Source organism: Rattus norvegicus, chromosome 9, assembly GCF_036323735.1.
Source record: "Rattus norvegicus strain BN/NHsdMcwi chromosome 9, GRCr8, whole genome shotgun sequence".
NCBI classification, from domain to species: domain Eukaryota; kingdom Metazoa; phylum Chordata; class Mammalia; order Rodentia; family Muridae; genus Rattus; species Rattus norvegicus.
Genome location: NC_086027.1, coordinates 57643507 through 57715595, shown reverse-complemented (window position 1 = coordinate 57715595; position 72089 = coordinate 57643507). Strand labels below are relative to the sequence as shown.

The 72089-nt window shown below is 40.4% G+C and overlaps 1 protein-coding gene and 1 long non-coding RNA gene across 2 annotated transcripts; both read right to left on the bottom strand.

Annotated features, from left to right (window-relative positions):
• Nucleotides 1-36402: 36402 nt before the first annotated feature.
• On the bottom strand, nucleotides 36403-60285 carry LOC120094683 (uncharacterized). The gene is made up of 2 exons (XR_005489137.2): nucleotides 48253-60285; nucleotides 36403-38997 (listed from the first exon to the last, which is right to left on the bottom strand). It is a non-coding gene; the product is annotated as an uncharacterized LOC120094683 (long non-coding RNA).
• Nucleotides 60286-69113: 8828 nt separating this feature from the next.
• On the bottom strand, nucleotides 69114-71797 carry LOC134480573 (large ribosomal subunit protein uL14-like). The gene is given in 1 exon segment (XM_063268121.1): nucleotides 69114-71797. A coding segment is annotated over 1 exon segment (423 nt). The 5' UTR covers nucleotides 69610-71797; the 3' UTR covers nucleotides 69114-69186.
• Between the last annotated feature and the right edge of the window lie 292 nt (nucleotides 71798-72089).

Here is a 72089-nt window from a genome sequence, read left to right as displayed (position 1 = left end):
AAGAGACTAAATTTACTAGCACAACTGTGCTAGTGTTTTCTCAAGAGAATGGACTCCAGGCACCCTATAAGGTAAGATTGCTGTAGAGGAATTTAAGTCAGCAACATGGCTACTCTGGCAAAGAATCACATCCAAAAGTCTCCTAGATCTGTGTGATTTGGCTGGAATGACACACCTTTAATCCCTCTGCCTGGAATACAGAGAGACACACCCTTAGTATGCACATTTAATCCCCAAAAAATGAAGATAAAATTAGTTTATAGAAGGAAGCAGTCACATTTAAAAGTGACATCTAATTGAGGGGCAGATAAAGTGATGAACCAGAGAAAGATTTGACAGAGTCAGACATAGGGAACACTCAACTCTCCTAAGAACAGATAGAAAAGAGAGGAAAGGCTACTGAAAAGCAGCTCAGGGAAAGAGTCAGTCAGATCAGTGCAGAGTTGAGCTCAGTTCAGTCCAGTTCAGTTAAGGGTGTTCTGCGTACTGGAGCTGAGTTGGTTCCTGAGTTAGTGCAGAGGCAGTTGAAGCTAGAGAATAAGAAGGATCCAAAAGTTTAGAACAATTGCCAGAGTTAGTTTGAGGCCAAGCAAAGAAATTCGGTGAGAAGACTAGAGAAGCCAGGCTGAATCAATCAGCTTAGACAGGAGTTTGAGTCCGAACAGCTGGGTGGATCCAACCAGTCAGATTCAGAAAGAGCTAGAAAGGGTGAGCTTATTCAGCAGTCAGCCTCTGAGATGGCAATTACAACTGGTGAATAAAAGTTACTTTTTACAATTGCCCTAGCAATGCAGAACTGTATGAACTTTCCAGCTCTGGTGCTGATAAATCCTAGTGGTGCCTATTTAAAATGAAATCTCTGCTGTTGAACTCCCAACCTATCCTGTTCCTGCCCACACAGCTTTCGAAGTTGATTTCACTATTTCTGCCCTCAATTTTCACCTTACTCAATCACTCTATTAGGTAGCCCTATTATTCCCTTTGAGATGGATTAAATACAGAATTAAAAAAAAATCAGAAAGACTTTAGCTTAAAAAATTATAATAGAATTTGAGGGAAGGAAATAATAAAATAGAACCTAATATAATCAAATAAGTAAATAAATCCATATTAAAATTATGAATAAAAGCCAACACTAGATCTTTGAGGAAAAATTATAACAAATCTAATGAAAAAATTAAGCCACATGTTAGTAACATAAGGAGAGAGACTATAAGGCAGATAAAGAAATGTTTGCAATTGTTTTCAAATATGTTTAACTCTTCATCATTACTTTTCAAAAAGTTCCAGATTTAAGCTACAAGCCTTGTCCCCATGCTGCTAGATGGTGGTTGTATAATATTTGGGGAGGTTTTAAAAACAAAATTACTCCAATCTTGGTTTGGAAAACTAATTCACTGAGATTATAATGAAAACAAAATCATTTTTGTGAAAAACAAATCAATATATAAATAACTAAACATGGCTCAGGACCAAGAATTCTGATTAGAGAAAAATCATAAAAGCAATTGAATAACTCAAAAGCTGACCTCAAGCAGTTGGTTATATGGGGAAATCCTTTCAAGTCTTCATAAAGCATAATCTTGAAGAATAGAAATGAACATAAAACATCAAATGTATTTTATGAAGCTAAACAATGCTGCAGGCCAAACTATGATGAAAGGAGGATATTATTAAAATTTTGATGCTGTCATATCTGTAAGTGTAGATTCCCAAGTGATAAAAGTGTGAGACAGTCAAATAACACTCTATAACACAATATAGTAAAGAATGTTTAATCATCAAAATAATGTTTATGCTAGAAAAATAAATTGGTGTGTTGCTCAGAACAATTCATTGATACATTATTAGTTCAATGTATTTAAAAATACAAATAACTTTAATCCGTGCTTTTCATTAATCTGAGGAAGAATAGGACAGCCTTGTAACCATCACCACTCTGAACAAGCAAAGCTTTAGAAATGATGCCCAACAAGGATGGGAATGATGAGACACTGTGTTGCTATTAATATTTAACAGAGTCCTGTAAACCTATCCAGGACTTTAAAAAGTTGAAATGAAGGAAAAACGGATTTTTAGGAGACACTAAAAATCTCCACTAAATTTGCATGTAGTTTCACTGTACAGTAAAAAATATGAAAGGAGAATCTGTTGTTGATAACTTCATAATTAGTAATCTTTAAAATATTACATGCAAACAAGAATAGAAAGACTTCTAATACATCACTCAAAATTAATATATATGATAAAAAGTTAATCCTAAGAACAGCAAAGCTTATAAAATCTCTAAAATTAATCTTATTGAATAACATTTAAAGTTACATAAATAAGAACACCACTTTTCAGAAATAAAATATTTTAATTTGTAAACAAACACCATACCTCTAGCAGTTTCAATGGTTAGTGTTAGGTTAAGGTCTTTGGTCCATTTTGAATTGATATTTGTGACTCTAATTTCATCCTTTTCCATGTAAATGTAGTTTCCCAGCATCATTTGTTAAAGTAGCTCTTTTTCTCAATGTATGCTTTTGATGCCTTTACCAACAAGTAGGTAGCTATAGCTATATGGGTTGTTTCTCTGTTCTATGCAATTGGGCTGTGTATTTATTTTTGTTAGTACCACCATGTTCTTGCCTCTATGGCCCTGAAATATAATTTTAAGTAGTGTATTAAGCTGCCTAAAGTGTTGTTCTTTCTGCTTAGGAAGCTTTAAGTATTTATGATCTTCTGGACTTCCGTATGAATTTTAGGATTTATTTTCTAGTTTGTTGAATAATAACATTTGAATTATAATGAGGATTGCATTGATTCTGTAGTGCACTTTCTATAATGTGTCATTTTTATGGCATTAAATGCCAGTACATGGGTGTCTTAGGGTTTCAATTAATGTGATGAAACATTATGACCAAAAGCAACTTGGGTGGAAGGGGTTTGTTTCGCTTACACTTCCATATCACAGTCCATCAGAGTCAAATCAGTAACTTAAACAGAGCAGGAGCTGATGCAGGGGCCATGAACAGGTACTACTTACTGGCTTGCTCCTCATGACTTATTCAGCCTGCTCTCTTATAGAGCCCAGGACTCCCAGCCCATAGGTGGCACCACCCACAATGGACTAATCTTGCCCATGTCAGTCATGTACATATGAAGTTTTGGTATTAGGATAACAATATCATTATAGAATGAGTTTATAATAATTAATCAACTAAGAATAAATAAGTAATTAATAAAATGTCTGTGATGATTTGAATATGCTTGACTCAGAAAGTGACACTATTACGTGTGGTCTTGGAGTCAGTTATCCCTGTTGGAGGAAGTGTGTCACTGTAGATGTGGGCTTTAAGACCCTCATCCTAGATGCCTGGAAGCCAGTCTTCTCCTGTTTGCCTTTGGAACAAGATGTTGAACTGTCAACTACTCCTGTGCCATGTCTGGCTGGACACTGCCATGCTCCTGCCTTGATGATAATGGACTGACCCTCTGAACCTGTAAATAAGCCCCAATTAAATGTTGTCCTTATAAGAGTTGCCCTAGTCATGGTGTCTGTTCAGAGCAGTAAAACCCTAACTAAAACAATGTCCTATAGGATGGCCTACAGCTCCATCTTATCACAGCGGATTTTTTTTTTGCACATAAAAATGTTTAATAAATAAATAGTCAATCATAGTACACACTTTTAGTCCCAGTGCTCAGGAAGCAGAGGCATGTGCATGAAGTAGAAACTTAAGGGTTCTTCGGAAAGTCAGTTGTGTTGGATGGTGTTTTGCTAAGGCAAACATGTAACAGAGCATTTCATTGAAGTGGATACAAGTGAAAGGCAAAGGAAGACTTGTGAAGGAACCTTTCATTGAAGTAGACATAGTAGAAAGAATGTCTGCCAAAACAAGCACGTAAAACGACACATGGTGAAGGAGTCTTTGCTAATGACACACATGTATTGATCTGCCTCACATGCTCCATTTGTTGGGACTCCATAGAGAGAAATGTGCTGAAAAACTTCTGGTAATATGCTACAGTTTCTTGTTGCTTCCACAGACTCTGACTGATTGGCAGAGTGATGTCAGCTGAGACAGGCTCACAAGCTGAGGCAAGACCTGTGGAAGACATGTGATGTTAGGAAGGAATATAAAAAGGACTTAAGCGACAACGACGGAGGCTGAGTTAGGCTTGCTTGTAGAGCTAGCTGTGCAATGCCTGTTGGTCTTGAGTCTTCACTGATCTTCGCTTAGCTGAGAGAGGCACAGCCAAGAATCGCTTCTAATGTCCTTGCTGATCCAACTCCCTCCTGTTTGGCTGTTCCTACTAGGTTGTGCCATCTGCTGCTATCACGACACTACTGAACTAAACTGCTGGCATATCCATGAAGTGTTTATGAGTGGATCAAACTGCCAATGCTGATTCCTATGCACTGAACGGCCAATTTCCAGACAACACAGATGGAAGTTGTTCCAAAAACACATTTCTAAGCAGGTCCACTTCCCCATATCCTTTCTTTTTCACTACCTCTAGTGGGTAGTAAGCTAAAAAGGGAGGTGAAAACGTTTAAGAGCTATTATTAAAAATAGAGTTTTGAAAAAAATTAAAGTTACAGGCGGATTTCTGGATCTCTGTGAGTTCAAGGCCAGCTCTTGTTTACAGGTCAAGTTCCAAGACAAACCTGGTCTCAAAAAGCCAAACAAGGGGCTGGGGATTTAGCTCAGTGGTAGAGCGCTTACCTAGGAAGCGCAAGGCCCTGGGTTCGGTCCCCAGCTCTGAAAAAAAGAACCAAAAAAAAAAAAAAAAAAAAAGCCAAACAAACAAAGCCAACAATCAACAACCTAAAATAGTTACCATATGTAAAATATATCCTTTGCAGCTAATCAAGGTTATGATGAAAAATTCAATCAATCTCTGCTTAAAATTTCTAAGACTATTATGAGTGAACATATTTAAAATAGTTTGAATATTACCACACTAGAAACAATAATTAGGGGCTGGAGAGATGGCTCAGTGATTAAGAGCACTGACTGCTCTTCCTGAGTTCAATTCCTAGCAACCACATGATGACTCACAACCATCTGTAATGGGATCCGATGCCCTCTTCTGGTGTGTCTGAAGACAGCTACAGTGTACTCATGTAAATAAAATAAATAAATTATTTTTATAAAAAGGAAGAAACAATAATTAGGCCAGGTGGTGGTGGCACACACCTTTAATCTCAACCCTCAGGAGGCAGAGGCAGGTTTATCTTTGTGAGTTCGAGCCCAACCTACAGTGTGAGTTTCAGGACAGCCACAGCTACATAGAGAAACCCTATCTCAAAAAAACAAACAAACAAAAAAGAAATAATAATTCTACAACAGAGAAACATCCTAGTTCAAGAAAGCAGGAGCCATGAGCCTCTGTAACCAAAATCAAAGCCTGACCCTCTGTGGGCTTATTTCCTTGTTCAGGGAATAAGGAAGACGAATTCCTACTCTGCCGCCCCGTGTCAAGAGTATCTCAATTGAGTAGGTCAGACCATTTAAAATGGAACACCTCTACCAATAACACCACCACCATTAGGGGCAGTGATAAAACCCACTACAGTTTTTCAAACAACTAATGCACATGTACATGCATTGTCCCTTTACATAAATGCCTGCCCTGTCACACAGGATAATCTGTGCTCTTGTTCTCTCGGTCACCAGCATCTACCCCTTGCCAGGTCCTTTTCCAGGCGCTGCCAGAGAAAAGAAGAAAAGAGATGTGGCCTCTGCCCAAGGAAGCTCAGAGATGATGACGTGCAAAACTCATAAACAAGCAAGCAGTGCTAATAAAGAGCCAGCTAGAAGTACTATTATGAGTATAGGCAGCCAGCTATGCAGGGTAGAGCACAAACAGGAACAATTAATTCTGGCCAGAATTGGGACATACAAACACTGAAAACAAAATGGAGGGAGGGGGAGAAAGAGAGAGAGAGAGGCAGACAGAGACAGAGACAGAGAGAGACAGAGACAGAGAGAGACAGAGATTGAGACTATTCTCCCAACTGGGGAAAATAAGTTCGCAGAAGCAAAAAGGCAAGAAAACATGTGGCTGGTGGGGAAAAGCAAGTTGGGTGGACACAGAGAGAGGATGGCAATAAAGGAAGACCTGTTTAGCAGAACAGGAATATTGGATACAGAGAACATACAAGACAGAAATGGCTGACACACAGGGGACCCAATGTGAAAGGTTTGAGTACTAGCCTACTCTTAGGGGGATGCTGGCCAGGAAACAGATGAGTGGATATACATTTCAGAGAAAGAGCAGCCACTCAGCCTAGAAGGTGCCTGGCCTACTAAGTCAGGGGTGGGTTGTCATGAGTGGGTGGTGCTGTCTCTAATGTCAGAGTGAAAGCCATGATCCCCTGCAGCCATGTGTGACTGAGTCGTCACTATAGTCAGAGAGAAGAGCTGCAGTCTACACACTGAAGGTGCTGTACCTAGCAAGATCCTCTGCCCTCTGAGGTCACTGGGAGTGCCAGCCTCAGACTGTAAACCACATACCGAAGTTTATATCCAACAGTTTCAGAGGTTCAGTCCATTATCATCATGGTGGGAAGCATGGCAGCTTGCAGGCTGACATGGTGCTGGAAGAGCCATCCAAAAGTTCTACATCTTGACCAAAGGCAGCCAGGAGAGGGGCTGTCTTCTCCAGGCAGGCAGGCAGGGGGAGGGCCTCTCAGCATTTTTTCAACAGAGCTTGAATTTGTTCTTTTAAACTATTATGAATGAGATTTTTCTCATTATTTCCTGGTAAGTTTATTATTTGGTATACGTGAACTGACTTTTTTAAATTGAAAGTGTGTGTCAGATCTAAAAGTTTTCTGACTGGAACTTTAGAATCTTCTCTATCATTGTAAATATTTTTACCTTTTCCTTGTTTGTTTATATCCTTTCTGAAAGGAGAATTATACAAATTCTAGGTTTGGAGATACAAAATTAAAAGAATAAACCCCAAAAGGCCACAGATACAAAATTAAAAGAATAAACCCCAAAAGGCCACAGACCGAGGGCTAAGCCCTACAGCCAGGACTAGCAGGCCATAAAGATAAAGGAGCACAGGAAACACTGTCTAGGCAGGACTGGCAAGCCATAAAGATAAGGAAAGGAATGCAGAACAGACCAGGAGTACCGGATCTGACTCACAGGCCACCTGGCAGGAAGAGATAAGCCCCCAGCCCCCGACATCCAGGACGCCCCAAACCTGCCAATGTGTGTAGCTATACCTTATTACCTCATCATGTGAGTTAGCCAATCATATGTGAACATGTCTATGTGCCTCGTTTGAATCCACCAATCCCCGTAACTATGCATCTGCTTCTGTACGCCCGCTTCTGCTTCCCCAATCCCTATAAAAGCCCCATGCTGGAGCTGCTGGGCACGCAAGTCCTCCGAAGAGACTGTGTTCCTGCAGGTACCTGTGTTTTCCAATAAACCCTCTTGCTGATTGCATCCGAGTGGACTCGGCTCGGTCATTGGGCGCTTGGGACTCCTCCTGAGGGAAAGGTCCTCTCTGGGGGTCTTTCACTTTCTATTTCTTTCTCTTGTCTTATTGCTTTAGCTAAGACTTCAAGCACTGTACCAAATATGAGTGGAGAGAGAAGGAGGCTTTATCTCATTACCAATTTTAAAGGAAATATTATCAGTTTTTCTCCATTTGCTTTAACATTAGTAATGTTTTTTATACGTAACTTTTGTTTTGTTAACATACTCCTATCTTCAGAGTTTCTACTAAAGTGATGTTGAATTATGTGAAAGACTTTTTCTGTGTCAAATGAGATGATTGGGTGATTATTGTTTATATATGTATATATATGCCATATTACATTTATTAATTTGAGTCATTTATTAATTTGAGTCATCTATACCAGTAGAATGAAATCAACTTCATCATGGCATATGACTTTTCCAAGATTCCCTTGAATTTGGGTTAAGACTTTTACTGGGAATTTTTACATCTATGTTTACCAGGGAAATTGGTCTAATTTTCTTTGTTGTTGTTGTTGTTGTTGTTGTTATGCCCATAGTTGGTTTTAGTATCAGGATAGTGTTAGCTTCACAGAATGAATTTGTAGTGTTCCTTCTCTTTCTATTTTATGGAACAATTTAAAGAGCATAGTGTTTGATCTTCCTTAAATGGTAGAATTTGGAAGTGAATCTGTCTGGCCCACGACAGAGATTTTTATTTACATAGGCACATATAGATGGAAGACATTACATGGGGGTTATTAGAAGTCTAAACAATGGGGGAAACAAGAAAGGGAAATAGAGTACATGTGAGAAGTAGAGGGAAGGTCTCTCTTGAAGAAAAAGATCAGCATGAGAGGAAGGGAGCAAATAAAGGTATATATATGAAAATATCACAATCAAATGCATTACTTTGTATGCTATGAAAAAGTTAATAATAAAATATTATTCTCTAATATTTTTACATGAATGTACATAATAATTACAGATTTTAAATGAAGATTTTTATTTTCCATGAGTCTAAGATTTATCTAGAAAAATAAAATGTTAGCACCAGCTTTGAAAAATGTTTTTTGAAAAAAAAGTAATGAATGTGAACTTGGCCTTATAGACATAAAAACTTTTATGAAACGGCAATAATTTAAATGATGTGATAATAGCACAAGGCTTGACAGATTAATAGCACAAACTAGATAGCCCTGAAATAGGACTGAAAAATATAAAAACGTAATGAAGAAGAATAAATGAAAAACTGCATACCATAAAAATGCTAGAAGTAACATCGGTGCATAGAAAACTGATTTAAAAGCAAATGAATACATCAACAAAGAAAAGACAGAGATTTGACTGCGTAAAGTTTTGCATATCATTAAAATAAACTTTAATGTAACATAAAATTCAAAAACTCACTACAGAATTTTACTAGGAAGCCCCGTGCTGCCACAGGCACACAAACAAAAGGATAGCAAGCTATGACCTGAGAAATATATTTGCAAACGCATATGGCAATTTGATAACCATAAAAGAAATTATTTATATATCCATAAGAAGTATGAAAACATAAAAGATGACACGTTTGTTTCAAACTATATCTATCGATATAGATACCACAAGTTTAGAGTTTTAAAACTACTTACTATTGTTTTACATTTCTGGACGCCAAAAATCCAAAATCAGTCCCAGTGAGTTGAACTCAAACTGAGTTAAGATCAAGATGTACACTAGAGTTGCCCATTCTGTCTTCTTTTTCACTGTAAATTAAACCCTGCATCTGTGTGGATATTACTCTACTATTACTCTATACCCCTTTACCGGCCTTCCGACCTTCTACCCACCTATATCCATTCCTTGGCTAGCACTGTACTAACTTCCATTCTGGGCTGACCTTGGTCTCCTTGACCTTCAGGACATCTGCACTAACTAAACCTTGAGGACTCCAGACAAAAAGTGAAAGCCTTGGGCTGGAGAGATGGCTCAGTGGTTGAGAGCACCGACTGCTCTTCCAGAGGTCCTGAGTTCAAGTCCCAGCAACCACATGGTGGCTCACAACCATCTGTAATGGGATCCGATGCCCTCTTCTGGTGTGTCTGAAGACAGCTACAGTGTACTTGTATACAAAATAAATGAATAAATCTTTAAAAAAAAAAGTGAAAGCCTTGACAAACCTGCAGAACATGCATCAATGTCAATAGGACGTTCTAACAACTGGACTGCAAAATACTAGTGAGGTTTTTGTTTTTAGTTGATGTGGATTCCCTAAAACTCGAACACCTGATGGGAGCAAGAGAGTTTTGCAATCATCCTGAAGGTAATTAGGGAGCATCAGATTTAGAAACTTTACACCAATTAGTCCAATAACTTGATTTCTCCAAATTTTTAAGAAATGCATTTTTAAAAAAAAGATTTGGAATATGTAGCATGAGTCCTGTCAGCAGAATTTTCAAGACTAATGAGTTAGAAACTATTTACAGTAATAAAATATTGATTAAAAAATAAGTTATACAAAAGCACATGATTGAATCTTATGCAGTCATTAAAGTTAGACCCTGCAATCTTTTACGCAATAAAGGTTATTATCACAATACACTGTGTTTATTTGTGCCTACAAATAAACAGCAATGAAGCTGTATCTATCACAAAGCATATGCAAGTAGACTCATAATGGTTGACTTAGAGTCAGAGTTGTTTTTATTTTTTCATTACACCTTTACATGTTCTAAAATCTTAGCAATAAATGATATTATGGTTGTAATCATTTTTAAAGGGTAATTAAATTTTTTCCAAAGCTAAGGATGACAGATGTTGGCCATTGAGCTTTAGAATTCTAAGCATGATAAGAAAATAGAATGCTTTATGCCCCCAAACTGCAGCTCCCCCATTTCAATGGGAGACCAGCCACGCACATGTTTTCTCTCAGAAACAAAGCCAGTAGACACCGTGTGCGAGTCAGCATCCTACGGTCATGCAGGAGGCCCAAGAAGTCCAGAACCCAGATTCCAAGGCAAAACAGGAAGGATTAAGAGCATGGTGCTGAGCTTCCCAGAGACATAGGGGAAGGCTAAAAAATAGAAGTTTTAATTAAATTCTACCACAGGAAGAAGAAACTAATTGGAATAGGTGGAGCCTGTACCAAACAGACACAACCGACAGTGCAGTTCACAGCAAGACAACTGTGTTTCAATGAATTAAAAGTTTATGTTAATGGAGTTTTTGTTGGTTTGCTGGTGTTTGCTGTTATCTTCCGAACTTCATGTTAATTACTTAGCCTAGTGCCTACCAGAGCTCAATTGTTAAAATAATGTCAGGTCAACAGAATTGCTATATGTTTTGCTTTGCGCCTATGTCTGTATCTGGTGTACGTGGATGGATGGATATGTGTTCATCCATGGCACATGCACATACTTGTGGAGGCCCATGGCTGACATCAGCAGGCTCTCTCCATTGTTTTCCCATGTTTATCAAGTCAGGGTCTCTCCGCTGATCCAAGTTTGTTGCCAATAGAGCTAGTCTAACTAGCACACTTGCTCTGGGAAGTCTGTTTCTTGGTCTTCCAAGCACTGGAATTATAGGCGGGCCACACCACCCACCTGACATTAACATGGGTTCTGGGCTCTGAACTCTCTTTCTCACTCTTTTGGAGCAAATCAACGGAGCCATCCCCAAACGTAGAGTTAATATAAATTTTCTCTTTGTCTTCAGGCTAATTAGCTCATCTGTTCTACAGAACTTGAACTTACAGCCAATTACAGCCATGTATTCATAAGAGCTGTTGGTACTAAACAAATTACCTGACAGAAACAATTTAAAGGGGAAAAGATTTTCTTGATTTACAGTTTCAGAAGCCTTAGTCCATGGTTGTTTACTTCCATTGGGTAGATCCAATATAAGTCAAAGCACCCTTTGGACTAGGGGAATGTCTTAGTTTTTGTTGCTGTGAAGAGACACCATGAACAAGGCAACTCTTATAAGGGTGCATATTTAATCTGGGCTAGCTTACAGATTCAGAGGTTCAGTCTATTATCATCGTAGCACGAAGTATGACAGACTGCAGGCAAATATAGTTCAGGAGGAGATGAGAATTCTACATCTTGATCCAAAGACAGCCAGAAGGAGACTGTCTTCTGCAGGCAGCCAGGAGAGGGATCTCTTCCTCATTGGGCAGAGCTTGAAACCTCAAACTCTTCCTCCAATAAGGCCACACCCACTCAAACAAGGCTACACCTCCTAATAGTGTCACTTCCCAAGGGTGATGCATATTCAAACCACCACAGGGACTGTTCTGACGGTAAACAGAAAGCACAGAAAACAGGACAGGGAGTAGCCAGCAACACAGTCCATAAGCACACAGCCCCACTGAGCCACACGGCTGGGCTGCACTGTTCACCAACTCCTACCAATACCATTATATTCTAAATGATCAAAGGATTAAAGAATCCATTATAACAGAGCCCCATGAATTATCTCCAAAGAAGTCATCACAGACACACCCAGAATTGGGCTTTACTCCTTGGTCCTGCCAAGGTTGGACCCCCAGTGTAAGGGAATGTGGGGGGGTAAGCGAAAAGGGGGGTGGGTGGGTGGGGGAACACCCTTATGGAAGAAGGGGGAGGGGATAGGAGGCTTATGGACAGGAAACTGGGAAAGGGAATAACATTTGAAGTGTAAATAGAAATACCCAATAAAAAAAAAGAAGTGGGCTTTACAAATCTGCTAGATATTTCTCAATCCAATCAAAGTGATGCTACTTATCATTATACCAGGGAAAAACACCAGTGATCACAGTTTCATACTCAAAAAGGTATTAATTTATGAAAAGTACTACCTCAAAAGACTTTAACTTTAAGGCTATCTCTTTATCATGAAAGGTCTAATATTCTATAATCTAAACCTAAGCACACAAGAACAAATCTATAATGGATAGCAGGCCTGAAGCCACTACCAGTTCAAGGAGGGTTCCTGTGTTGTTCAGTTTTGCCTTGCTGTGTCTAAGTGCTTAAGACGACCACCACATGTAGGAGAGGCTGGGTGTGACCCACCGCTTTGGAGAGTTCCGTTCACAGTCATCAGTTTCTGTTGCTTTAACAATGTGATGGCACAGAATCTGTGGCAGGAATATATGGGAGAGGAAGTTTGGACATGTCATGGCAAGTAGGAAACAGAAAAAGAGACAAGAAAGATCTCTACATCCCCTTGAAGACTATGCCACACGTGTGCACACAAACGCGTGTGCACACACAGACACTCACCATGACTCAATAGTCTTCCATTAGGCCTCCACCTACTAAATGTTCCACCACCAGCTGTGGTGTTCCACATTGAAGACAAAGCCTTTAACATATGAGCCTTTGGGGGGAAAACATCCAAATTCAAACTATAATACTTCCCTACACTGACTACAAGAGCCAGATGCTGCCAGCTGAGCGACTTGGCAAGGGGATGCATGTGTCACTGGCCAGCTGTATGGCATCTACTTCTTCTCACAAAACGTGACCCATCCATTTGCCATATTACTCCACACCCCCTATGCCCAGCACCTGCTGGTTTCATATTGCTAGCTTGAAAACTTAATATGGGCAGCATTACCTTTCTCAAAACTAACGGCAAAGATCCACTTCCAGCTCAGCCGCTGAGTTAGAATTCAGCTAAAAGAGGATCCTGTCAGAAGACTCTCAGCATTGCCAGCCTACTAGATGCCCTGCTCCTTGTAATTGTGTTGTTCAGCCTTGAAGTCTCTGCATCTGACATTTTGCCATTTTCAGCTCATTAAATAAATTACTTATTAAAATAAAGGAGCATCCTGCAGTAAGTGCCTGGCCTGCTGACATCAAACTGAGGACCAATGCCAATAGGTTTTCCGTGCTGACTGATTGTACAGAAAGCAGCTTACACAGAGCACCCAGCCCCAGAGCACCCCCTGTAGAGAGGCCAGGGACAGACAGAAATTGAGGGCACAGGATGCATGGTGAGACCGTCACTGCTTACAGAGAAGGAGGACACTTACAAATTGAGGGCCAAAACCACACTATTAGGCCCTTCTAGGCCACTTGCTGTTCTTAGTGAAAATCTGTAATGTATAAATCACCTCCCTTATTTTCAGGAACAATACCTAGACAGGTAAGTTGCTGGGGTCTCTCATCAGAGACGAAGATAAGTACACCATGAACTAGCAAGCCTCAAGAAATAAGAATGATTCAAACTCACCCTCCCCTCTTTTTTCTAAAACAACATTCAAGTAGCAAACTGCATTAGTGAGGGGCTTCCTTTCCTTCTGCCCTTTTTAATTTTTTGAATGAGAGACAAGAAATGTGGGTTTCTGTGATCCTATGCATGGAAAATTATGGGCAGATAAGGTCGTTGCTTAGCTGGAATATGGTAAATATTTTCACAGCCTGTTGAATCTCACTAATTGGATACTTTAATGAAACTGGAAGTTTCTCTTTCTGGCTTCTAACACCATTTTAGCCCTTCCTACTTTTATGGGTAACTTCTTAAGCAGAAGGATGTATGATTGTGGAGAATCTACTCATTAATCTATCAGAAGATCTAACGGCAGATTGATAATGGCTTCTCATAGAGAAAGGATCATTACCTTTTCCGGCTGCTTTCAGAACAGCTAATGAAGAGAGTTTCTTTCCACTGTTCACTCAAATGAAAATTAACATTAATTGAACAGTAAGTACCAAGGAAACACCCACCAGCTCTCTCTCACTTCCCCCTCACGGTCCTCCTACCTTTCCCTCTGTTAACACGATAGGCGGAAAGATGTCTCCTCCTATTGTACCTAAACAAGTCAGTGGACAGGAAAGTGATTTATCATTCATGAAAAGTAATCAGACTGCTTGGAGCTGACAGCTGTTCCCTAAATGCAGCTGAGAAACAGACCTTTGGCAAAGTGTGAAATTTGGAACAAAATCCTATTACTGTACTTCAGCTGGCAATAAAGAGGCTGACAGTGATCTTAATAAACGAACGCCATGCAGCCCAAAATGCATTTGCTGGTTCACCATTGTGAGCAAAAACGTTCTTCCACCCCATCTTGCCCAAGTTACTTCCAGTCTAACAAAACACCTAGCAAGGAATTTTACAAGCTCTTTCTTATTTGTATTTTTTTTTAAGATGGGGGAAAATTTGGCAGGCTTTTTTCTCATAGAATTCATTTTGGAAAATAATCAGAAAATGTTGAGTGGTGTAGAATGGTTTAGATGGTGCATGGATTTTAGAAAAACTTCCTGCTCATAGTGGACTTGAATCCTTAATTCATTTCCTTTCCCATGTTGAGAGTGTTCTCCCTTCTCTTACTGCTTCTCTAAGATCAAACTGTCCTACTGGGAAAATCCAGCTCTCTCCAACTGCTGCCGTTCTACTGTGATTTCCCAACCACTTTGCCCTCCCTGATCTCATCTTCTTTTGACCATCGAAATCCCTCTGGGTAGTCCCCTCTCCTGCTGTGTTCCTTTGTCACCTCTGATCTCCTTGCCCCGTGCCATTTAGTCACATTTGTTCTATATCCAAAGTGGGGTTCCTTTGTTTGCTTACTTGCTTGTTTTCATGGGGCTCTTTGAACCCTAATCCCTTGGCTTTTTACTTCTTTTTCCTAGCCTCCCCCCCACCCCCCCACCCCAATACATTTAGTGAGATTCAAAGGTGATTCTAGTCCTGTGGCATAGGGGAAAATTATAAGACACAACCTCCTTCATAAAGATATCCATATATTCTTAGTGCCAACAACCAAAATTTTAAACCTAAAATCACTGTCATCCAGCCACTAACTGATTGACAGACCCTGTCATTTGATATTTCCTTTACCTTGGGCTTTATTCTTGCCAGCTTTCTCTCATTCTCAAATCTCCCATCCTTCTTTCCACCTTAAGACTCTGTCTCATTCCCTCTGGTCGTGTGCTCAACTCTGATTGGCTAACTCATCCTCAACTTTGTTATTTTCTCCCATTCTTCTGTTACTCTGACAAAGTTCAGTTCTCTGAGGGCCCTCATGGTGCCACCTAAGTCTTCTTCAAGACAGTAATGAAATTCTACTTTTAGAGTTGTGTATTGGCTTTTTGGTTTAGTGCAAGCACCTTTTATAAGTCTTGAAGCTACATGTACCATAAAAAGTAACTCTTCAGCCAGGCATAGTGGCACACACCTTTAATCTGCACTTGGGAGGCAGAGGCAAGTAGACTTGTGTGGCTCTTCAAGATCAGCCTGGTCTATACAGTGAGTTCCAGGACAGCCAGGGCTACATCATGAAACCATTTACGAATGGGACCTCATAAATTTGCAAAGCTTCTGTAAGGCAAAGGACACTGTTACAAGACAAAACAGCAACGAACAGATTGGGAAAAGATCTTTACCAATGCTACATTAGATAGAGGGCTACTATTCAATATATACAAAGAACTCAAAAAGTTAGACTCCAGAGAGTCTATTAACCCTATTAAAAAATGGGGTACAGAGCAAAACAAAGAATTCTCAACTGAGAAATATCAAATGGCTAAGAAGTACCTTAAAAAATGTTCAACATCCTTAGTCATCAGGGAAATGCAAATCAAAACAATCCTGAGGTTCCACCTCACACCAGTCAGAATGGCTAAGATCAAAAACTCAAGTGACATCAGATGCTGGTGAGGATATGGAGAAAGAGGAGCACTCCTCCATTGTTGGTAGAATTGCAAGCTGATACCACCACTCTGGAAATCAGTCTGCAGGCTCCTCAGAAAATTGTGCATAGTACTACCTAATGACCCAGCTATACCACTCCTGGGCATAGACCCAAAAGATGCTCCAACATATAACAAGGACACGTGCTCCACTATGTTCATAGCAGCCTTATTTATAATAGCCAGAAGCTGGAAAGAACCCAGATGTCCTTCAACAGAGAAATGTGTACAGAAATTGTCATATATTTACACATTGGAGTATATTTGGCTATTAAAAACAATGACTTCAGGAAATTCTTAAGCAAATGGATGGAACTAGAAAATATCATCCTGAGTGACGTAACCCAGTCGCAAAAAGCACACATGATATGCACTCCCTGTTAAGTGGATATTAGCCCAAAAGCTTAGAATACCCAAGATACAATCTACAGACCACATGAAGCTCAAGAAGAAGGAAGATCAAAGTGTGGATGCTTCAGTCCTTCTTAGAAGGGGGAACAAAATACTCACAGGAGGAAATATGGAGACAAAATTTAGAGCAAAGACTGAAGGAAAGGCCATCCAGCGACTGCCCTACCTAGAGATCCATCCCATATATGGTCACCAAACCCAGACACTATTGCAGATGCCAAGAAGTGCATGCTGATTGGAGCCTGATATAGCTGTCTCCTGAGAGGCTCTGCCAGAGCATGACAAATACAAAGGCAGATGCTCACAGCCAACCATTGGAACAATGGTTAGAGAAAGGACGGAAGTAGCTGAAGGAGTTTGCAACCCATAGGAAGAGCAACAATATCCACTGACCAGATCTCCCAGAGCTCCCAGGGACTAAACCACCAACCACAGAGCACACACGAAGCCACCCATGACTCCAGCAGAATATGCAGCAGAGGATGGCCTAGTCGGACATCGATGGAAACAGAGGCCCTTGGTCCTATGAAGGCTCAATGCCCCAGTGTAGGGAATGGCAGGGTGGGGAGGCAGGAGGGAGGGGATGGGTGGGAGGTAGAGCAGCATCCTAGAAGCAGGGGGAGGGGAATAGGATAGGGGCTTTCTGGAGGGGAAACAAGGAAGGGCGATAACATTTGAAATGTAAATAAAGAAAATATCCAATGAAAAATAAAGAAAGAAATTATTGAAAGAATTAGTCCTGTGATGGTCTGTGGCCTAGAAAATAGAGAAAAAGATGCCAAACAACAGAAGTAGATACTTTCCGTTCCTGCAGACCCTGCTATAGGGGTTACTGGATCAAGGCTGTCACATTTGAATGTAAGTTCATGTGTCATAATATTTTATTTTCCTTTTGAGGTCCCCTATGGTGTTGCCTAATGCCTGGTCAAGAGTGGGCATTTAGAATATTTAGAATGCATTTGTTGGCATAAACTGGAAGTTCACTGATTTGTCGTTCATATATTGCTGTCTTTTCATGTGTGTAATCTATTCTTTCTACCATATTGTGTAGGTTAAGGACAGATATTATTTCTGTGCCTCTTTGTTTCCCCAGGAGCATACTCTACAAATAGGAAAAAAAACTCAGTAATTTTCGGCTACTTTTGCTAAAGAAAAATTAAAATAATAAATCAAGGTCCATTTCTAGGGTTTTCTCTCATTGAATTAGTCATAAGTCTGTGCTGTTTAACTACGGAGTTTGAAAGTTGAGCAGAGATGAGAATGACGTAATCAGAACCGCTGTAACACATACATGTTGAAGAAAGAAATCATGAAGACAGATGACTCCTTGTGCCACCAACATTGCCAGGTGCTACTAAATTTTTTTCCCACAAGAGTGCCATCCCTGGGGGTCAGAATGGCATTTGACAAAGTCATAATGGCTAGAAAGAACTAGCTAGCATTGAGGACAGTGCCTCTCCAACTTGACATGAGTCCCCTTGACATGTGACATAGGGGAATGGAAAAGACTGATCATGGAGACATGAGAAGCGCCAGTGCAAACACTCCACATTTAAACTAGATGCCATGTTTACATTCCTAACACCAAGAGAGCTGTGTGCTTTTCAAGATGGAATGTAAATTTTCCGTTAATTTTAATGGTAAAAATTAAGCAATGCCAATTCTGCCATAGTTCCTAGACTTAGAGACGGCATTGTTTTCATTAGCTACTCTGGCAAGTGGTGAAGTTGGGAAGCACTACATTCTAGTCACCAACCCTTTACCACCTAATTAAATATCAGATGACTTCCAAATTCAGATGAATGTTCAGTGGGTCTTGCCATCAGGTAGAGAATGCCTGGTGACGGGAAACACTCTCACTCTCAAACCAAGCATATCCTTTCCGCTGAACCCACCACCTGTCCTTCAGGTACAATGCAATCTTATCTGAGTATAGGCAGTGGGAATAAAACCAACACAATTCACTTACCCTTAAATAAAAAGGTACCTCCACTATATGCATCCTTCAAAGGCTTTAAATGAAATGTTCTGGGTTTTAACCAAATATAGAGGCAGGCCTAGGTCCGTAACTTTACCTCATTGAAAAAGAAGAGTCAAATTTCATGTTTCAAAACCAGTATCACGAGTTATTAACCTACATTAATGGTAGGCTTTCTTTTCCTCTCTATATTGATTTTCCGATACTGTATTGATGCTGTTATAATATATGTGCTCTCTATTACAAATTTAGTTGTACTTCACCATAGGTTTGATATGTTATAATTAAAATAAAATTAGAGAAGTTGAATATTTAAGGCATGGAAGAAAAAGAAATGTGGGCAATTGTACTTATATCTTTTCCCTCTAAAACACTCCCACCTCAGCCCTGAGGAAAGGAGGCACAGCATGTAGAGGGCACATTCTAATGAAATGTTATCCACTTGCAGAAAAAAAATTGTTTAAAGGAACAGTAAAAGAGAAAGTTTAAAAGTCTTGTTTTTCAGAGACAGAAGGAATACCCATTCAGAGCCTGCCCCACATGTGGCCCATACATATACAGCCACCCAATTAGACAAGGTGGATGAAGCAAAGAAGTGCAGACCAACAGGAGCCGGATATAGATCGCTCCTGAGAGACACAGCCAGAATACAGCAAATACAGAGGCGAATGCCAGCAGCAATCCACTGAACTGAGAATAGGACCCCCGTTGAAGGAATCAGAGAAAGAACTGGAAGAGCTTGAAGGGGCTCAAGACCCCATATGTACAACAATGCCAAGCAACCAGAGCTTCCAGGGACTAAGCCAATACCTAAAGACTATACATGGACTGACCCTGGACTCTGACCTCACAGGTAGCATGAATATCCTAGTAAGAGCACCAGTGGAAGGGGAAGCCCTGGGTCCTGTTAAGACTGAACCCCCAGTGAACTAGACTGGTGGGGGGAGGGCGGCAATGGGGGGAGGGTTGGGAGGGGAACACCCATAAGGAAGGGGAGGGGGGAGGGGGATGTTTGCCCGGAAACCAAAGAATTATTATTAAGTATTAAATAAATTTTTAAAAAAAAGTCTTGTTTTTATATGATATCCTACCCAAAGACAAGAATAAAGAGTAAGATACGCAGGGACATCTTCTTAGAAACTTATAATTAATTTATAATTCAGTAATCATGCTTATTCTCAAATTCCTGCTTTCCCTCTAAAATGTTTATATTGTTAAAATTTAATATTCAAAAAATACTTATATGTAGACTTTAATCTACACTTCATTCAATTTAGATGAGCTTCCGTTTGTTTCTTTAATATGTGTATGTATTTATTTTTGGACCATCAAAACATTAGCTAATGATTTCCAAGGATTGGATTGTGCAAGTAGGCTTTTTGATGGACTCATGATGTTTTGTTTTGTTTTGTTTTGTTTTGTTTTATTTGACTGTTTTATTTGAATGATACTTATTTTCATCAAATTAACTTACTTAGTTGTCAAATGAGCCATGTTCTACAAAGACTAAAATCTATTTAAAGGAAACCATAATCGGCTTGAAAATTATTCTCTTTGGCCTTCACATGGGCACAGTTTTTAGTGTTTTCCTAGATATTTCTCAACCATCAAGATAAACTAAATTATTCAACCACATTACCTAGAGAATTTTCCCTCTCCACAAATACCTAAGCTAAGCATTCAAGGCCCAGAGTCTCTGAGATCTCCTATCTAATTTACAGGGAGACTTGGCTTCTGAAAGGCTGCTTTCACTTTCTCAAAAGCCCTGACCATATTTCTCAGGATTTCATGACCAGCTCCCTCTCCCAGTTCTCAGAACGCATTCATTTCTGGAGGTTCACTAGTATTTGCTCCTCAGTTATCTTTCCTACTTCACATTTACCTAGAGGATTTACTGTACAGCATTCCTCATCTACGACGAGCATATGAAACACCTAGCAGCTCCCCACGAGTCTAGCAGAAGCCCATGTTCTTTGGAAGGTGCCTGTGTGCGTTCAGCGCAATTTGAATTACAATCTCGTGTCTTTCTCCACTTTCCACAAGGTCTCTAATGCAGACAGGTTGAAAACACCCAGCTAGACTAACCTTCTCTACTATATTTTACTTGAATTATTTCAAATTGGATTTCTATTTTAGTAAGGATTTGCATATTTATTAGTGTACCTGGAAATCAGCAGGTTCAATACCTTTGAAATCCCTTTGCTCATCATCAAGGAAAAGCAAAATAAAATTGGAATTTATCATAAGTGAATTTGATGTTATTTATTGCATCTCAATCTGAAAATGGATGGGAAAAGGAGTACTCACACTTAAAAAATTATATATGAAATTTACAGACTAATTCCTATTTGCAAATAATATGAGCAATGGACCATACACAGTCAAAATCAGTCTCATCCTGACATTGACAGGCTTTGTCCAGTGAAGCCCCAAAACACTAGGAGAGTCTTAGCCAGGAAGAGAGACTGTCCTCTTTCCCTGTACTGTGTTCATGGCAGTGAATGAACTTGGAAACCTTCAAGGGAGCTGTGTCAAAAGGCACTGAAGTATCCAGGGAAATTAATGAGGGAACCAAGCAAGAAAAACCAAAAGAAAGGCTTTTGGGTTTTATTTTTCTTGATTCCTCTTCTACATAACAGATACGTCCACACATATTACAATTAATAGGTGTTCGATAATGTTGAGTTATCAAAGCAAACAAGTAAAACAGAGCTATTTTAATAGGAAGGCTTCCAGAGGACTGGGAAGATGGCTTAGCAGTTCAGACAAGAGACCTGGGGTTCAGATTTCCACGATATGCATAAATGATGGGTGAACATGGCAGCCTGCTTGCAATTCCAGCCGCAGGAGGTGGGGTCGAGATTTCAGAGCAAGCTGGATAGCTGAGAGAAGGATTATCATGGAACTCTGAGTCTGATAGAGACCCTGTCTCTCTATCAAAAAGAAAAGTCATCAACAAAGATTCCTGCTATCACACTCACACAGGTACACATGTACCCACACAACTGTTCCAACTCACATGAGAATACATACATACTTAGCACACACATGTAAAGAAGAAAATTTAAGACTCCAAATGTATAGACTCTATGATTGTTTGTATATCCTTGGCCCACAGAGTGGCACTATTAGGAGGTATGGCCTTGTTGGAGTAGGTGTGTCACTGTGGGTGTGAGCTTAAGACCCTCATCCTAACTGCCTAGAAGCCTGTATTCTGTTAGCAGCCTTCAGATGAAGATGTAGAAGTCTCAGATCCTCTTACCCATGCCTCCCTGGATGTTGCCATGTTCCTGCCTTGATCATAATGAACTGAACCTCTGAACCTTTAAGCCAGCCCCAATTAAACGTTGTCCTTATAAGAATTGCTTTGGTTACCGTGTCTGTTCACAGCAGTAAAACTAAGACAGACTGTCGAATTTATACTACATGTCAAATGAGCACCACTTTGACAACTTTTGAAACTGCATTCCTCTATTGGAGGCCAGAGGAACATAACCACCATGTTGACTACCACATCTAGGACCTACATGATCTACCTTCCCAAGAGTTAGCCAATCCAGTGCACATTCTTGTGGGGAAGAGGATGTGTGATGTGGGTGTGGCAAGAATAATGTCAGAATGCTGTGAACCCCCTGTATGTATGTGAAGTCCTTCAGAGAGAGAGAGAGAGAGAGAGAGAGAGAGAGAGAGAGAGAGAGAAGGAGGAGGAGGAGGAGGAGGAGGAGGAGGAGGAGGAGGAGGAGGAGGAGAAGGAGAAGAAGAAGAAGAAGAAGAAGAAGAAGAAGAAGAAGAAGAAGAAGAAGAAGAAGAAGAAGAAGAAGAAGAAGAAGAAGAAGAAGAAGAAAAACAAAAAAAAGCCACAGTTGAAGCAGTTGAAGTGAAGGACCCATCTATCTTTGTAGCTGGAAATTCTGAAGATCATGAGAATTCTAAATTTGAACCCACCGCCTGGCTTATCTTAGCAATATATTTGTCAAGCTAAGAGGATGGAGAGAACTTTATTTAACGGTTTGTAAACTTGTTTTATAATTTCAAAGCATTGACATATGTAGTCAGTGGCCACTCATTTGTATTCTTGCCCCAAGCCTGGCAAATATTTGCGTAGGAGGGAAAAGACTAGGAAGAAACAGCGAATGGTTTACCAGAAAGGTTCAGGGACGCTATCTTTTCTTGTTGTCTATGGGGGTTTTTTTTCTTTCTTTTATTCTTCTAAAGACAGGATCTCTGTGGCTGGCCCACGTTGGCCTGGAATTCTGCGACCCAGTCTAGCCTCCTGAACTTCAAACAATTCTTCTGCCTTCACCTCCTGAATGCCTAGATTTCCAGTGAGCATCAGTGTGCCCAACTAGGAATGATACCTTCTTAAGCTGTGTTCTGTCCAGTTAAATGCCTAGACCATTTTAGACGCTGCCTGTAAATTTGTTAACTAGTCAAGTAATCAGTCAATAATGAGAAAACAGGACAGTTTTACTACAGACATAGACAAATTAGTGATTACAAAACTTTCTGTGTGACCTGCCAATTCCTCAAGCGCCTAATCCCAACATCAACCATGTAAATGGACAAAATTAATGGTTCCCCTGCACAATCTGCCAGACAGGTCAACAGAATGAGTTAAAACACAGGAAAGCTCAGGTCTTGGGCTCCCAGCCAATCAAATAATCAATTCATAGTAGAAGGGCCATCTTTGGGACATTTTAAACTATAACCATAAGAAACCAGAACATTAGATTTGGGAAGATCAAAAACATTTGAAGAAGAGTTCAGCAAGTGTTTCGACGGAAAAATCTAACTGGTTGACTGAATGCAGTTAGCAATGCTGTTCAGTGAGGTCTACTTGCTTAATCTTATGTTTCATTGTGTCACAGGCATTATTGAGTAGGACGCACACTGCTTTCCCTTTTTCCTTTCCATCTCCTGCACTCCTTCATTGACCTACAGGATGATTTTCAATATTGGTTTTCAACTTAGAGTTACTTGGAGGCTTTTTTTAAAAAACCAATGCCTGGAGCCCAGCTGCAAAAATTTTTGCTAAAGTGGTTTCGGATATCCCTTGGAAATCAATATATTTTCTAAAATATCCTGGGAGGGTCTAATGTAAACTCTAGACTACAAACTACTAAGCTTAGTAACAGCAATTTCAGGTAACCCGTGAAGTCCCGTCAACACATCCAGGGGCAGATCTGTTCTGACAGTACTGAGTTTTGTCTTCTCACCTTCAAAATTGAACTGCACCCTCTTATTTAGAATCTTTTATGTGTTTATTGATATTCTTCATTCTTTGAGATATATTTATTTATTTACTTTTACTTAGTCACTTTACATCCCGATTACTGCCCCTCTCCCAGTCACCCCTCCCACAATCTTTCCCTCCATTCTGCTTTTCCTCCTCTAAGCGGGTGGGGGAATCTCCCAACCCTGGCACTTCTAGTCTCTGTGAGGCTAGACGCATTCTCTCCCACTGAATCTAGATAAGGCAGCCCAGATAGCAGAACATACCCCTCAGGCAGGCAACAGCTTTTGAGGTAGTCCCTGCTCCAGTTGTTTGGGACCCACATAAAGGCCAGGCTGCACATATGTAGGGGGAGGCCTAGGTCCAGCCCATGTATGATCTTTGGTTGGTGGTTCTGTCTCTAAGAGCCCTAAGGTCCAGGTTAGTTCATTCTATTGGTCTTCCTGTGGAGTTCCTAGCCCCTTATCTATCCCCAAGCTCCATCCACTGTTTGGCTATGGGTGTCTGCATCTGTCTGAGTCAGCTACTGGGTGGAGCCTCTCAGAGAATAGCCATGCTAGACACTCTGCAACCTAACAGAGTAATAGCATCAGGGATTCATGCCTTGCCCCATGAGATAGATCTCAGGTTGGACTGGGTATTGGTTGGCCTTTCCCTCAGTCTCTGCTTCATCCCCGGTGCCTGCATTTCTTGTAGACAGGATAAATTTTGTGTCAAAAGTTTTGTACGTGGGTTAGTGTCCCTATTGCTCTATTGGGGTTTCTGCCTGGCTACAGGAGTGGCCTTGTTAGATTCTATATATCCAATGCTGTGAGACACAGCTAAGGACATCTCCACTGATTCTTGGGTGCCTTTGAGACATATTTGTAGTAAGAATGTTTATTACATAGTGAATAACACCATATTCTCTTCAAATCTAAAACTTTGACACTTGTTAAAAAATCCCTAAGGCATTTGATAAAATTTACTTTCTGAGCTCTATTCTGGATCTTCAATTTAAGAAGCCTGCAAGAGGAGAGGGATTTGACTATTTATCAAGTCCTTCACATGGTTCTACAACTGATTAGATGGGCAGCCTTTGATGAAAACAGTGTTTCCCAGTGCCCTGAGTCTGTGGATAATCTCCAGACATGAAAAAGTCTCTCTGCCAAACATCGGCATTGGGCAAATGACTCCGCTGTTCCGGTGCTATCGATCACAGGGGAGTGGTTGGGAAGAGCTTCAATCCCACTGTTTTTGAGTCTGCGGTGTGTTCAAATCAACTTGCAAAAAAATCCTAAGAAATTGATCAAAGTTCTATGAAACCCTTGAGCTGATTGCTTATCCCATTAATCATTTTGTAATATGGGACATACAATATAACCTATTACCAGTTAGTGACTGATAATCACACACATTATGCCCAAAATCAATGACACTAGGACTTTGGAATGGCTCCATTTACACTGATAGCTTAACAGTCATATAGTGTCCCACCTGTGGTTTCCCTGTTTGGGGAGCTGTTCCTCAATTATAGAGTTACCAGTAAGGCACAATTTTTACCATCAAGCCATATGGATTATTTCCAGATTTCTTGGTTATTTTAAATTTTCACTAATTAATTGATTGATCAATTTCTCTGCTGGCTCCCAGCATATCAGTTGTGAGTTACGAGACTCACTATCTTGAGGGAAAATGTCCTTCCTAATTTCTCAAAAGTGGCGACTGGCAGCTACGCGGTGACATTTGCTATCCCCACATTCTAGGTCCAAACAATGTTTCGTGATTTATTCTATTTGCTCTGTATAACAATCCTACCAAGCTGACAAAATCATGCCCATTTGGCAAGTTAAGAGGGCAAGACTCAGAGGCCTTCTCTGCCAGGTCGCTGGGTACATACACGAAGCTGAGAGTAAAGCCTGAGTCTTCTGAATCCTCACCCAGTTCTCTTCCCACTGCATCCCGTTGCCAGCTATCTGGCTCTGCTGGCTTAGCTGTGCCATTATCCCAGGTACTCTTTAATTACCTCTTTGCATGTCCCACCTGGCCTTACAATCTTTTCCGACAGCTGAAGTTTGCTCTGGCCAAGTGCTCCACACATGGCTATCTCTATAATAGACAAAAATAAAAGCCACCCAAAACCACCTGCCATGTCCCTCTCCTCTGGGCCACACATGGCCCTCATTTGGGGATGGGATGTCCTGATCATCTTCTTCGTGTATTATTTGTTATCTCCGAGCCCAAATAGTTAGTTGACCACAACAGTATAGTTGGCTTTATATTAGACACTACTACAGACATACAACAAAATGATGGGTTCAGGCTGCCAAATTCAGACTAGTGGTGAATAACAACCACAGCCGAAGTAAATAGAGAAAAGAGAAACTGGATCAAGTTTTAGCAAGGATCAGCAATGGAAGAATGTAAAGTGGAGGGAAGGGATTCTTCTACCCTGTACCCAATACTTGACTGCTATCCTGTGCATCCCTTAGAGTAGAGATTGGTTGACCTCAAAGTTATTGCTACATAAGCATTAACTGCATCAGAGGCATTTCTGGCTGCTAACATTTTCACTATCTTCAACTTCTTTCTTGAAGACAGCCCCCCAGCCCCCAGAACCTGGGTTCCCTTTGAATGAGCCTACCCCTGGTTTTACCAGCTGTTTCTTACCACATGTAAAAATTCTGACCGCTGATTGAGAATATTTCCAGTTGTTGAAATTTAGCTATTAGAGTTTGATGTCAAAATGTTTCTATAAGCTCATGTGGTAACAAGGAAGCAAGACCCCAGATGGTGACATTCATGAGGGGCTCATCTCAAAAAGGTAGAGCACTCAAATGAAGATTATACTAGGACCCTGGCCTCTTGCTCCAATTCTCTCATAGGCTCCCAACCATCATGAGGTGAGCAAATTTGTTCCAGTCTGCCCTTCACCATGATGTCCTGGTGTGCCAACTGACAGTGGGCAGAAATTTCTGAAGTCTTAACTCTCCACACTCTCTATGAATGAATGGATGGATGGATGGATGGATGGATGGATGGATGGATGGATGGATGGATGGATAGATGGGGAAGGAAAGAAAGAAAGAAAGAAAGAAAGAAAGAAAGAAAGAAAGAAAGGAAGGAAGAAAGAAAGAAAGAAAGAAGTTATGTGTATATACATATATTCATATATACACATGCATATGTATAATTTTAAAGGAATCCTAGGAGCATCAACATAATTACAAAGCAGTTTGTTAAAATACTAAGTAAATTCAACATTATTGAAGTGTAATTCCATATTTGGATTCAAAACATCTGATTACTTGTTCATAAACTAATCTAAACATTTCTGCCAAATGAATTTATCTATGGCTTAAAATATTTGAAGAAAATCTGTCATCCAGAAAATTGAGGTCAACCGAAAACAGATGGTGTCTATAAAATAGAGCATTGACTTCCTGTGTAAAAAGACAACATGTATATCTCATCTGGAAGCACATAAATATTTTTAATAACACAGACGTTTAAATGGAACTAAGCATTTCACGTGTTTTAATAGGACTTGTATTATTTGAAGTATAGGCTTAGGAAGCATGGTTTAGGAAGGAAATATATTTTCAAATCACATATGGGCCTCCTCAGGATTTATTAGACATTTTGCATTTCTATCCATATTTATTAGAAAGAAAATGTCCCTTTGATATTTTGTTTTTAGAATAATTTTATTTTCAGTTTAGTGCTATTTTAAGGGGGAAAGGAGTCCCTAATTAGGATGCATAAGGGGAAAAACTATTTCTCAAAGCTCAAGTGACCAATGTGCTTAGGGCCCAGGGAAGTTTGGGAAAATAAATGGCACTGACAAAAGAGCCACCGAAATCAAGAAAGATGAGGCAGAGACACCATGCAAGAGGTGAGAGCGCCTGTCACAGAGCCGTGTCAGCATTTACTTCCAGGACATCCATCCATCTTTCACATATAATGATTGACCCAGAATTTTTCATTTGAAAACAGAGACAGCCTCTGTCTTTGTAGGGCATCGGAATGAAGAATTCATGAATAAAGATGAAGAAATGGGCATTTTCATTTTGATTGAAGCTAAGTGGTTTAAAAATGATAATGAGACCGAAAATATATTTAATAAAAAATATGTTGTGAATAATAAACTAGCTATTTCAATTCTTACATCAAATCACTTTCTAGAATATCTTACTTTTTCAGTAGAATGGCTCAAAACAGAACTAGAAAGTACATTAAACATTTTTCTACCCTAAAGTTTTTCTTCTTTGTTGAAATCATAAAAAATAGAACTGCGCCCAAACTGATATTTATGAATCACACAGCATAGAATTTGTAAATGAATGTCTTGTGAAATGCTTTATAAATGTTAATTCATAGACCATTTACTTAATTTTGTGTAAAATATAGCAAGAAACCATGGGGCTGTCTTGCCTCCAAGTGTCTCTGCTCATCCTGGACTCTATAGTGAAGGGTTGTGATGTCTCATGGTCATTTATGTTCTTGGGGAAATTTTAGTCTTTTGTTGATTTCTGATAGCATTTTTTCCAGACTTCTGATTTCCCAGGTACAGAATAAATGATCACAGTACAGGATCACTCCAACATGACTTTCCCTCAACCCACATTTGCTGACACCTCACTGAAATCTAGTGATAAAGAAAGATGCTCATGTTAATAAATAATAACTACTCAAAAACATATCCTTTGTATTCCTCATATTTCCTATTTTCACCTCAGTAAGCATAGCTTTCAATTATAGTTTTCGTGTATTAATTTGTTTGGTAGTTGATGAATTCTGTGAAATATGTCATATGACTTACCTTATAGTAAAGAGATAAAGACAGTAAACAAGATTATCACGGCTAACTTCATTTAAATGAATATTTTCCCAAGTCAACAGAAAATAGGAAAACTGAAGTTAGACTTGCCATTAAAAATATTTTGACTTGATTCTTTCACCCTCTCCACATTCATCATGGGGGCATTTGCCTCCTCTCAGGAGTGCAAAAATAGCCAACCTCTTTGGAATGTGTAATGTATAAGGATCTACACACATTGAGAAATAACCAAAGGTTATCACATTTCCCATAAAGGCAAACCAAACCTAAGAACCATTTAGCCAAGAAGGTGGGGGAGAAGAAGAAGCCGTGGTGGTTTGAATATGCTTGGCTCATAGGAAGTGGCACTATTAAGATTTTTGTTTTTGTCATAATAGATGTGACCTTGTTCCAGGAAGTGTGTCACTATGAAGGTGGGGCTTCAGGGTCTCCTATATATGCTTAAGTCTGGCCAGTGTGATCTAGACCCTACTTCTGGCTGCCTGTAGAACACAGTTCCCTCCTGGCTTACTTTGGATCAAGATGTAGAACTCTTGGCTCCTCCAGTACCATGTCTGCCTGCATGATGCCATGCCTCACCTCATGATGATAATGGACTAAACCTCTGAAATTGTAAGCCAGCCTCAATTAAATGTTTTCCTTTATAAGAGTTGCTTCAGCCATGGTGTCTCTTTACAGCAATGAAACCCTGACTATGACAGAAGTCATGCTCACAAATAACAACCACAAAAGAAATATGGGGAAACTTTTTAAGGGAAAAAATGTGGTTCTGTGAAGCTTAAATACCATCCTTTGTGGTTGACTCCATACTCCCCTGCACGAATGTGTTCACTGCCTCCTGTATCTGATAAGTCTCTTTTTCCTGTCTCAAAATAAAGATACAAATTGTGGTGGTTCAAATAAGAATGGTTCCTATGGGCTCATATGTTTTAATGCTTGGTCACCAGGAAGCTGCCCTATATAAAGGAACTGGAAAGGCAAAAGGTGTGGCCGTGTTGGAGGAAATGTGTCCCTGGAGGTGGGCTTTGATATTTCAAAGGCTCACGCCTAACCCAGAGACACTCTCTCTGCTACAGCTCCAGCAGTGCCTGCATGGCACCATGCTCCTGCCATGATGATAACAGTAAGCATCTGAAACTGTAAGCCAGGCCCTCATTCAATCCTCTCTATAAGAGTTGCCTTGCTCATGATGTCTCTTCATATCAAGAGAACAGTAAATAAGACACACATTCAATGCCCCATCATGGGTTCCTTGTGAATTCCTTGCTTAGAATTTTGCTCCATACTTAGGCCTCTACTTAGGAAGGTAGTCAACACCTGTTTCCTCCTGTTTCCACAGCCCACTGGAGTGAGCCTGAGCCTTTGTCCTCTGAGGAGCTAGTAAATACCCTACAGCCAGCTTTTAGCCCTTGGCTCATACTTTCTCCCAAGGACTGCTAAGGGAAAAGTATGAAACAAGAAGTGTTGAGGAGAAGCATGGGAACCAGGAGGGAGTGGTAGCAACCAGTTCTTCTTATGCAAGGTTCTAAGTTCTAAATCTATATTATATTTAGTCTGTTTGACAGCTAAAAATGTTTACATATTCACAATCTCTCTCTGCCAATTTCAAAAGATGGCTTATTGCTGCTCATTTCCAGAGCCTTCCTTCTGCTGCTCTGGCACCCTCAGCAGACAGGTCAGAAAGTTGCAGTGGAGGAAACGGAGTAGATACTGTCCGCCTACAGGCAGGATCAGAGTGGGGGAGATGGGGTTGCTAATGAGCCTGGAACTCTCAGGGAAAGAGAATTTTAAGCTGGGGGAAATGCAGTTTTCCCTCTCATGGAGACGATGAGATCACCACGTCTCACCCACGGTAACTCCTCTTTGGCGTCTGTCCAGCTGCCCCAGGAAAGGTACTCAGGAATTTTCAAGGCACTATATAATGCACTGCAGTTTCTTTCTAGTTTGACAGAAGCAAAGTTCAGGTTTCAGTGCATGTGGTGAATCAGAGTGACAGGTATGACAAGAATGAGCAGGCAGAAGACCAAGATACACAGCCAGCAATGGGCACCAAGAGAAGCAGGGGGCGTGGCTCTGAGTTGCCAAAGCTTTAAAAACAAGCTTTACTTAAGAGATGTGCCCTTACTTTTGCTAGACACTTCTTGCAGCCAATTTTTCCCCCCTTTTTTTTTACAAGAAATATTGTGTCGCGCTACTCTATTTAAAAACCAAAGATCCGGTGAACCATGAAAACTGCACAAAAATCTGAAACCCATGATACAAGAAGCAGAAATGTGCCCTGAGTTAGAGGCCAAAGGGGCAACAGGAACTCAGCCGCACTAGTGGAAATAACTCCTCTTCTAATTGGTCTGCGCAATCAAGTTTTGTTTCACAGGTCTGTACATCTACTTGAGAGAAGAAATTTGTTAGTAGGCCAAACACATAAATTTCAAAATTAACTTCGTATATTAAAAATATTATTACATATCAGAATTGAGTTCATTTTAAGATTGAGGAATTAAAGAAACGTGAAGTAAACCTAGGAGAATAAAGATTTTAAAAATAAATGAATCCTTGAAGTTTTCTTATTTCCCAAAGAACTCTGCTCTACTTAATCTTGATGTTTTGTCTTTCACTGAAGGAATGGTGACTCGGCTGCAATCTGCAGTATCTTAAGTCAACAGTGACCTTTCAGGTTTGCATGCAGCTGATACACCAAGCTCATTTGTTAGCATATTTTAGCTTGATGAATCCAGAATTTTCAGGACTCCTTGCCAAAGGAATTCATATGTGTACCCCCTCTTTGTAATCCCTCCACAGGAAAAGTATTTGAAACACCCTCTGTGCAAGGGGTCTTCCCAGTCATTACAAAGATGGTTGCTCAATAATGGTTGCTCAAATGAGTGTGTCAAGGCAAGGCAAGAAGGCTCCCTGGGATTCCTGAGGTCTCGTTCTAATCTGAATTGCCCAGCTCTCTGACCTGCTCCTGTGGAATAGCCTTAAGCCTTGCCAGCATCTTCTTCAGTCGTTCACTACAGCTTAGAATCCTTTACCAAACTTAGAAGATGGAGGATGTAGACAGACCTTGTATTTCTTTGGTTAAAAAAAAACAAAACAAAACAAAACAAAAATACCCACACCCAACAAACAATGTAGACAAACTCAACACTGTGTTATTTCTTTTCTTTCACTTGTTAAACCTTTGAAAAATATATAATATTGACTTTTCTTAAGTTTCACCCGAGTAAGCACTTACTTTCCAGGATCTTCTATCAAGAAAAAAACTAGGTTATGAAATTGGAGTTAATACAGGAAACAAACAAAAAAGGTGAACCTTGCTTGTTGTCCTTGAACAATCTCAGATCAGGCACAAGTGATAAAAAGCTGTATGAGATGCAAAGATGTTCAAACCCAAAGTGTTCATACACGGAGACCACACGGTGGTCCCAAGACAAAGCAGTGTGGTTTACCTCTTTATTTGGTTGTAAGGGAGCTGTGAACAAAATGATTATTGTTGACCATAAATAACTCTACATTTTCTCCCCAAGATGTACAGAATTGGGGGAGGCAGGTTGAAGCAATTGCTGTTAGGCTGTCCTAGGCAAAGCAATGAAACCAGAAACTTCAAATTTTCCATACACATTGAGGAAGCCCAGGGATAGCTTCAGTGAAGCAGTGCTTGGGTTGAGGATGTGAGTATCCGAAACAAAAATGCAGATACTGCCAATCTGGGAACTGAAAAGATCTCGTGGGTATGTAACAGAGTAGTAGATACAAGGCGCTTGGGTCTTCAAAACTCACTGAAAATGTCACACTCTCCTCTGTGAATGTCCTGTAAACAATTACAGATGCCAGGGCTGGAACGTCTTCTTCTGACACACATTCTCCTTACTTCTCTTAAGATTTTAATTGCCTATGCTATGCCTTTCCAGGATGTAAGGCAGAATTTCCCTCCACATAGTTGGCAACGTGGAGCATCTGGCAGACCCTAGTGGCCTTCGCATTGTGCCTTTGCTACCTCGTTCACAAATGTCTCAGGCAGCTCTTTTATCCTAGAGACTCTTCTCTCTTCAGCTTCTCCATAATGTTTCAAACAGCTTCATTAGCGGCCTTCCAGGACATCGATACTTTTACATTAATAGTAGGCTCGCGCACACCCAATGTCTTAGCTTCTTTTCCGCTACTATGATCAAATACTCTGAAATCAAGTAACTTAAGGGAAGAGACTGCTTATTCTGGTTCACAGTTCAGGGGCAATCGGTCGTGGTAGGGAAGTCAAGGAGGCAGGAACTTGAAGCCTCTGGATGTTGTCACACCACAATCAGAACACAGAGAGAGAACAATGAACACATGCGTGATACTCACCTCCCATTCCCGCTCACATAGTCTTTAGGATCCCAGCTGTGGAATGATGCCATAACGGGTGGGTATTCCTACCTTAATTAACGCAATCAAGATAATGTCACATAGGCAAGGACAGAGGTCTTCCTGAGTAATTCTAGATTCTACCAAGTTGACAGCCTCAACCAACATACCCAGATAAGTTTCTGCTTCTTGAATTCCAAACTGTTTATTTTTATGGACAGCTACAGAAATGTATCCACAATTACCATTCGCCTAAAGTCACATAATAACTGTAGAACCATGGAATGAATACTTATTGCGAATTAATCTCTGGAAAGCTTAAACTCAGAGCTCAGAGGCTGTAAAGCTGGGTAGGTTCACATAGTGTGGTGTTGAACTGAATGAGACTACTGATGGGTGTTGTCATTACATCAGACAGGCTACAAGGTGACTCACACTTATTAAATGGGATCATGTAACCCACACAACTTACAAAAATAACAGTGCCCATATTTGTGTCATTTACTGTTTGCAGGTGAGAAAATTGAGGCTCTGAGAGGTTAGGTGGTTTGCTCAGGACCGACAAATTTTAAATGTCAGCACAGACTCAGAATCAGAGCATATGACTTCAAGGCGGGCACCACTATCTCATGGTGGCCTTTTCTTTCAGCCTCCATTAGAATTAGTCTCAAACTAAAGGGCACTCACCATTTTGCTGGCATAACTGAACAGCTAAATGTGTTGACACATTCCTTCTTATGTCTTTATAGTGGTTTCCTGGCTGCCTTGTCTTTACATCTCCAAAGTCCTTCCATATATAACCAATGTCAGAGACAGCAGTTGGTCATTGTCATTACACTTCTTAATGATTTGGTGGAGAATACACCAACCGCCCATGCACTCAATTCGGGGGTCAGCTTGAAGCAGTGAATCATGACAAAGAGAAGCAGTGAGTCATGATATCCATTCATTTACAGCAGGGCTGCCATTTATCATTTGTACTTTCTTCTTGGGACCACTAAAAATGGACAAGTCTTCCAAATAATTTTCATGACAGAGAGAGTTACTTCTCTATGGGAATCAGAAATATAGTTTTGTTGGATAAACTACCTATTCTAAAAATCCCAAATAGGCCCTTCAGTCTAACGTCATTTATGCTCATTTGAATTACGGATGAGTTGAGCCTTTAAGAGGCTTGGATGAGGATGCTTTCTTTTTCATCACACGTGTACCCTTGAAGCACATATGAACTCTGGCTTCTCCCACTATGAAAAGAACTGGATGTATTGTTAGTCTGTGGGATCACTCTCCATTGACCCTGCTCATCCATGCAACTCTTCAGGCCTCTGGGACTTCTTTCCTTCAGGTTACCTATGAGCTTATCATTTTTTTTAAGATTTATTCATTCATTTATTATATATAAGTACACTGTAGCTGTCTTCAGATACACCAGAAGAGGGCATCGGATCTCTTTACAGATGGTTGTGAGCCACCATGTGGTTGCTGGGAATTGAACTCAGGACCTCTGGAAGAGCAGTCGGGTGCTCTTAACCACTGAGCCATCTCCCCAGCCCTGAGCTTATCATTTTTAAACAGAAAGATCTAGTTTCTCTATTTTTTAAGGATACAGGTTCTCATAGAGCAATCATTTTGGCCTCGAATGAGAAAACACAAAAATGTTCAGAGTGGAGTACTAGAAACTGTGAGGCTGTGACTCCAATATTGTCTTTAAAAAGCAACTTCATGTTTTATGCACCATGATAATATAGTATTCTTTTCTTTAAAAAAAGTAGACTACATATGTAAGACATAGTTATGTTTGATCTACACATGGGCTCCCCACCATCTCTGTTGGGATGATCTTCTTGTATACTATGTAAAGGTTATCTTTGTATTATTCAAATGCTGATTTCTATGCCTACAGAGATGGGGACAGGCTGACTTTGGTATTGTTATTTTTATGAAGCATTGCCTGTCTCTGTGTTTTGTAAATATTTTTCTCCATCACCTTCTGATAAAGAGCTGATTCAGCCTATGACTGGGCAGAGGAGATAGGAAGTGTGGACTTCTGATGCCAGCCAGGGGTTCCAGGGAGAGAGGAGTAGGAGAAGGACAACAAGAGAGGAAGAAAAGAGGTGGGCATGAGGGAGAAGGAGAAGGAGGAGTCACAATGAGCAGATCACTAAGGGATTTACCACAAGGACACACATGGAGGAGAGCAAGCCAGGATAAGACTCGAACTGCAAGTAACATGGGGCCTCTGGGTGAGGTAAATAGCTGAGAGGGAGGGTTAGAATAGATGAATATGTTCCTAGTCATAGTGCTTAAAGTTTCTTAATAAACTTATTAGGTCTTTGTATCCATCATTTGGGAGCTAGAACAGAAAAAGATAAAGCTTTCATCCTTACATTACAACCTACAATCTTCCTATCATGTCCACGTCTCCTCCATCCCTTAACTCACAAGTCCAAAAAAGCTGATCAAAAAGTTTTGACTCGGGCTGGAGAGATGGCTCAGTGGTTAAGAGCACCGACTACTCTTCCTGAGGTCCTGAGTTCAAATCCCAGCAACCACATGGTGGCTCATAACCATCTGTAATGAGATCTGATGCCCTCTTCTGGTGTGTCTGAAGGCAGCTACAGTGTACTCATATACAATAAAATAAAATTTAAAAAAAAAGTTTTGACTCGTGCTATTAGTCCATTGTCTGAGAAGTTGTCGTAGCCCAGCTTCCTATGAGATGAGCATGTAAGTAACATCTGACAAACCTGTGAGGCTCCTTTTGTCCCTTCAGCCAACTTTCTTTTTCTTTTTCTTTGTTTTTAAAATTAGCACACCGAGTAATGAATTTCATTAAGGAATTTTCACACATATTTTATTCTCATTTGTCTGTCTCCCACATCCTCCTGATTCAACCTCATTCCCTCTTTTTCCTCCTTGGGTATCCTTTCTGTTCTCATGTCTCTTTTTTCTCTCCTCCACTAAGGATCTTTTCTTCCCTTTCCTGATTGCCTGTGGAGCTTCATAACCCATGCCCAGGAATTCCGGAGCACCCATCAGTTCTTCTGGTGCATGTAGATAAAACAAGATGATTTCTGGAGAAGTCCCTCCCGAAAGATGTCCAAAATTTAACTAGTCAGAACTGCATTCCTGGGCTGGAGAGATGGCTCAGCAGTTAAGAGCACTGACTGCTCTTCCAGAGGTCTTGAGTTCAAATCCCAGCAACCACATGGTGGTTCACAACCATCTGTAATGAGATCTGATGCCTTCTTCTGTTGTGTCTGAAGACAACTACAGTGCACTTATATATAATAAATAAATAAATCTTAAAAAAAAAGAACTGCATTCCTTTCCTGCACAGAAAAGATCTCTCAACATTCAAACTTATAAAGCAAAAGTAATATGTTATGGAATTAGTATTGTCTTCATCTTATACAGTAAAGTCACCTGGAAGACTTCACAAAACTATGTCTGAGTCCCATCCCAAGCCAGTTGACTCTACAGGAAAGTGGAGTTAGACACTGTTGGATTTATTTTAGATTTTTAAATTTTTATTTATAAAAATCATCGCAACAGAGATGGCAGGGAACCCATGTGTAGATCAAACATAACTATATCTTACATATGTAGTCTACTTTTTTTTAAAGAAAAGAATACTATATTATCATGGTGCATAAAACATGAAGATTCTTTTTAAAGACAATCTAGTATGGTGACAGAATCCTGAATTTCTCAATTTTCCTAAAGGGTTTAAAGGGGAGAAAGTAAACAGGAGGATGTAGGAAGTGACCCTGAACATGAGATGCCCTGGAACGTAGATCAGCAGAGCAAAGCAGAGAAATCGGTGTCATGAAGATGAATGTCTTCAGTGTCACAGCTGCACCCTTGACCTGGCCCCTCTCTTATGCTGAACATTTTACATAGGATGTTTTCATCTAAAACTCTTTCCTTTGGCTAAGCCATGTTTCCTTAGTCATCTAATAAACACTAATAAACACATGCCAAGTATTGAGCACAAGTCAAAGTTCTTTCCGATGGGGTAAGAGAAGCAATAAAACAATAAATTTAGAGTTGGTTTTGTGGCTGTAATCGCCATCTTTTTCTTCAATTCACTAGAAATTTCTAGCTTTTAATGATCGCATAGCAGTGGCTCTGTATTAGACCTCTCCAAGTCATGCTGTTTATGGATGCTTACAAGACTTGTAAGGGGCTATTTCAACATATGAAGCACAAATCTGTTTCTTAGGTAACTAACTTTGATACTATACTCCCCACATACAATATGTTGGTTTCAAAATGTTTCTGTCTATAGGTAACATCAGAGTGAAACCAGATTCTTAAAACAGAGAAGACATGAAATTCTGATTTAGCTATACAACCTCAAACTAATTACAGAAACTCATCAGGTTCCAACCTTTTTCATTATGAAATATAAATGGCAACAGGAATATCTAAAGTTCAGTAGTGAGCCAAGAATTGAAGCCACCTTTCTAGGCCTTCCTCCTCTGTCATCCAAGGTGAAGAAATTCTTTCCTTTTTCTTATTAAACTTACACCCTCACCATTCTTTAGGTCTTCACAGCTATTTCATTGTATCATTGAATCTTGCTTGAGGCCAGCAACCACAAAGCCTTTCCACCCTCCCGCAAAGTGGTCCATGTGCAATGCTTTGTCACCTTCTCCATCCAACAGGTCTGAAACTACCTCCTATGCCTTCTGAAATTCATGAACGGCATTTGCAAATATCTTATTTTAGTTGTCACTTTCTTCAGTCATTAATAGCTATGCTGCATAATAAATAATGCCAAGTACTTGTGTCTTAAAATAAAGACATTTGTATATTACCAGCATAGTTTGTTTGTTTATTTTCCTCCTCCTCCTCCTCCTCCTTCTCCTTCTCCTTCTCCTCCTCCTTCTCCTTCTTCTTCTCCTCCTCCTTCTCTTCTCTTTCTCCTCCTCCTCCTCCTCTTCCTCCTCCTCCTCCTTCTCCTTCTCCTCCTCCTTCTTTCTTAGAAATCAGAGGTTCTGTGAAGCTTCAATGGATACATTTAGCATGCAGTCCCCCATGAGGTGATAGTCAATTGTCAACAGGGTTGCAGTCACTGAAGTTTTGACTAAGTGTGGGGGATCCATTTCCAACACAATTCTCTCATAGGCTAGATGTTGGAGTTGACTGTTGAGAGGGGGCCTCTCTTGCTCCCCACAGGATAGCTTGAGAGTCTTCTTGTCCAGCAGTGGATTCACCAAAAGCTGCCGACTTAAAAGAGCAAGGCAGAAACTACAGAAACTTTTAATACTTTTCCTCAGAAGGTGAACTTCTGCAACACTCTGTCTAAGCCATGAGTCAATAAACAAAGAATTTGCAGGAAGCTTAATGCTAGGTTGAGAGTCACTGGGTATCATCTTGGTAGCTATATCCTGTGCCCATATTTTCTTTACACTAAAAAAATAAAATAAAATAGCATATTCATTGTACAAAGCGATGGGCTTCCTTTTTGACCTTTTCATACATGTACGTATTCTTCTTTGTTCCTATTCATTCCTTTCCCTCCATCTTGTAGTCCCTCCCTCCTCTCATTATCCCCCTCCTCACACCGAGTGCCCCTTCTACTTTTATGCCATACATTTCTTAAAAACATGTGGAATCCATATATGAGAGAAAGCGTATGATATTTGGCATTCTGAATTAGTCATTTGTTTAATATATAATTTTCTATTTTCTTAAAAAATAACAATTTCCTCTTCTTTATGGCTGGATAAAACCCCACTGTGCATATATACCACATTGGCTTTCTGTAGTCATTTGTTCCTGCATATCTAGGCTGGCTCCATATTGTAGCTGATGTGAACAGTGCTCAGTTGACATGGATGTGCAGGTATCTCTGCAGAATGCTGACCTTGACTTCGTGTGGTACAGTCGTAGGACTGGCATAGCTGAGACATATGGTAGCTACATTTTCAAGGATTTTGGTTTGGGTTGCATTTTTTTGTTGTTATTTGTCCGAATGATTTGTTTTTCATGGAATCTTTATACTGGTTACAATAATTTCCACTCCCACAAATGCCAGAGTCTCTGAGACCTTCACAGGCCTTCAGGGAGACAACCTGAGGAGGCAAGATGGCATTTCAGTCAGCTCAGCAGCCTGTGCTGGTTCAAACTTCAAAAGTCTGATGCCAAGCAGTTTATGTTAGGTATATTTAGAAATTTGATAAAAAAAAAAAAAAACAAAGACATTTCTGGTGATAATTAACTCAATCCCATGTGTACAAAAAAACAGATAAATCTCTTTAAGAAACAAAGTATGCTAAGTAAATATTGGACATGACCAAATTGAAATTCTCTGTAAAGTACATGATGTGACATATTCCATAAAGATAGATTCTATAGATTGACTGAGAAAAACAAGCTTATTATGTAGGTCTGGAGGAGGTTCTGGTGTGGGCTCCAGCCACACATCAGCTCCCAGCTGTCCAGAAGATTACAGGCCTTTCTTCTCCTCCCTGCAGAAATAACCCTGTGTGTTTAGCATTCCAGGTTCCTTTCATGCTTGTCTATGAGCACAAAGACTCTGATTGGCAGAGTGATGTCAGCTGATACAGACTCATATGGAGTTTTGCTAAGACAGACTCGTGCTGAGGCAAGAAACAAAGTGAGGCAAGACCCATGGAGGACACGTGATGTTTAGAGGGAGGACACGTGATGTTTAGAGGGAGTATAGAAGGATGCAATGGACAGTGGTGGAGGCTTCTATTATAGCTAGCTTTACAACACTTCTTGGTCTTGCCTCTTTGCTGATCGTCACTTCATATCCATAGGAGGGGATATGGAAGCAAAGTTTAGAGCAGTGACTCAAGGAATGGCCATTCAGAGCCTTCCCCACATGTGGCCCATTTATATACAGCCACCAAAACTAGGTAAGATTGATGAAGCTAAAAAAATGCATGCTGAAAGGAACTGGATATAGATTTCTCTTCAGAGACACATCCAGAGCATCTCCAATACAGAGGTCAATGCTAGCAGCAAACCACTGAACTGAGAATAGGACCCCCTTGGGGGGGGGGGGGTGGAACTAGAGGAAGGACTGAAAGAGTTGAAGGAGCTTGCAACCCCATAAGAACAACAATGCCAACCGACCAGAGCTTCCAGGGACTAAGCCACTACCCAAAGACTATACATGGACTGACCCAGGGCTCCAACTGCATATGTAGCAGAGAATAGCCATGTTGGGGCACCAGTGGAAGGGGAAGCTCTTGGTCCTGCCAAGGTTGGACCCCCAGTGCAGGGGAATATGGGGGGGCAGTAAGGGGGATGGATGGGGGGAAATACCCATATGGGGGAGGGGGAGGGGAGGGATGGGGGCTTATGGACAGGAAACCAGGAAAGGGAATAACATTTGAAATGTAAGTAGAGAAATATATCTAATAAAAAATTAAGAGAGAGAGAGAGAGAGAGGGAGGGAGAGAGGCACTGCAAAGAACTTCTCCTGGTTCCTGCTGACTCGTGCTGATTCGGCTGAGGCCTAGCTATTTTTGCTAGGTCATATTCCCGCTGCTGATTCATGCTTGCTATCCCGACACTACTGAACCAGACTGCTGGTATATTTACCAGTGGATCGAGCTGCTGCCGCTAAATTCTGGGAACTGAACTGCTAATTTCCTGACAGAGCAAATGGGATTTGCTCCAAAGAGCAATTTCTGAACAGGTTCATTTCCCCCGAATCCTAATAACCTTTCTTTTCCATTACCTCTGGTGGATGGTGGCTAGAAGAGAGGTTAAAGCATTTAAAAAAAAACCATTTTTAAAATCAGGGTTGAGAAAAATTTAAGCTTACAAGGACTCTTATGGAAAAATAGGAAGGATTATGGGCCCCGGAAGGGATAAGAACTCCACAGGAAGATCAAGAGTCAACCTGAACCCTTAGGGCTCTCAGAGTCTGAACCACCAACCAATGAACATACACAGGCTGGACCTAGGCTTTCCAACATATATGTATCAGATGTGCAGTTTGGTCTTTATGTGAGTCTTGAACAATGAAGTGGAAGCTACTGTTGGTATTCTGTCTAAGCTCCCACACACACACACACACAGCTACCTGGCAACAGCCAGCTGTGCCTGACACTATATAAGGGGCTGCCCCTCCTCACTCTTCTTCCTCTTGCTCTTCTCTTCTCTGCTTTCTTGCCCTCATCCCCTTTGTCCCTTCTCTCTCCATTCCCCTCCCTCCTTCCCCCCACATGCTCATGGCTGATCTCTATTCCTCTCCTCTTCTATTCTTCTTCTCTCATTAAACCTTTCCACGTGGACCCATGTTGGCTTGGTGAGTTCTGTCTGGACATGAGCTGAGATTTCTACCTCAACAGCTACCCCAAAAGTTGTTGCCTGTATGTTCTTCTAGATGGCCTGCCTTGTCTGTCCTCAGTGGGATAGGAAGCACCTTGCTTCTCCAAAACTTGAAGTGCCAAGGTTGGGGTATACCCAGGGGGCTCCCACCCACTCAGAGAAGAAGGGGAGGGGGAATGGAGGAAGGATTGTGGGAGGGGTGACTGGGAGGGAAGCAGGAAATGGGATGTAAAATTAGTAAAAATTAAAAGTATATTAAATTTAAAAAAAAACAGTTTAGCCAGACATTTTTCCCAACATCTACTGAAAATCTTCTGAATGACATAGACAATTTTCCCTACGAGGCCCAGTCTTCTGCTCACGCTTTGAGCAGGTTTGTGCACAGTCGATCAATCTCTCTTCCTCCTTTACACTTATGATTAGTAGGCCTACAGTAAACCCTACTCTCAGTTCTCTGCTTTTCTATGTTCTGGCCAATTCTTCTCTCAGACCTTTCAGTGCAATGCTAGCCCTACAGATTCTCTGGGGAATTGCCACAGTGCTGAGAATTTAAAAACGGTAGCATGCTACCCCTCCAACTGAAGGCCTGCACTCGGCTTGTTCTTACAGGCACCAGCTCTTGGACATAAAACAGACACCTTGGGCATAGCACACCACATCCACACCTGGTCCTGTTCCCTCTCCTGTTCATCAGATGAAAGCCTGACGTACTTGGGAAGTTGCTATTTCTTTGACATCCTCTGTCTACTTCAACCACAGATCTTGGTTGTCATTCCAAATCTATACAGAATCTGAACATTTTTCCCTGCCTTCCTGATGCCACCTCATCTAAACCATCATCTCTCACCTAGCTATGGAGTTTACCTCTTAACAGTTCTCTATGTCTATCTTTGTCTCCCACAAGTTATTCCCAATGTGGAAACTGGATGGACAATGCCTTACTTATCTATCTAACCTCACTTCCAAGTACTTTGTCTTTGGATTACCCCACTCCATTCCGTTCCTCTTAGAAGAATGTGAACCCAGTATATTCTTAGCTTAACACACACATTCTTTATCTGGTGCTAATCATCACTCTTCCTGGATGGTATTTCCATATGCATTAGGTCACATTTTTCATTCTTTGCACAAACGTCAACAAATCATGAAGGTGGAGACCTTCAACACCTCATTCACTGTAATATTACAGCTGTATACACACACACACACACACACACACACACACACACACACACACACACACACGACCAATCCCTACTTGGTTCTATTCCATTCCATTTTCTATTATATATCTGTCTCTAAAATACTAGATCATTTACTTACTAGCTATTGTTTATAAATTCTTTTCCCACCCTTTACTTTCCCTTCATACAATGCAAAACAAAGGCTCTTTAAGAGCAAGAACCTTTCTAATATCTACTGACATAGCCTGACCATATACATATATGTAGCCTGTTCAAACATCCGATTCATTAATATCATTCTCCTAGACTTTACGAACTATGGAGTTTCAGGAGTAACTCCGGAATTTAGAGCAAAATAGTTAGGAGAGCTACCTAAGCCCTTCTGAAACCAAATTCAGTGATCTTTTTGCTATCCTGCTTCACCTTGCAGACAACACAGTGTGTCCTCAATCCCATGAAACACCAATGATATTTATTAATTCTTTCAAGTTAAAAATAAGTATATTATTTTAATTAAATAAATGATTATTAGCACAGAGAGGTGCTTTTCACATTTCTTTACTGGGTTATCTGGGAATTCATGGTGTGCTTTGTGCCTCCAAACAGTCTGCCTTGTGGCACAGAATCACTGCTTCTTAGCCCTTCTTACTTTCTTCTTACTACTGTTAGCAACATTCACAGATGATTTCTTTTATAGCCTATTTTACACACACACACACACACACACACACACACAAACAGGCACAACTTTTATCACTTCAGGAGAGCTAGCTTGCGTGATAATGAGCATAGAACAACACAGCCAAGTTTAAATTCAAAGGCTGTTTCTGGCCCCCTCCCTGTTTCTTAGTTATTCCAGCACATCCAGTACTGCAAAGACTGCCACTAAATCCATCCCTCAGAAAAACTGCAAACCGCTATATATTAACTGACTGGCAAATGGTCAGAACTACAAATGTTTGTTCAACCCTCAATTTCCAAGAATCTACTGCGATTAGATTCAGTCATTACAACAGACACTTTATAGTAGTGAGGTGGACTCTGAAGAGGAACTCTGAGGAAGAACAAAGGGCTCTGTGACACCCTCTGCCCATTCAGGTGCTGGGAGCGTGAGGGCAGCAAAGCGAAGGTGAGCCACAGGACAAGATTGTCTAAGTGTGGCAGCTATGACCGTTACGAGAATTTGCATTCCTCATACTGAGGGAACCAAGGATGATATGGAGATATGATGAGCTACAGAAACTGGAGGATGTTAGTGTTAGGTTAGACACACCAGTTGGTGTTTTTACTATAATAAAATCATAGCCTATAGGATTCGATGGACAGAAAATATTTGCATCTGTAGAGTCCCAAATAAAGATAGTTCTCCCAAATTAAGTAACTCTTGGGTGGGCTATTAGGCAAAATGCCAGACAGGAGCAAATCAAGAGAGAAAGGGTTTATTTTGATTCATAGTTTCTAGAGGGATTTCTGTCCCCGGCAGTAGAAACACGGTAGAGTGATTCCATGGTGGGGGATGTGTTGTAGGGAGCCTTCCCAACATGGTGGAGTGGGTCCAGCTAGCCCCCACCTTGTAAATGCTCTACCACCTTCAAAAGAGCACCACGAGCTAGAGCCCAAGAACTCAAAACACTACAACTTTGCATCTTGACTGGCAGCATTGCAGTTCGACACAGAAAGGACACATAGCCATCTTTGCCAACTGTGCACCTTTTTAAAGAACTAAAGTAGAAAACCCTTGTCTTTGAGAGGTGGCCATAGGGAGTTAGTTAGGGTTACCGTCAAAGGTGTCTAGCCTTCTCTGAAACAGTCTCTCTTGGCTGTCAAAGATTATTTCATATTATAGCCCACTTTCCAAATGTAATGTTTTACTTAGATAGACTACTTCTATAAAGTACCAACATAGTCACTTAATTAATGATTAAATGAATGGATTACATGTTTCAGCCTCATTCATAAATTCTCTGAATTGAATGTATCCACTAACTATATTTTGGAGAAGAAAAGCACATTAATGAAGAATCTTGGAATGAAATGACATCCAGAAAGGCTAATCAATTCACCCAAAGCCATAGTATCTATCTGAAACTGAGCTTATAAAGTAAAACCAAATTAAAACAAGAAAGCATATGATAACAGGTACAAAAATTTCAGCTTAGCATCACTGGCCTATGGGCAATAAAGATCTCATACCACTGCTTGGCCATAATATAGCTTGTGTAGTAAGGAACACAGAGTTAAGGACCATGAAGGAATGTTTGTTCATTAATAATATAGAAATAGCTAATCCTTTTCTCACTCATCATAAGGCTAATGGCTGGCACTGTATAACAAACAACAGATTAACAATAGAAAACACAACAAACTCATCTTGTGTGACCTTTGTATTGATGAGAGACTTCAGAAATGAAGACATGAAGACCAAAGTAAAAATGTTTATATACTGATATTTAATGAAAATTAGGCAGTCATGTGATTAAGACAAAGAGACGTGGCCTACTAATGATAAACTGGGACACTTAGCAAGGCTCATTTGTTTAGTTTCTCCACCTTTGTATACTTATTCCTTTAATCTGGTAACAGGGCAGGATCCCTATCATACAGAGGCCTCACCTGAAGAAGGAGGAAGGTCAGGGAGTAACTTCCCTGCTTCTTTGGTTTTTCTCTCTCCTTCAATCTTAAAATGTTCAATATACCAACATGCCACGTTCTGAAATACTGTGTTTTGAATCCTGATAGTAATGTTCACCAATAGGATGCTTAATAGAAGAAATAGACTGGTGCTACTACAGAGAAACAGGGATGGGGAAGAGAAGGGCAGAAGAAGAGAGAAGATGATAAAGATGAAAGGAAATGGGAGATTAAAAACGAAAGACAGTGCTGTTTATATCGCCACCTTGAAATTGGTTTTTTTTTAATAATTTCTCTTTCTTCTTTCCTGATTTTTTTCTTACAACTTTATTTTTCCCCAAAAGAAATCTTCCCCCTTGAGAAATAAAAATACTTACATCTTAGGAAATGAGTCTGTATTGTCAAAATAATCCAATGTGAAAAGACATGGAGTGTATTACAAAGCAAAAACAAACAAACAACCCCCAGGCGTCTGGCAACCAAATAACTTTGGACATTAGATTCGAATTCATGTCATTCCTCATCTTAATTCTTAGCTCCAAACTGAATTTAAACATAGAATGGCCTGAATGTGTTGAAAGAACATTTTGGTATTTATATTAAGACATCTGTGTTGATTATGCTTGGCCAGAAGCAATCTTCCATAATGAATTCATGGGCTACTGACTCTTCCTGGGAAAGCACCTCCCATAAAACACTTAGAACCAGGGCATTGTCATCAGAAGGGGATAGGGGGAAGAAATTCGTGTTCCTATTGGTTGCTAATTGCCACCTTGATTCTGAAGTTCCTAAAATGACTTTGAAAAAGAAACTTTGCCCAGTTTTAAGTTAATGCAAATCTACATTAATTTAAACTATGCATGCTTGCCACGTGGCACTTTTACATCAAAGAAGATAGAGAAAAGCTTCAGAAAAATGAGATAAACCAAACTAGAGAGTCAGAATTCTGAAAAGTCTGCAAATCGTTGTAATATCATAAATAGATCTTATTAAAGTTTTAAACACACATGATCATATAATAGTCTTAAAACCTAAAGGCCAATGTAATACTCACTGTCTAACTATATAGCCAACATATATTAATTATCCCAGTGCTCCAAATGTTTTAGTTTACAGTCCTGGATAAAAAAGCTTTTAAATGGAGGTTAGAGAAATGGCTTAGCACTGGCTGCTCTTCCAGAGGTCCTGAGTTCAATTCTGAGTCACCACATGGTGACTCACAACCATCTGTAATGGGATCTGATGCCCTCTTCTGGTGTGGCTGAAGTCAGCAACAGTGTACTCAAAAGAATAAATAGAAGCAGTTATTAAAAGTCTCCAAACCAAAAAGAAAAAAAAAAAAAACCTGGACCAGATGGGTTTAATGTGGAATTCTATCAAACCTTCATAGAAGGCCTCATACCAATACTAGCCAAACTATTCCACAAAATAGAAACAGAGGGAGCACAGCCCAATACTTTCTATGAAGCCACAATTACACTTAAACCTAAACCACACAAAGACCCAACAAAAAAAGAGAACTTCAGACTAATTTCCCTATGAACATCAATGCAAAAATACTCTATAAAATTCTTCCAAATAGAATCAAAGAACGCATCAAAATGATCATTCACAATGATCAAGTAGGCTTCATCTCAGGGAGGCAGAGATGGTTCAATATACAGAAATCCAAAAACATAATCTGCTATATAAACAAACTCAAAGAAAAAAACCATATGATCATCTCATTAAATGCTGAGAAAGCATTTGACAAAATTCAACACCCCTTCATGATAAAAGTCTTGGAAAGATCAGGAATTCAAGGCCCGAACCTAAACATAGTAAAGCAAAATACAGCAAACCAGGAGCCAACATCAAACAAAATGGAGAGAAACTTGAAGCAATCCCACTAAAATCAGGGACTAGACAAGGCTACTGACTCTCTCCCTACTTATTCAATATAGTTCTTGAAGTTCTAGCCAGAGCAATCAGACAACAAAAGGAGGCCAAAGGGATACAAGTCGGAAAAGAAGTCAAAATATCACTATTTGCAGATGATATGATTGTATACTTAAGGGACCCCAAAAGTTCTACCAGAGAACTACTACGCCTGATAAACAACTTCAGCAAAGTAACTGGGTATAAAATTAACTCTACTCAAAGGATAAACAGGCTGAGAAAGAAATTAGGGAAACAACACCCTTCATAATAGTCCCAAATAACATAAAATACCTCAATGTGACTCTAACCAAGCAAGTGAAAGATCTGTATAACAAGAACTTCAAGTCTCTTAAGAAAGAAATCAAAGAAGACCTCAGAAGATGGAAAGACCTCCCATGCTCATTGCTAAGTGGATATTAGCCCCAAAACTCGAATTACCCAAGATACAATCCACAGACCACATGAAGCTCAAGAAGCACAACCAAAGTCCAGATGCTTCAGTCCTTCTTAAAAGGGGAATAAAAATATTCATAGGAGGAGAAATGGAGACAAAGTTTGGAGCAGAGACTGAAGGAATGGCCATCAGAGCCTGCCCCACCTGGGGATACAGCCCATGTATATATATACACACAGCCACCAAAATTAGATAGTATCTATGAAAACAAGAAGTACATGATGACAGGAGCCTGATACAGCTGTCTCCTGAGAGGCTCAGTCATAGAGTGACAAATACAGAGGCAAATGCTAGCAACAAACCATTGAATTGAGAATGGGACCCCTGTCAGAGGAATTAGAGAAAGGATTGAAGGAGCAGAAAGGGCTTGCAACCCCTTAAGAACAACAATACCAACCAACCAGAGCTCCCAGGGACTAAACCACTACCCAAGGATTACACATGGACAGACCCATGGCTCCAGCTGCATATGTAGCAGAGGATGGCCTTGTTGAGCACCAATGGGAGGAGAAGCCCTTGGTCCTGCCAAGGCTGGACCCCCAGTGCAGGGGAATGTCAAGGGGAGAGGCGGGAATGGGGCGTGGTTGAGGAGGCAGAACACCCTCATAGAAGAAGGGGAGGGGGATGGAATAGGGGACTTATGGAAACTGGGAAAGGGAATAACATTGAAATGTAAATAAAATTATCCAATTAAAAAAGTAAAAAAGAAATGTAAATAAAAATACCCAATAAAAAAGAATAAATTTTTTAAAAGAAATAAAATATTTTAAGTGGAATCTATTAATTATTATTCACCTCTCTAGTCTACAAAGTTGCTAATAAATACTTACCTTTTAAGATAATAATATTTGGGAGTGGAGAGGTGGCTCATCAGATAAGAGTGGTTTCCTGCTCTTCCAGAGGACCTGGCAGTTCCCCAGCACCTACAATGGGAGGCTCCCAACTGTGTGTCCTTTCAGCTTCCAAGGATCCAAGAACCTCTTCTGGTCTCTACTGACACCTTCATTTGCATGTGTGTACACCCACACACATAAGGATTTAAAAATAAAAATAGATCTGTTTCAAAACTTTGAAATAACTACTGCATTCAGATTCTGAGTACATGTCTTAATGAAATTTGAGACCCTTTAAGCATTGTTCTCTAATTGTTTTCCAACCACATTCAGATAACCACCACCACCACCACCCCACCCCACCCCCGCCCAGTTCACACTAGGTAAATGTAAACTAAAAACAAGTATTACTGCTTTAATACAGATAGGCATTCCTGGGAAAGACCTAATCCATATGAGAAGTCAAAGCTTTTGAAGGTCAGGAATCCTTCTGACTGAGGCCCGGCATCCCCAAAGCACTATGTCCTGTCTCCTTTGAACAGTTAGACAGCGAGGAGATCTTAATTACGCCCTGCCCTCCCTCGCGGTGGAGACCACTAGTCTCTAACAAGAGCTGCTAACCATTTTTCCTCTAAGCTAGAGGACATTTCCATTTCTCCTCTACCTCAGAATAGACGGTTTTTAATTGTTATTTAAAATACAACTCGAACAGAGCATCTGTTCTTTCTGAATGAAGTCTGCATGTGGAGGTGTGGTTGGGAATAGAATGAAAAGACTCCAGGATGCTAAAATCCTCAAATCTGGGGGTTTTTTGTTTTGTTTTGTTTTGTTTTTGTTTTTGTTTTTGGGGTTTTTTTTTTTGTTTGGTTTGTTTTTTGAAGATACAGGTTGAAAATCTCTGCTATCCGGTAGGACCTGCATCCTAACTAGCTGAGCTTAGTTTAGTTTTTCCTTAAGCTACTAGAAAATTGCCTATTTGGTAATAAGTATCATTTTGAAAATGAAGTCTCTCACTAGAAATAAAACACGAAGGCGAAGCCACATTTGGACCTCCTCTGGTGGGTTGACATTTGGCATGGCTGTCAAGTGCTATGCTTCTCTGGTACACCTTGACTTCCCCCATCAGTTGGAATTCATATATACTAAATATGACAGTGGTATAAATTCAGCTATGATTTGTGCCCAGGGGAAAAAAGATGCAGGCTCAATGCTGCTTCAATTTATAGAACATGATATGATCAGCTAAAAAAAAAAGTAAAAATAGTTCTCAATACATAAAGAAAAAAGTTCTATGTCAGAAATGTCAGCTAACCCAAGCCAGGTAGACACTCAAAAGCAAGAGTTACTTCATCACCCTCATCTTACTGCCAGCACATGCTGTATCTTTCCAAATAGCATTATATCAAACATGTTCCCATGATTCTAAACGAACAAGAGAGTGCTATCTCACGAGCTAATACAATTTCCCAGAGTAGTTATGCCCTTGGAGGTTTCAGATTCGAATGTGATAATGACATGAGATGTGACATGTCCTAAAGTTACCGCTTATAATTAGAACAGAAGTAATCTGAAAATAAAGACTTCAAACAAACAGAAATAAAAAATCACGGTCAATGACAAAGTTATCAATGGAGTTTGTTAATGTAGTCTATATCCCATTACTAATAAATTCTAGAGGTATGGGGTTTCTAAAGTATATTTACTTTCTTTGTACCTGTCTCTTATTGTTATTTTAATTAATGGAAGCATTTCATACATGAAAGAATTAATAATAATAATAACATACTACAATATTTGCTGCATATGTTCAAGATGCAAAGTAAATCATGTGTTTAAATTAGTCGCATCCTAACTTGCAAAAAAGGAAGCACATCAAAGGAGGCACATAATCAAGGAGGGAGCTGTTTCCATTGTAAGCAGCATCTCTCCTGTCACCATGGCAACGAGTATCGGTTCTGATTACCTCTTCTACACAGATATGTTATTCCATGTATTGCCACCAGAATGGACATTTTTTTTACATGCATCAGAACCTGACTCAATATTACAAATGTGAGGAAGACCTTTCCTAAATAAGAGGAAGCATCTTCGTTCTCCTAGCTCTTTAATATTAAACTTTTCTATTTTAGAATAATTTTAGGTTCTTAATAAAGTTGGAATATAATACAGGCTCCTTAACCAAATCATTACTATCTTACATTGACATAGCACATTTGTCACAGCTTTTCAAATCAACATTAGTAAGATATTATTAACCAACCACTTTTACTAGAATTTTACCTCTTTCCACGAATACCATCATTCTGTTCCAGGGCACAGCCTCATGTCTCATTTATTTATTCTGACTCCCAATCCAGCCTTCTCACAGTTCCTACGATGTTCTATGATCACCTGATCTTTGTGACCTTTCCAGGCTTGTGTACAGTGATGATCTGTATCTGCTCAGCCTAGGGAGTGGCACTATTAGAAGGTGTGGCCCTGTTAAAGTAGGTATGGCCTTGTGTCACTGTGGGTGTGGGCTTTATAACCCTCATCCTAGCTGCCTGGAAGCCAGTCTTCTGCTAGCAGCCTTCTGATGAAGATGTGGAACTCTCAGCTCTGCCTGCACCATGCCTGCCTGGATGTTGCTTTGTTCTCACTTGATAATGGACTGAACCTCTGAACCTGTAAGCCAGCCCTAACTAAACGTTGTCCTTTATAAGACTTGCCTTGGTCATGGTGTCTGTTCACAGCAGTAAAACCCTAAGGCGTGTACTGCAGCAAGTCTTCAAGTTTTCTTTGTCCTAACAATGAAGAAACATTAGAAATGAGCCCCTCCCCCCAATTTCACCTTGTCAGATAATATAACATGTTCATATATCTCTGGCCATTTGTCGATAATCACCAGCCTGAGGTTGTATTTGTCAGGTTTCTACATTATAAAATTATTATTTCTTTCTTTCCAGAATCTATTATTCTAAACTAAATCACAAATTCCTGCTCTCACCCAGACAAAATAATTCCATCTTCTGAAAGAACACATACACACACACACATACATACATTCATACATTCATACATACACACACATACATGTACACGCTCACACATACACACACACACATACATTCATACATTCATACACACACACACATACATTCATACATTCATACACACACACACATACATTCATACATTCATACATACACACACATACATGTACACGCTCACACATACACACACACACACATACATTCATACATTCATACATACACACACATACATACATTCATACATTCATACATACACACACATACATACATTCATACATTCATACATACACACACATACATGTACACGCTCACACATACACACACACACATACATTCATACATTCATACACACACACATACATACATTCATACATTCATACATACACACACATACATGTACACGCTCACACATACACACACACACATACATTCATACATTCATACACACACACATACATACATTCATACATTCATACATACACACACATACATACATACATTCATACATTCATACACACACACACACATACATTCATACATTCATACACACACACACATACATGTACACGCTCACACATACACACACACACAATTTCTCTAAAGAAGATTCACTTCTTGTCCTTTTTCCAGTTATGTATGTTGGTTTTATTCTTTGAGTATTATTTAATACTACACTGCCTTGTTACTTAAATTGTTCCAGCTCCTTCCATTTGAATGCTGTGTTGTCAACAAAGCCTCATTCTTGTCAGGGGAAGAAAATTTCTCCTACATTTTTGAGCCTATATCTCTGTGTGTGTGTCTGTGTGTGTGTGTGTGTGTGTGTGTGTGTGTGTGCATCTGTCTGTCTGTCTATCTCTGTGTGTCTGTGTATCTGTGTATCTGTCTGTGTGTGACTGTGTGTGTGTGACTGTGTGTGTATCTGTCTATCTCTGTGTGTCTGTGTGTGTATCTGTGTGTGACTGTGTGTGTGTCTGTCTGTGTGTCTATCTCTGTGTGTGTCTGTCTATCTATCTGTGTATGTCTGTCTGTGTGTCTATGTGTGACTATGTGTGTCTGTCTGTGTGTATGTCTGTGTGTCTGTGTGTGACTATGTGTGTCTGTCTGTCTATCTGTGTGTGTGTCTGTCTCTGTGTGTGTGTCTGTCTGTGTATGACTGTCTGTGTGTGACTGTGTGTTTCATATAATTGCTTAGCTTAAGATAATATCTGCATGCCAGTGACTCTCAGTCACAAAGTTCCTCTGAACTACAAAAGTATTCTCTTCTTCCTTCTCCTAAACTCCTCTTGGATATCTAGTAAGAATTATACCTCAACAAGTTATATCAGAACCAGATCTTCCCCCCACACCCCATCCAATTCCCCCACCTGTGGTGGTTTGAATGAGAATACCCCTCATAGTGTCGGATGTTTCTAACCTTGGTGCCCAGTTGGTAGGTTTAAAGGTGTGTGGCTTGCTGAAGGAACAATGGAATGGAATGGGATGTTAGGTCTCAAAAGTCTCAAGCGATTCCCAGCATATTCTCTCTGCCTCCTACATGAGGCTCAAGATGTGTGCCCTCAAGCTTCTGCTCTGGCTGCCACGTAATAGATTCTTGTAAACCCTCTGTCTATGAGTCACTTTGGTCATGGTGTTTTATCACAGCAATATGAAAGTGATTAATAGACCATATAGGCCATATTTCTCGTTCTCCTGCCTTCTATCTGCCTACCCACTCACTCTTCCATCCCATCAACCCCAATGCCATTGTCCTGCTCCAAAGCTTGGTTACCTTTCTCCTGTGAAGGGAAAGAGCTTCTGCACTAGTCCAACTCTTAATGTTTTTATTTCTATCTTTTAATTTTTGTTCTTAAATTATATTTTATTGAGAGAATTTTACAACTTCAAGTCTTTTCGCAATATAACTCAGTTAGTATTGCGTGTGTGTGTGTGTGTGTGTGTGTGTGTGTGTGTGTGTGTAAGGATAACTCATGAGAGTCAGATCTTTTCTTTCACCCTCTGAGGATCCCTGACGTTGAACTCAGATGGGTCAGATGGGTCAGGTGACTTTACCCCTTGAGCCATCTTATAAGCCCTCCTTGGGTCTGTTTATGTAATTCACTAACATTCTCACACAGCTGCTGAGGTGATCTTATTAAAAACCTAAGTTGGACATGTTATTCTCCTTCAAGTCCTTTATTGATTTCCTGTAACGAACAGCAAGACTGAAAGCTCTAAGGTCTGACAATAGTGAGGAATATAACACTCTGCCTATCTTCTCTCTGTGTCTCTCTGTCTCTGTCTCTGTCTCTGTTTCTCTCTCTCTCTCTCTCTCTCTCTCTCTCTCTCTCTCTCTCTCTCTCTCTCTCTCTCTCGCACATACACAGAGCTGTTCTTTAGGTCCAATTGCCTAACAGTCCCCACCTTGCTCACCCTTTGGTACTGAGGTCTATGCTGTCCGTCAGGTTCGCTCTGCAGGCTGTGGCTTTCTTCCAAATGTTCTTGCCCTTCTTGCTGGACTCACCTGCATGGCCTTGCTTCCTTCTGTACTTTACTTAAACATTATACTCTTACATCCCTTATTTTAGTTTGCATTGGTAACTCGAATTTTCTCATTATTCCTCATAAATAAGTTATTGGATGCCTTTTGAATACCAGTAAAGTAGCTGTGCAAATTCAAACAAAAAATGCTTTTCTTTTAATGAAGTTGTCTGTAGCAACCCCACACAAAATCCCACCTCTCTTACACATCACCTCCCCTTCAGCACTGCTTTTCCCATTCTCCTGGTTTAATCTTCCACACAATACACCATTAAGCAGCCTGTATGTTTTGTTTGCTCCTTTTTATTTTATAGTTTCCCCTTCAATAAAGTAACTCTTCTCAAAGCATCTCTCTCTCTCTCTCTCTCTCTCTCTCTCTCTCATCTCTCGCTCTCTCTATCTCTATCTCTTATTTTAATTACTGTATCCTTGCCATTCTACCAAAGTGTCTGCTTTTTGCAAGAACAAAACGTGCAAATTGAATAAGACCTTTTGTCTTCTCAAGATCCAAGTTTAGTGTTTCAAGGTTCTGGGCCTTACTTACTTTTCCCTGAAGCCTATGTCTTTGTTCTTCTTGGACAGTGTAGAGTCAAGGTAACAAAGAGTGAGGTACCTAGTCCATTGTTATCAAGGACAATAGCAATGAGGTAGCAGAAGTGCAAACAGTAATGTTCACATAACCAGCCCAATTTCAACTGGTTGCTCCACACTCCAAGTGCTCGCTTTCCCCATCATGATGCCTTTTCCAATCCTCTCACACTCAACCCTCAATCCTGGTGCTCCTCTAAGACAAGGAACACCCCACCTGAAGCTTTGTGGAGGGCACTTGCCTATCTATACCTTGCTGTTGCCTAAGCAAGCCAGTTTATCACCTGGAAGCTGGCAGGCCCCTGAGCCAACCCCTGCAAGGGTCTTTCCCACAGGATCCTCTCTGTCTGAGGGAAGAAACATGAACAACACATCGCTTGACAACTCCTGTCCTATCTCTACATAGGGGAGGCACAGTGGCAGTTTTCTCTTTTGCTAAATGACAAGCTTTACAGTAAACTCTCCTCTGACGCTTGTCTAAGGGTAGACAATGGGATGCCTGTGGAAGTGGTGGGGATTTTCTGTCGCAGAAGGCTTTGCAAAGCCACACAATCCAGGCTACTGAGGTGTGGTTCCATTAAGATTTTCAAATGTATTTGCAGACATAAGTGACTTCTCCATTCCTGAGTCAAGGATCTGGCCATATTTCAGCCAGTTAATGCCCTGAAAGACACTAACTCACTGACGCAGAGGGATATCTGGGATACAGACAAAGCCAGATAAACTAAAGCTACCCATTAGCTCCCACATGCTCTACTCCCCCAGCATTTAAATTTTTTTGAAAATTCAAAAATTCGGACTAATTTATTTTTTGTGATTCTGTAAGTCTCATATTATTTTTTATGTTTGGGTGTTTTGCCTGCATGTATGTCTATATACCACTTTCTAAGAAGGGCAGAAGAGAGCATTGGATCCCCTCAAACTGGAGTTATAAACAGTTATGAGCTGCCATGCGGATGCTAGGAATTAAACGCAGGTCCTCTGGAAAAAAGCCCTTACGCATTGCCCATCTCTCCAGCACTGACCACCTAACTAATTCTAAACAATGGATGAGACAGAGCTTCTCATGCCTAGCTTTGAGTCAGAGGTGTCTGGAACCTGGCCCAGGCTGCCTCACCTAAGGCAGTGATAGATGCCACAAGGCTTCTCAGGTTTAAACTCAAAAGCAAAGGTAGCAAGAAAAACACAATCACTCAGTAATTCATGCTCTGGGATAGAGGTCTCCAAAGGGGAGGACACAATGTGAGAGGAGGAGGAGGAGGAGGAGGAGGAGGAGGAGGAGGAGGAGGAGGAGGAGGAGGAGGAGGAGGAGGAGGAGAAGAAGAAGAAGAAGAAGAAGAAGAAGAAGAAGAAGAAGAAGAAGAAGAAGAAGAAGAAGAAGAAGAAGAAGAAGAAGAAGAAAACTGTTGTTTCCATTCCTATTCTATTAAACAATAAATAACAGAGTGGTCAACTTTATTATTATTTCATGTGCCGATTGACCCTGGCACCCTGCCTCCTTCTGTGTGTAGAGCAGCCCTGTACACATTAAATTCCTAATGCGTCTTGAGGGAAGGCAGGAGGGACATGAGGCTGCTGCTGGCTCCCATATTTGTGCACTTGTCTTCAGCAGATTGTAATCCATTGTAGTAACCTGGGCCTGGTAGTGAGGCCGAGTTCATCTAACGTTAGATTTGCTGATGCAGCTTTTCAGGGAGAGAATCAGCCTCTGCCAATGAATACAGCAGCATGCAGGAGGTGTCAGAGACAGTTTGTTAACATAGGTAAAGGTGACATGACTCTGCTATCTTGTTGTAACTAAACAAACCCCTCAATGTTAGACAAGTGAATTAAAAGAGTTCCCACCAAGCAAGCATGGACGTAAGGCTGGCCCTAAGCAGGCAGGCAGAGGTGAGTTAGAAAATGGCTGGTGGCATCTTACTTGAGCCCTGACTAGGAGACCCTAATGAGGGTGGGCTACCACATTTCCTACCTCATAATTTTCTTGGGACCTCAATAGTTTTCATGACACTCCAAGACAAAAAGAAAATTAAATACTCAAGAGTTTCATTCACTGAGAAGTTAGGCCCAATGGCTATTTCCCAATGACTTAGTTGCCACTTGAAAAACTAACACTCATGAATTTAAAATGCCTTTTACTTTATTCTTCCACAGTACTGCTAATAGGATACATATACCCATGGAGAGCTGCGTACTTGTCTAAAATTAGGAAGATAGTGGGCCTGACCACCCACACGGCCAGCTCCTGATTTCACTGGGTACTTGCTGTCCATCCTAAGACTGCCAAAGGCGAGCACACGGATTGCACACCACCACTGCAACGGCCCTGCACAGGGGTCTGACACGGAACTAAACTGGCACTTGCTCTTCTTTTCCTGTCAGCGGGTGCTGGCTGCCACTGAACTTTATACAGAGAGTCCAGCAGCTCATCAACACACTGCACATTCGCTGCTCTGCCACGGCGCTCTTAGAAAACATCCCGGCCCAAGTCTGAGGAGGAAAATACACATCTGAGACATTTTGTCATAATAAATTAGAGGGGGGGGGGGGGAATCTCTCAAAAACTACTAAAGTTGTACCACACTACTGTGGGACAATTTAAAAACATTCACATTGACTAAAAATGGGCCACATTCACGACCACTGCAACAATGGCTGTAAGGATTAAAACCCACTCACGACTTGCTCATGTTTTAGGTAGTTAGTAGGTTGACTTCTCAACACACTAAGTCATTATTATGAAAACTGGCAGTTAAAGGAACACAGCCTAGCCTTTTTTTTTTTCTCTACATTTTCTGTGTCAACTGTTCTAGATCTCTGGGCAGCCAAATGCCAGATGTAGAAGTCTCTTTGTTACCATTATTTCAGATAGATAATAAAGAAAGATGGAGCAGTAGAATTTTTAGAATATGAGAATATTGCCACTTTGTAACTTTAAGGAATTACAAAATTCAAATGTAGCTTTTAAGTGCTTCATATCAAGTGGGGTGGGATGGGTATTGTGTTGGTTTAAATGACAATGGTCACCATAGACATATATATTTGAAGATTTGTTTCCCAATTGGTGGATTGTTTAAAAAGGACTAGGAAGTGTAGCCTTGTTGAATGAGGTGTATCACTGGGGGTATACATGTCAGAGTCTCTCTCTCTCTCTCTCTCTCTCTCTCTCTCTCTCTCTCTCTCTCTCTCTCTCTCTCTCTCTCTGCCTTCTGCCTTCAGATCAGAGTGTAAGCTCTCAAGCTACTGCTACAGGGCTATTCCTACCTGCCTGCTGCCTTGCTCCCTGCATGATGTTCATAAACTAATCCTCCAAAACTGGAAGCCAGTTAAGTGCTTTCCTTTGTAAGTTGCTGTGGTCATGGTGTTTTGTCACAGCAAGAATAACCCTGGACACTATCTTCCTTTGACAGAATAATCTACAAACTCATCTTAACAAAAACTCAAACTGTGAGTCCAAATGGCTTTGAAAATCCAACCACCATTTTCAAGAAGGAAGCAACTGAGGATGTCAAAGAACACAAAGAACAAACCCAGTTTGGTTTTTTTTGTTTTTTTTGTTTTTTGTTTTTTGGTTTTTTTGTTTGTTTGTTTGGTTTTTTTTTTTTTTTTTTGGTTATTTTTTATTTACATTTCAAATGTAATTCCCTTTCCCAATTTCCTGTCCATAAGCCCTGTATCCCATCCCTCTCCCTTTCTTCTATAAGGATGTTCCAACTCCTCAACCACGCCCCCCAACATTCCCCTGTACTGGGGGGTCCAGCCTTGGCAGGCCCAAGGGCTTCTCCTCTGCTACATATGCAGCTGGAGCCATGGATCCGTCCATGTGTACTTTTTGGGTAGTGGTTTAATCCCTGGGAGCTCTGGTTGGTTGGTATTGTTGTTCTTATGGGGTTGCAAGCCCCTTCCGCTCCTTCAATCCTTTCTCTAATGGGGACCCCGTTCTCAGTTCAATGGTTTGCTGCTAGCATTCGCCTCTGTATTTGTAATGCTCTGGCTGAGCCTCTCAGGAGACGGCTATATCAGGCTCCTGTCAGCATGCACTTCTTGGCTTCATCGATATTGTCTAAGTTTGGTGGCTATACAGATGTGTGTGTGTGTGTGTGTGTGTGTGTGTGTGTGTGTGTGTGTGTGTGTGTGTGGTGTATCCCCAGGTGAGGCAGGTTCTGAATGGCCATTCCTTCAGTCTCTGCTCCAAACTTTGTCTCCGTATCTCCTCCTCTGAATAATTTTGTTTTCCCTTTTAAGAAGGACTGAGGCATCCTCACTTTGGTAATCCATTTTCTTGAGCTTCATGTGGTCTATGGATTGTATCTTGGGTAATTTGAGCTTTTGGGCTAATATCCACTTATCAATGAGTGCATACCAAGTGTGTTTTTCTGTGATTGGGTTACCTCACCCAGGATGATATTTTCTAGTTCCATCCATTTGCCTATGAATTTCATGAAGTCATTGTTTCTGATAGTTAAGTAGTACTCCATTGTGTAGATGTACATTTTCTGGATCCATTCCTCTGTTGAAGGGCATCTGGGTTCTTTCCAGCTTCTGACTATTATAAATAAGGTTTCTATGGTATACCTGGGTCCTCAGGTAGTGGAATGTTCAATTTTTCTGAGGAACCTCCAGACTGATTTCCAAAGTGGTTGTACCAGCTTGCAAACCACCAACAATGGAGGGCTGTTCCTCTTTCTCCACATCCTCGCCATCTGTTGTCACCTAAGTTTTTGATCCTAGCCATTCTGACTGATGTGAGGTAGAATCTCAGAATTGTTTTGATTTGCATTTCCCTGATGACTAAGGATGCTGAACATTTCTTTAGGTGTTTCTCGGCCATTTGATATTCCTCAGCTGAGAATTCTTGTTTAGCTCTGTGCTTCATCTTTTAATGGGTTTATTTGGCTCTCTGGAGTCTAACTTCCTGAGTTCTTTATGTATTTTGGATATTAGGATTGGTAAAGATCTTTTTCATATCTGTTGGTTGTCAATTTGTCCTAATGACAGTGTCCTTTGCCTTATAGAAGCTTTGCAGTTTTATGAGGTCCCATTTGTGGATTCTTGCTCTTAGAGCATAAGCCATTGGTGTTTTGTTCAGGAAATTTTTCCTAGTGCTCATGTGTTCAAGGCTCTTCCCCCCTTTTTCTTCTATTAGTTTGAGTGTATCTGGTTTGATGTGGAGGTCCTTGATCCACTTGGACTTAAGCTTTGTACAGGGTGATAAGAATAGATCTATTTTTATTCTTATACAATGTGACCTCCAGTTGAACCAGCACCATTTGGTGAAAATGCTATCTTTTTTCCATTGGATGGTTTCAAAAGATCAAGTGACCATAGGTGTGTGGGTTCATTTCTGGGTCTTCAATTCTGTTCCATTGATCCACCTGTCTGTCTCTGTATCAATACCATACAGTTTTTTATCACTATTGCTCTGTAATACTGCTTGAGGTCAGGCATGGTGATTTCCCTAGAAGTTCTTTTATTGTTGAGGATAGTTTTCTCTATCCTGAGTTTTTTGCTATTCTAAATAAATTTACAAAGTGTTCTTTCTAACTCTACTAAGAATTGAGTTGAAATTATGATGGGGATTTCATTGAATCTGTAGATCGCTTTTGGCAAAATGGCCATTTTTACTATATTAATCCTGCCAATCCATGAGCATGGGAGGTCTTTCCATCTTCTGAGATCTTTAATTTCTTTCTTCACAGACTTGAAGTTCTTGTCACACAGATCTTGCTTGATTATAGAGTTACACCGAGGTATTTTATATTATTTGTGACTATTGTGAAGGGTGTCATTTCCCTTGTTTCTTTTTTTTTTTCTTTTTCTTTTTCTTTTTTATTAACTTGAGTATTTCTTATTTACATTTCGAATGTTATTCCCTTTCCCGGTTTCCTGGCCAACATCCCCCTAACCCCTCCCCCTCCCCTTCTCTATGGGTGTTCCCCTCCCTATCCTCCCCCCATTACCACCCTGCCCCCAACAATCACGATTTCCCTCATTTCTTTCTCAGCCTGTTTATCCTTTGAGTAAAAGAAGGCTACTGATTTGTTTGAGTTAATTTTATACTCGGCCACTTTGCTGAAGTTGTTTATCAGACTTAGTAGTTCTCTGGTGGAACTTTTGGTGTCACTTAAGTATACTATCATATCATCTGCGAATAGTGATATTTTGACTTCTTCCTTTCCAATTTGTATCCCTTTGACCTCCTTTCATTGTCTGATTGCTCTGGCTAGGACTTTGAGTCCTATTTTGAATAAGTAGGGAGAGAGTGGGCCGCCTTTTCTAGTCCCTGATTTTAGTCAAGCCCAGTTTTTTATCATGTAACAAGTGGGTACTAATGAGGAGAATCCATGAGAATATAGAGCATGATAACTTGGCGTTTTAGATCTTTAAGAAAAAGACAGAATTACTGTCAAACATTTGAAAAAGTATCACTGGATCACTTATTCTGAAATAAGATCAATGAGAGAATGCAAATAAATAATGTATGAGAAATATGTGATTTCTTTAACTGATGTTGGTATAGGATGCCTCTTCCAATCAAGGTAACAAGTTACAAACTTATTAGCAGAAAAATTTAATAAATGTTAATGTATACAATTTTTAAGTTTCGTATTAAAGATATTAATAGATGGACAACAAATTGGAAAAATGTGTAACAACTGTATCAGAAAATTAGGGGTTTTGACAATTAAAGAACTTTAAATTTCTTAAAAATTAGTATTACAAATAGCCACCACAAATGGATAAATTCATGGAGGTCAGTTTTTCAAAAAGATAAGGACAAGGAGATAGAGTGCAGCTATGTTAAAACAAACAAATCCTAGAAATATATGTTTGTATAAGAAGAAGGGGGAAAAAGAAGGAAGAGACAAAGGAAAACACATTGATTAAAATAAAGTTAAAAACTTACTGATGAATGGGTGACATCAAGTGCAATTCAAATAAAAATGCTTTTAAATATATTTAAAAGTACTTACAATGGGAAATTGAAGATTAATATATTAATGATAAAGACTATTATTTTTGGCTTAATGGTATTTACATAGTTAAAGGCTTTGACTTTAGAGAGTCATACTGAAATATTTACAGATTAAAATTATATGTCTGAAATTTCCTTCAAAATAAATAAGGGAGACAATAACAGATGAAATAGGAAAAGTCGTGAATTGGCAGTTGTGTAGTGAATATTTGTGGCTCATAAATGTATGCTATCTACTTTATTCTATGTTCAAAAAAAAATAAAACGAAGCCCAGAGAGATAACTCAGCAGAGAAGAGCACTTGCTGCTCCTGGAGAGGACCAGAGTTCAATTCCCAGCATCCACACGGGTCACTCGCAATCGCTTGTAATTCCAGATCAGGGGAACTAACGCCCTTTCTCCAACCTTTGCTGTCAGTATCCACATATGCTTTATATAGAGAGAGAACACACACACATACACGCACACACACACACAATGAAATAAATAAAATCTTAAGGTAATAAGTAGAAGATGAAGACTCAGCAAAGTGGCTGGAGATTTTAAGGAGCTTGCTAACAAGCATGACTACTTGAGTTTAATTTTTATGACCTACTGAGAGAATGAGAGAACTGACTCCTGATGACTGTCCTCTGACCTCCATGTGTACACCCTAACATGCCCTCCCACATACCAAAATAACTAAATGCAACTTAAAAATTAATCCCTAAAAATTATAATAATAAAAATCCTCATAACAAACTAGAGTTTAGAATTTTGTAAGTTAAACTCAAAATGCATTTAAATTAAATAAGTAATAAATAAAATTAGAAATAATTTAATTTTAAGCAGGTAAGCACAAACCTACAATCCCAGACTTAAACAGAAGGATCGTAAATTTGAGGCCAGCGGGACAGTATTGTGAGCTCAAGTTGAATCTGCCTTACAGAGCAAGCCCCCATCTCAAACACAAAGAACAGGAAGTACATGCTTGAGAGTTAATTGCTTCAATCCAAACCTTAGCTCCTTGCAGTAATGACCTAAGCAAACTCCTCTTCGGCTTCTGATCTGCAAATTAAATAATAATACTTGCCTAATTGGTTTGTCAAGAACAAGGTGAGTGGGTCACCTTGCTGGTGGATGGCCCAGGCTGGTAAATCTTCCTTCACAAACCTGCTGCTCCAGTGGACACGAGACTCACCTACGGGGGAAACCAGGATGCAGACCCCCTGCTAAGCCTCTTTCCTGATTCACAAAAAGAACAGCTAGCACGGAGAGAGGCAATGTGTGCTAATTGTGCTTCACAGCCACAGAGTCGGAAGTAATTCACTTATTAGATAACACACATAAAGTTATGTTAACATTAAAATTCACAGGGAAATATAAATTCATCTGTACGATTCTGTCCTGACTTACATAAGTATCCTAAAGTGAACTGCAAAGTAGCTGTACTACATCAGTGGTGGTCATAATTAATACACAAACCAATTAACACAGCTCAGTAAACATTAGTTCCCATATCCTGCTCTTTTAAGGTATAGGATTCAGTAAGAACAAAGAATACTTCAGAAACAATATTTTTTATTTAAAATGACTTAATGTAAATTGTAAGATATAATACGGATTATCATCAGAAACAACTGTTCCCGGCAAGTGTATTTTTGGCTTATGGTCATCTTTTTCTCAAGTGATCCTGGTATTTCTGTTGGAACCATCTGGCAATACTATTTCCAAACATACATTAGAAGCTGCAGTATGGAACTTTGCAAGGAGCTATGCAAATAGGGTCAGGGATAGTTAAAGCTATAAACTATAATTGATGAGGACTCCAGTGGAACAGAAGGACTTCTATTTGCCAAGCACTGTGCTAAATGCTTAAAACAGAAAACTCAATCAAATGTGCATTTTAAGAAGACTCGGAGTCCCAGAACTTTTCTGAAATATTAAAGGATAGATACAGAAACTTGTCAATTCCAAAAAGATGACCAGGCTGAAAAGCCGGGTCACAAACAACTAATGATCTAAGAAGATAGAAGCTGAACAAGATATCACATTTCCCTTGCTGAAAAACTGTAGCCAATTACCAATATCCAGAGTTTGCCTTAGACTTGCCCTCCTTGAACCTTCGGAGTAAACACAACTCTCATTCTGTAGAATGGATTCAACCATATCTGCTACGTCTGATAATTATATAATCTGCGTTAGCATTCTGTCTAAGCTGCACCTTAGTTACCTGGCAACAGCCAAGTGTGCCTGACACTATAAAAGGGGCTGCTTGCTCCCTCCTCACTATCTTGCTTTCTTGCTCTCTTGCTCTTACCCTCTTCCCCCTTTATCCCTTCTCTCCCTGTTCCTTCCCCCTCTCTCCACATGCTCATGGCCTGCCTCTACTCTTCTACTTCTCTTCTCTTCTCTTCTCTTCTCTTCTCCTCTCTCTCTCTCTCTGCGCATATATATATATATATATATATATATATATATATATATATATATGCCCCTACTACTCTTAACTCCCCTCCTCATACCCTGAATAAACTCTATATATCATCGTGTGGCTGGTCTCTTAAGGGAAGTGATGCCTCAAGATGGTCCCCCCGAAGCACCCCCTTTCCCTTACCACACCTCCATAGAACTTAATCTCACCTATCTTTATCTTTATATAAACACATCAATCTGCACTGGGAAAATTTATACAGAAGAACATGTAGTAAACCACACTGTGACTGGAAATTTTAAGACTTTTAATATTTAAAAAATAGAAAGGCAGGCAAGGTGGCTCAGACCTATAATCATAGTATGTAGAAGACTAAGGCATGAGAAGTACCACAGGTGAAAGGTAAGTGTGAACCCCAAGATGAGGGCAAAACCACAAATACACACACAAATACACACTCAGGCACATAAGAGAGGAAATCCTTTAGAAGATGTATACATCTTATATCAACATACCTGTCTAAGATGATATCCTAGAGAAAAATCTACATAATCCATGTATATTAGAATGATTCATATATAGACTATTAAAACTATTAACAGAATAAAGCATTAATGTCTTCCATTGCTCTTTATAGGGGGGTCACATATCAGATATCCTTCATATCAACTATTTATGATTGATAATAGTAGCAAAGTTACAGTTATGAATTAAGATGATATAGTTTTATGGTTGGAGATCACCAAACATGAGAAACTATTAAAGAGTCACAATATTCAGAAGGTTAAGAACCACTGATTTAGCAGCTGTTCTTTAGTGGTCCTAAAGTTTTTGGGGTGTTTGTTTGTTTGTTTGTTTGTTTGTTTAATTATCTTCAAACTAAATTTGTCATGCTCTGGTAGAAAATTCACTGGTGTTTTTAGCTACTCTTGAAATTTTATTTTAATATTTTAATTTAATAGAATTGATTTACCTGTAGGATTGAGTCATTCTATCCAAGAACAAAGAATATCTTCCAACTCATTTCAGTTTTCTAGTCTTGTTTTTATTTTCTTAAAGTTCTAGAGCCACTACTCACTCTCAGACCACTGGTGAGAGTGGGGTTGTATGCCCTGTGACTTGTGGAAGGAGAGGAGCAGCCTATACTCCGCCAATCAGAGCCATGGTGTCAGGGACAGGAATGGCTGGATGTTTGTGCACATGGATCAACAAACATCAACCTAAGACTGATTTCTGGATCCAGAGGAAAGAGATCCTCTGTCAGAGTGGTCACAGGGGCAGAGGACAAGCCTGCGGGTGTTTGCGGGGAGTCTGAAAACAAAAGCAATTTCCTCTTCCTAAAATAAATCAAACGAGGAAAGGAGTCAAATTCCTGTCAAAAATCCCACTTTCCCTGATCATGTCTCTTACGTCAGTGCCTTTACTGGCTCTTTACTGGTTCAAGAAGAACTTGTGCTACTACAACTGAAAGAGGCAACGTGGCTATGCTAGTTTGAACTCTCGGTTGAGCACAGTTCCATTGTTTCACTCTCCTCTCACTTCATCAGGATCGAAGTCTCCTCAAAGGGGGAGCACATAATGGGGACCATTCAAGCATGTCTTTCTAGGGAGAGCTTAGAGGAGCAGCCTGTAAACATCACTTTCTCTAGAAACTTTGGCCTCTTTAGCTGGATCAGAGGCCTTTGCTTAAGGGCACGCAATTAGACATACTGTAAAGATTTCAGCTGAGGATAAATAGCCTTTCCAGATCTGTTTCTTCCCACCCACGAGACACCGCTCCATATGCATAAGACTCCATGTAACACGGTTCTGACATGCCCCCTCCCCCTTTTGGGTTGGAACGCAAGGATCGGTCTCCGAGTTATCGCTTTACAAAGCAGAGGGACACCTTGTAACTGGTTGAACCATAGAAAAGACAGAGAGTATGAACAGCTTATACGAGATACCTTTAATATACCCGTCCTTGGTTCATATATTCTGCCACTTATTGCAGAATGAGGCAGAGAGCCCAGCAATAGAAGCAACCAGCAAATGTGCAACTCACCATTTCCCAGCAGGGGCCTGTGTGGCTCTCAGCGTGAGGCTCTGCCTCTCAATGATCTGAAAAGCCTGCCGCGGCCTGACTTTCTGCTGATACTGCAGCTTCTTGCGCTCAGGATAAGCAATTCCTCTACTGTTATTTTCTCACATGGACTGTAAAAAATAATTGATGTGAATTTGGCTCAACCTAGCTCTCTGGAGTCACTAAAGAAATGGCATTTCTACCCATAGAATTACAAAGTAATATTTAAACATTAGGCTTTAGCATTACTCTTCCAATGTTGCTAAAATATTCCAACTGCATTGTGCCTACTGGTAATTAATAGCCTTGCTTCCCTGCATAACCTCTAAACTAAAGGCTGTACTAGTTATGTAACTAGCTATGTTTACTCTTGTAGAAATGTAAAAGTGTGTAATAGTGACAATTACTTTTCTCCATCCATGCCTCTATTTTTAATTAAGTTTTGTTATGTACTCCCCCCTGAGTTCTCTAATAGAATGTATCCTTTATTCCAGTCCTTATCTTCCGTTTCTTTCCCCTCTTTGTCCCCTCACTCTTGTTCTTCAACTTACTGTGTGAGGTCCTTTGCTAGGACCTTTTCTCCCTTACGAGTTTATGTATTTTGCTGATAACATTAAATTGGCCTGTTATGGGTGCATCAAGTTGACCCTGGAGTTGTTCACGAGGGATCGGGGATGTCTTCAGATATCTGGAGGGAAGATGGAAGAGGCGAGCAAAGAAACAATAATAAAGGATTTTCAGAGAAATAATCCATTCTATGGGAATGTGCATTTAGTGATATGGCTTGGAGAACAGGAACCTACCTGGCTGAGTAATAGCCAGGAGCTTGTGGGGATGGAGGAGGCATCAGGTCAAAGGCAGCAAAGGGTGTCAATCCTGAATGTCTTCAGCCTGGACATAGAGACTCACTCAGTCACACCCTCTGGCAAGAAGGTATGTGAGTCATGGGAGCCTAGAACATGAACCATCATCTATGTGTTGGTCTACTTTCCATCTCTGTAGCAAAGTACCCGAGATGATAAACTTCTAAAGAGATACATTTTATCTTGGCTTATAGTATTGGAAGGTCCAATCCTTGGGGGACTGGTCCCATTGCTTTGGCATGGCAGGGCGTCATGCTGGGAGGGTGCAGTAGAACAAAAACACCCACCTTGCACACAAGAAGCCAAAAGATAAAGGCAAGAGCCAAAGGAATTTCAGCTCTGCAAGGAATGGAAACTATCACCATACATAGGGAAACCTCCTCAGTTTTCATTTTCTTTAGACTCTGAGAAGGGCCAGACAGTGCACATCAGTAATGGTTAATATTCATGGACAAGGACCAGACAGTGCACATCAGTAATGATTAATATTCATGGACAAGTTGGCTAGATTTCAAATTGGGAAATGGATAAGACACAACCCTTGGGTGTGTCTGTGATTTCTAGAGGGAATTCATTGAGGAAGACCCACTATAAATGTGGATGGTATATCCATACTCTAGAAGCCTGAAGTGCATAAACAAGGAAACCAGAGCAGCATCCGAATGGCTCCTTCTCTCCTTCTTTTCCACCATAAAGTGAGCTGTGCCTTTCTCTGTCACACCTTCCCCACCACAGTGGATGGGTGAGATGATGAGCTAGCATCAGTCCTCTCTGCCTCTGGCACATATATGACCACATAATGGTAAAATAACTAACAAACCTCTTGTTAACCATTATCCCAGTGCTTAGCATAGTCCCTGCCCATAGTAGGTACCTAATAGTTATTTATGGAATGAACTACCAAATATCCATAGCAACCTTTTCAGTGATGAGAATAAACTTTAAAGGTTGGCTTTAAAAGTGTCTCAAGGGAATGTCTCAAGGAGGCAGAAGTAGCATTTGTTTATAAGCAAAACCTTAGTCAAGTATAACAGATCTATGTTTGAACAAAAAAAAATGGATATATGATTAGCCACAAAAGCAAGAGGCAGACCAGATGGTAGGGAGGGGAAGGTGAGTGATCATGCAAGTAGTGCCCAAAGAAACAGACATTCAGAACTATGAGCTTATTGATGGCATCACCCTGACATCACTTATCTTTGTTGGGAGGCTCCTCATGAGTCCAATGACCCCTGGTGTTTTTGTTTCCTTATTCATCAAAGTTCTGCCAATCCAGGCACTTTCAGTTCTCAGTGACTGTCTTCCTCCCTGGTGTTTGAATTCTGCACCTGGAGGACAAACTTGAGAACTAGAGTAGCACCAGGCTCACCTAAAAGGATGGCCTTTCCTTGGTCCGCTAAGAAAATGGCGTCATGCTTTTGTCAGCTTGACACCATCAGAATCGCCTCCATAAGACTGGCCTGTCTGTGTGTTCATGTAGCACTTTCTTAATTGCTAAATGATTTAGGAAGGCCTAGTCCACTAGAAGCCATGCCGTCCTTGGGCAGGTGGGCCTGGGCAAAGTGGCTGAGCAAGACAGACAGAAGCAAGCCAGACAGAAGCAAGCCAGACAGAAGCAAGCCAGACAGAAGCAAGCCAGACAGAAGCAGTCTCCCATGGCCTCTGATCCAGTTCCTGCCTCCAGATTCCTATCTTCAGTTCCTGCCTTGGCTTCCTATGCTGATAGACTATAAGACGTAAACTCTTTCCTTTCTCACATTGCTTTGGTCAAAATTTTCTCACAGCAACAGAGAACAAACTAGAACCACTAGCATGTTACACTTCCCTGGCTAACCACTGGCTCTGCCACGATGGAGCTAACTTTCACAAACCATGAAGAATAGCCATTTTCTAGGCTTCTCTGCCTCATCCTGTGCTTCTCTCACTATCACCCGTCTTTCAGGAAATGAAACGAGTCAGCGTTGCTTGGCAACCAATCATCGGTAATAAACACAGAAAATACTTGGAATCTCCAGAAATGTAGTGTGTGTGTGTGTGTGTGTGTGTGTGTGTGTGTGTGTGTGTGTCTATATATATGGTGTGTGTGTTCTCTCCAATACGCTATATCCCTAACCCAGGAACACCTTTACATTCTGGATTTTTCTACAGAGCAAATAGAAGTAGATGAAAAACAAGCAAGCAAACTACATTTTGTATATATCACTGTGGTTCCCTGTCTTGCTCAGCCCCTGTCTCTGGGAAGTTTTCTTTAGCCAGTATTTGTCACAAATCTTTTAATGTCCAGGGCTCCTTACTGTTTGTTTCTGTCTTTTTGCTGTCTTGAGTCACCAGTTACAACCAAATTACCTACCTCATATTGCCTCTGGATCATAGGAAGTCAAAGAATAGCAACTCTTCAAGGACACTCTTTTTTTTTTTTTTTTTTTTTTTACTCAGAGCGAAGACTTTTAATGAATATAGTTTTCAAACACACTGGAGAATCAGGCAATGCTTCCTGCATTGGGTGCAATCCTGGGCCACAAGTCTGCACACTCCTTTGCAACTGGACCTGTGATAGCAGAACCTTCCATCTCACCTTTATTGTTTACTATGACCCCTGCATTATCTTCAAAATAAAGGAACACCCCGTCTTTTCTTTGCTATGACTTTCATTGTCGAGTCACCACTGCCGGATGTACCTTTTCCCTTAATTCTGGTTTGCCCTTCTTAACTGTGGCCATCACCATGTCGCCCACACCAGCAGCAGGAAGTCTGTTCAGCCGTCCTTTGATTCCCTTCATAGAGATGATATACAAGTTTTTGGCTCCTGTGTTGTCACCACAGTTGATCATAGCTCCTACTGGAAGACCCAGGGAAGTTCGGAATTTCGCTCCAGAGGACCCACCACGTCCTCGCTTCGACATCTTGAGCGTCAAGGACACTGTTTATCCGCCTCTCTCCTGTCCCTCCAGTGGCTCCTTCCAATGGTTCCTCCTAAGGCTAATCAGATCTTCCCTCTTCCAGTCTTTGTTCTGTCAGTCTCTCAGTCTCGTGCTGACTGTGACGAATGCTGAACCTCACCAAGTAGTCTCAGACTGACACTCCCTGTGACTCCAGCAAGGCAGTTCTGGTGTCCCATGCTTTTGAACCACACAAAACCCCTGTACCTATGTGCTAACAACCAATTGTCTCCAGCAGACCACAGGAAAGCATCTGTACTCTCAGTTTCAGGTAAATGGAGACATAATGAGAACAATGTCAACAGACACCACAACTACTAACTCAGACCCAGAAAGAACTTCAGGGCTCCAACTAATTTAGTTTAGTTCAGGGATGGTTTGGTTTTAGTTTGAGACACAATTTCTATGTAGCACATTCTAACCTTGAAATAAAGTGTAACCCAGACTGCCTTAAATCTCCATTCCTAGGAGCTAGAAAGATGGCTCAGTCCATAAGGGTACTCAATGGTCTTCCCGAAGACCCAAATTTAATTCCAAATACTCACATAATGGCTTCCAACCGTCCATAACTCAGTTCCAGCAGAGCCAATGCCCTCTTCCAGCCTCCACAGGCACCAGGCACATACATGGTGAACATACATAGATATAGCCAAACACACACATAGAATAAGATATAAACTTTGTTTAATTTGTAAGACTTCCGCATTAGCCTCCCAAGCACGGAGAGTACAGGTGCACACTCCCAAGACTTAGCTCTGCTTTCTCCCCCTCGATTCTGCTCTCCTTCCATGGGCTGCATTAAGCACCAGGCCCACTTTGCCATGGTGGCTTCATCTGTTAGTGCTTCAGTATCACAATTCTCAGACTAATTTATCAGTTGTAGAAATTTATTTCTCTCAGCTCTGGAGTCTGGAAGTAAGATGGGCCTGTGCTCAGCTAAGGTTTGCAACAACCTTGTAGGACAAAGTAACAGAGGGAAAATTCTCTTGGGAGCTTCCTGTAAGAGCATGGTCTCCTCCCTGATTGTTACCTTCATCCCAATTACCTTCTAAAAGCCATGCCTCTTAGGACTGTAGCGTTACATACTGAATTTCAACACAGTATGGGGACTGAATCACCCACCTCACACAGTAACACAGAATAACAAAGTGGAAAGAGTAGTTCCAAGACACAAATGCAAATCTTAGCTCACAGGTGAGGGGAAGCCTTTTCCTGCACTGCTTCTAACCGCTTAGCAAAAGTGCCCGTCTCCTGCAAGCAAAGCCATGTTAGGAGCTTCTGGTTGGAGGAATGACTATAAGCTCCTTCCTGAATTGGTTACTATGGCAATTCACAAAAAAGAAAAAAAAGACTCAACTACCATAATTAGCTTAGGCCAAACAGAGCCCTGCTCAAGAGCAATAATTGTGGTCAATCAAGCCATGAGTGTGTTTGCTACACAATGGGGGTCGGAGGGCATTGAGGGGAGGTAACCATTTTTAACCAGATACTGTCTGTTTAGGTCATACGTTTCCCAGATAGCTGAGTTTCTTCCTATTGTACATTACTGGCTTCAGTTATGCAGATCTAATGTATATTTGTGTACCTTTGACAGAAGAATACCACACTAAATTTAATCATTTAATGATAATTAAGGGCATCAAGATGTAAATTTATTGTTATATCGGTTACAATAAAGTGCCTGATCCCAGGAGTCATGACCCAAAGTTGGGTGCACTTTAAACAAACTGAGCCTATTTTTATGGCGTCTTTCTCTCTCTTCTATAAATTGCTACTTCTAGTCTACAATGGGACTGGAGGCAGAGAAGGAAGTATTTCAACTGCATACACAAGTAAAACTAAAAGTCCCTGGAGGAAGCCATGTCCAGATGCAAACAAGCTTCCAGGCAGGACACTGACTCTCTCACCCTCTCTTCTTGTTCTTGTTGTTGCTTTTATAAGTAAGACTAATGTTATGGTCACACATAAAAATCTTCTAACCAAATTGAAGTAAATAGGATTTTAGCAATACCCCAAGTTTCTTAGAGTGGAGGGAGCCCCAACTGTGGATCCTTGCAGTGTGGAGCAGCTCATTCTGTACTGAACTCTTATTTGCCTCTTATGAACTCCTCACTTGAGTAAAATTCATAGGAAATAAGGACTTACAAGGGGAAAGTTCAAATCTTTAAAAAAAAAAAGTGGGGGGGGCTGGAGAGATGGCTCAGCGGTTAAGAACACTGACTCCTCTTCTAGAGGTCCTGAGTTCAAATCCCAGCAACCACATGGTGGCTCACAACCATCTGTAATGGGATCTGATGCCCTCTTCTGGTGTGTCTGAAGACAGCTACTCACATATAATAAATAAATCTTTAAAAAAAAAAAGGGGGGGGGGAAGTTCAGCCATCTACTCACGAGGAGGTCTTTCCAGGGACCCTTGACCTGGCATGCAACTCCCATGCAAGGCT